Source organism: Hyla sarda, chromosome 6, assembly GCF_029499605.1.
Source record: "Hyla sarda isolate aHylSar1 chromosome 6, aHylSar1.hap1, whole genome shotgun sequence".
Classification (NCBI taxonomy): domain Eukaryota; kingdom Metazoa; phylum Chordata; class Amphibia; order Anura; family Hylidae; genus Hyla; species Hyla sarda.
The window spans coordinates 147097328-147169416 of NC_079194.1; positions in this window are offsets into that span (position 1 = coordinate 147097328).

Here is a 72089-nt window from a genome sequence, read left to right on the forward strand (position 1 = left end):
GGCATCGATCATTGTGCCGCGTGCTGTTAACCCTTCAGACGCGGCGATCAAAGTTGACCGCCGCGTCTGAAAGTGAAAGTATATGCTTCCCGGCAGCTCAGCCGGGCTGATCGGGACATCGCGATAAAATCGCGATGTTCCAATCAGCTGGGACGCAGGCGGAGGTCTCCTTACCTGTGTCCGCGGCGTCCGATCGGGGTTTGATTGCTCCAAGCCTGAACTACAGGCTTGAGCAATCGAGCCCCTATCTCGCTGATCCGTAACAGAGCTATGGCTCTGCAGGGATCAGCATAGGAGATCAGTGTGTGCAGTGCTATAGCTCCCTATGGGGCTATAGCACTGCAAAAAAAAAGTGGAAAAAAAAAGTTAACAAAGGTCATTTAACCCCTTCCCTAATAAAAGTTCAAATCACCCCCCTTTTCCCATAAAAAAACTGCGTAAATAAAAATAAACATATGTGGTATAACCGCGTGCGTAAATGTATATCATTAATTAAACCACACGGTCAATGGCGTACGCGCAAAAAAATTCCAAAGTCCAAAATAATGTATTTTTGGTCCCTTTTTATATCATGAAAAAATTTATAAAAAGTGATCAACAAGTCCGATCAATACAAAAATTGTACCGCTAAAAACGTCAGATCACACCGCAAAAAAGGAGCCCTCATACCGACCCATCCGCAGAAAAATAAAAAAGTTATAGGGGTCAGAATATGACAATTTTAAACGTATAAATTTCCGTGCATGTAGTTATGATTTTTTCCAAAAGTACGACAAAATGAAACCTACATAAGTAGGGTATCATTTTAATCATATGGACCTACAGAATAAAGATAAGGTGTCATTTTTACTGAAAAATTTACTGCATAGAAACGGAAGCCCCCAAAAGTTACAAAATGGCGTTTTTTTCTTCAATTTCGTCGCACAATGATTTTTTTTCCCGTTTCGCTGTAGATTTTTGGGTAAAATGACTAATGTCACTGCAAAGTAGAATTGGTGGCGCAAAAAATAAGCCATCATATGGATTTTTAGGTGCAAAATTGAAAGGGTTATGATTTTTAAAAGGTGAGGAGGAAAAAACAAAAGTGCAAAAACCGAAAACCCCTCAGTCCTTAAGGGGTTAACTGATGGCATAAATTCAATATCCAATACTACCTGTACTGTAGATATTGGTACTGTAGACTTGCTGAGAGGTCCTGTCCAGTCACAGCAAGTCTACAGTACCAATATCTACAGTACAGGTAGTACCGGTCTTGCATATTACCAGCTTGCCTCTTAATTAAGTAAGACTGTCCTTATAACAGCATTGGAGGATTTTTTACGGACCAATTATTGTGTGCTACACCCTTTACTCCCTGCAATTATTTGAATTTATGCCATCAGTTAAAGTAAGTGCTATCTATACATTATATTAGATAAACTAAAGTTCTTAGTTTTATTCCATTATTTATAAGCGCCAATACACAGATTTCTATTACTGTTAACCCCTTTCTGAGTGGAACTACAGGGATCCACCTTGTTGTATCTAGGCTGCTCAGTTAGCTATCCCAGTGCGCCGGTGCTAAAACTTTTTCATATTGTAATTTACAAATCTGTTTAACTTTCTAAAACCAGTTGATTTAAAGAAAAAAAGTTTTCCACCGGAGTACCCCTTTAATTTAAATTTGTTCCTTTTGGAATAATAAAAAAAAATATTTATATTATTGTGAAGTGTATAATCTTTAAAATTTACCAAAACTTTAATCTAAGGGGGAGATTTATGAAACCTGTGTAGATAAAAAGTGCTCATGGCAACCAATCAAATAAGCAATCTGATTGGTGGCTATGTGCAACTGCAGCACTTTTCCTTTGCACGTTTCATAAATTCCCCTCCCCCCCCCCTTAATTTTAATTAAGCATTTTAATTTTGTCAATAGCCAAAAGCTGAATAAACTAAAATTTGATGAACAAGATGATTTATAGCTTGTCCTATGAATTACAATACTGTACAACAATTATTTTTATCAGCTAAAAAACAAAAAAAACTATGGATTAAAAGCCAAAATATAGGAAATAAAAAAAATTAAAAATACAATAGTAATAAATCTAGTAAAACTATAAAGTTAAAGTTAAACTTTTTTTTAAGCAGTAAAATACAACAAAAAACCTATATAAAATAATAATTTTGGGGGGCATCTCCTTAGATTTTGTAGTAAAATGAATGATGTCATTCCAAAGTACAATTGGTTCCGTATTAAACAAGCCTCACATGGGTCTGTAGGATTGAAAGGGTTATGGATTTTAAAAGGCGAGGAGGAAAAAAACAAAACACTAAATTTGCTACATTATTAGTGCCAAAACTACCCTGTGTCATTATAAGGTTAAAAGTAAGTTTTTTTTAAGAGAAAAGAAATGAAGAGAAAATAATTTGTATTATTATTATTATTATTATTATTATTATTATGAGTAATAGTAGCAGTATAGTATTAAAGAATGTCCTTATCTGGGATCTTTATGTCTTTGGCTTGAGACAGATCAGGGGAAGAAGGGTTAATCTTTCTGCTTTCCTGGCAGATGTAAATTTCACACATATCTCAGTAAATAATACCTTCTGAAACATTTTAGGTGCTGCTACTTTCTGGGGTTTCTCCCCCTGGCTTTTATTTTTAGCTTCTTATGTTTTTTTGGTTCCATGAGAACAATCAGGCCACACAGTCCTTAATCTAGCGCAGACCTTAGCACAGTCCCTCTGGGATGACACTGCTCTCATTATCTTCTGCTCCCAGTGTCAGGGGTCAGAGTGCACATGGTGGAGCCATGTCCTCAGCTAATGCCAAGTCATTTGAGGAATTGCAATGCAAAATCTTACCACTCAACGTGTCTGGATCACCCAGTCTTTCCACTCCTTTTCTTTATTTTATTACATACTTTTTTTGACAAATTCATTTGAAGTGGAAGGTATAAATAAGCAAAATGTAAAACCATTTAAGTCAGTGGTCTCAAACTGTGGCCCTCCACATGTTGCAAAACTTTAACTCCCAGCATGCCCGGACAGCCAACGGCTCGAATTCCGCTGGAATATTCTGCAAGGACATTCTGCTGCGGCAGAGTGCCATTGATTTCAATGGGATTTGGCTGCATTGTGCACTCAGTGGAATATTCTCTCTGCGGATGCCAGAATCGGGATTTCTACTACAGACACGTCTATTCTTTCTGCAAATTTTGCTGGGAAATGCATTACCGTCTATAAGACAGTGCATTTCCAAAGGGGAAATGAACTTTATAATGTGTGAAATGTCTGAGCGGACATTCGGCACATTTTACTACCGTGTGAACATACCCTTACACTCATAGGCTGTAGATTCTTCAGTCCTGCAGCCTTTGAGCTGCCAGTCCATGATCCCATAATTGGTTGACGCAATTATCTATTTGGGCACTAGAAGACACTATTATTATATGGAGGCACAGGAGGGCACTATTACTATATGGGGTCACAGGGGGCACTATTATAATATTGGTGCACAGGAAGGCACTTTTACTGCATGGGGTTTACAAGGTCCCTTTTACACTGTATTGAGCACGTGGGGACATTATTACTGTATAGGACAAAGGGGGCATTATTACAAAATGAGACACAGGGGGATATTATTACTCTATGGGGTACAATTACTGCATGGTGGCACAGGGGGTATTATGGGCACAGTGGGGTATTACCCGGGGCAGAGGGGCCATTATTAATGAGTAGGTGTACTGTTGGTGCATTATATGGGAATAATATCAGAGTAGGCTCATTTTTTATGAGTGGGGGGGGGCACAGTAGGGGCATTATTACCGAGTAGAAGCACAGTGCACAGGGCACAGTTGGACAGAGAAGATGTCACCTGTGAGTCACTTTATGTAACTGTATATGGTCTGCAGAGCTCTTACATTAAAATAGCGTCCACCAATACATGGCTATTGTATGGGGGTAACATTGGTTATATTGGTCTTTGCAGAAACTATATATGAAATCATAGTGTAAAGGTATTATTTGGCCCTTCTACAGTGCGATTACCAAGTGCAGGCTCCATAAAGAATGAATGGAGCACTGGCCATATATATGTAGGTGCACAGCGTTTATTCTGGGAACAGTTTTGGGTGAAGATCCGACAGCTGGGACAGACTTCCCTTCACCCTGTTTGCATAGCGAATAACTTCTTCAGATGGGCATACATATTAGCAGCAAGGCTTTCAATAGCAGAGTTATGGTAGCTTTGACTAATTCAATCTGAGAGGATTCCTATTGACCCATAATTACTCAGAATTCAGTTGGATTAACAAATAGACATCGCTGCTGAGCTGAAAACACGATTTTACTATGTAAAAAATGCAAAAGGACCAGTGACAGAAGAGAGAATGATTGAGGTGTAGACCCCACCCAAAGGCTCCCATACACAATAGAGAAAGGTCAGCTACACCCACCAATCACAGCAGGATCGGCTGACAAACTAATGTGTATGGAAGCTCCTCAACTCTCCACTGTCACATAAAGTTGAGGGTCAGAGGGATCAGGAATGTTCAGTTTGAATTTGCCCCATCATTTTGTTCTTGGGAAGATAAATTCCACCACAAGACTCTGGCTGTGGCTAACCTTGGTTAAGCTAAATGTTTATGTGTATAGTAGGATCAGGATGGATACCACTTGACCAATCAAACTTTTGGCTAACCATTCAATGTATGCCATTGAAGTTGTTTGGCCACTTTAAAGTAAAACTGTCAGCCAGTTCACCACACCAAATCCAATATAATGGGTGATAGTGTGGGTGAACTGGAGTCCAACGAGGGGTCACTTACTTTAGTGTTTGCCCTGGTCGCTGAGTTCTCCCCCGTTAAAGTTCTGTTTGTTCTTTCTGTAGTAGCGCATTAAAGGCGGTCCCCTGGCGTCCATATTTTTTTGGGTCCCGAAGAAAGGGGCCTAAGCCTGCCTCTGTGGTTTGCATATTCACTTTCTTCACATGCCCCCGTAGCACAGCGCTCTGTCTGCAGAGCGCATGCGCTTGAAGATTTTATGCAGCTCTCACGCAGAGCGCTCTCCGGGGATGCTCCGGGGACGTCATCAGGACGTGAGAGCTGCGTAAAATCTTCAAGCGCATGTGCTCTGCAGACAGAGTGCTGCGCTATGGGGGCATGTGAAGAAAATGAATATGCCCCATCCTCCGGGACCCAAAGAAATATGGACACTGGGGGCCCGCCTTCAAAGCGCTACTACAGAGAGAACTTAGCGGCCAGGGCGCACAGTAAAGTAAGAGACCCCTCGTTGGATTCCAGTTCACCCACACTATCATCCAGTATATTGGGTTTAGTGTTGGTGAACTGTCTGACAGTTTTTACTTTAATACTTCTACCAGATGCAAGTTATAGTTATTAAAGGGGTTGTGTGCTGCCCTGCTTTTCGGAGCTCCGCACGCAGCGTCCGGAAGTTCATTACTCCGAACGTTGTGTGCAGGCTTCCGTGTTTGCGGCCGCCGGGCGTGACATCACGCCCGCACCCTCAACGAAAATCTATGGGAAGGGGGCCTTCCCACAGACTTTGGTAGAGGGGGCGGGAGTGACGTCACGTCCGGTGGCCACGAACACGGAAGCCTGCACACAACGTTCGGAGTAATGAACTTCCGGACGCTGCGTGCGGAGCTCCGAAAAGCAGGGCAGCGCACAACACCTTTAAACTGGAGAATGGATTAATTAAATTATCCAGGGATTTATTTTGTTTTGGAGTCACAAGGAATTTTCACCCCTAAAATGAGGAAAATTGGCTACAACCTCACAGAAATTTTTTGCCTTTCTCTAGACCAAAACTACAGGATAAAATGCTGAACTGGATGGAGGTAGGATTGTCTACCTTGGAAACTGTGTTACTATGGTATACCTATATCTAAGAGAAGATAATCTAATGTACAGCCCATGTTATGATATAAGGATTAGTCACTGTTTCCTGTAGTAGATATTGGATATTGTCTTAAGGGCCTGTGCTGTAACAAAGCAACACATCTCAGTAACATGTCCACAGATCCAGGTTTGATCAAATTTGACACATGATTTTCCTATTTGTTTCCTCTCCTTCCTTTTCTTTCCTTAATATCCTAATATGTCCCATAGGAGACAGCTTATTTCCATCAGCTTGTATTCATTGTAAACAGGGTAGCGAAGCTCCGTGTCCAGTCACATACGGTCAGAATTTACTTCATAACTGATCGCTGTAAACAATAAACCAAAAACATATTTCCTGTGTCCTTAATATGTAACATTAACTGCAAAACTGGCCGAAAAATCAACACAAATTTGTACAGCTGTGCTGAGGGTTAACCCTTCCTGGGATCGCCAGGCCAGGCCTCTCAGAACCCAATTCCATACCAGAATTTCCATAATAATTGCAAACACACCCCTACCCCTTCATATATATATATATATATATATATATATATATATATATTCAAATAATAGCTAAAAATTATCCAAATCTTTATTGAAAAAAGTCTATAAAATCTGTTACAAACACATAAGATACCGGAGATGGTAGGACTCAAATTATAGAGAACCTACATAGGGACAATCCCCCCCTAGCCACCAGCAGGAATCCAGGACTGGAGTGGACATTCGTTGTGCTTCATATAGAGTGGAGATGTAACGGCAACAGTAGCATTGGAATGGAGCTGGAGCTTTATACTTTGGGTTGTATCATAGTCCGTGGTATATAGAGGTTTCGTCCAGTGTGTTATCTTATACATCACACTGGTTTAGGAAGGTCAGACAATCCTTCTTTAGCAAATAAACTTTCTATCTGGATATTACATGGGACACAGTTCTAAGTAACTTGGAGGCCTTTGTCTCGGTTATCTATTCATCTGCAGACTGAACCGGAGGAGGTACATATGGAGTAAATGGAGGCCATTTATGAAAGAAATGACGATTTATATTGTATGTATCTAATATAAACCTTAGGAAGTGGTGGTGTATCATGACCGACTTTTCTATAAGGTATAAACAACAGTCTTTGAGGATACTCACCAAATCCCAAAGATATATTGGACGGCACGCTTTGCCTCTAGGAATCTCCAATACAAGAATCAAATTAATATTGTATATTTCAAATTGTCCCATGTATCGCTGTTCTCTTCTTTTTAGTGCTTGCTATTTGTTGCTATGTTTGTCCGTTATACAGAATGGAATGATACTTTACATCTTATTCTCCCACTCGATATCTAGCACATTTGTAATAACCCCTGATGAACCGTAATTATATCAACAGTACGGGGAAATTCGTCGGGTTGTAGTAGGGGATTGACCCTGAAATAATATGGGGGGGGGGGGCGATTGTCCCTATGTAGGTTCTCTATAATTTGAGCCCTACTATTTCTGGTATCTTATGATATAAGTGTTTGTAACAGATTGTTTAGACTTTTTTCAACAAAGATTTGGATAATTTTTAGCTATCATTTGAGTATTCCTTGGTTAGAAGGTAGCTAATTTGGACAAGAGTGTCCTGCTTTGTCAGTGATTGATATATATATGACATATATATATATATATATATATATATTTTATTTTTTTTATGGGGTAGAGATTTATCATTAAGTTTACCCCTTTTTCTTGTGTATATTTTTGCACAAAAAAATAATTGCACAGTGACTTTCATTGCGTCTTTTTTGTGTGTCTTTTTTGATGGAGAAAAAGCAAGTACTCTTTTTTTGTGTATTGTGGAATGCATTTTACAGTGGATACTAATTTATCATGTGCAATTTTTTTGTTTAGACGCCTTTTTTTAATGCAAAAATACACCATCAAAAAGGGCACATAGGAAAGTGTTCTACCGAGACAGTCAGGGGATGCAAGAGCCGTCCCTCAACACTGCTTAACTACAACTACTCCCATCATGGGACAGAGTATGTCCCATGATGGGAGTAGTTGTACAGGGTGGTCCATTTATATGGATACACCTTAATAAAATGGGAATGGTTGGTGATATTAACTTCCTGTTTGTGGCACATTAGTACATGTGAGGGGGGAAACTTTTCAAGATGGGTGGTGACCATGGCGGACATTTTGAAGTCGGCCATTTTGAATCCAACTTTTGTTCTTTCAATAGGAAGAGGGTCATGTGACACATCACCAACTTATTTGGAATTTCACAAGAAAAACAATGATGTGCTTGGTTTTAACGTAACTTTATTCTTTCATGAGTTATATTCAAGTTTCTCTTTGTTTACAGCCATTGACATGTCGCCGAGGTTAACACGTGAGGAGAAATTGTGTTGATGTCTGGTGAACGCAGTAACCGGGTCATTGCGCAGATTTCAATGCAAGACACCCTACGAGACCACCCATCTCCTATGCTACAGTTATCAAACTGCTTGCTAAGTTTCGTGAAACTGGTTCAGTGCTGGATTTGCCAAAATATGGTCGCATGAAATCTGTCACTAATGAAGAAACATCAGTGGCTGTCCTAGCTTCATTCAGCAAGAGCCCATTAGTCGAACATCGCTTCGGCGGATATTAGCTACTCACAAATGGCACCCTTACAAACTCCAGCTACTGCAGCATCTCAACGAGGATGACCCAGATCGGCGAACTGAATTTGCAGAATGGGCAAAACAAAAATTGGAACAGGACCCTCAGTTTACGGAGAAGATTTTGTTCAGTTATGAGGCAAACTTTTATGTGAATGGTGAAGTTAACAAACAAAACCACCGCTATTGGTCTGACACTAACCCACATTGGATAGATCCCTCCAAGAATGTTGGAACACAAAAATTGATGGTATCGTGTGGTATATGGGGTACAAAGATAGTGGGGCCATTCTTCATCAATGGAAACTTCAAGGCCACTGAATATTGCTACATGATGATGTGTTTCCCTCTTTATGCACTGAAGCTGGCACGTTCCCTGAGTTTTTCCAGCAAGATGGTGCACCACCACATTATGGGTGTCAGGTCCGAGCATTCCTAGATGAAGAGTTTCCTGGAAAGTGGATTGGTCATCGTGGGCCAGTTGAATGGCCCCCAAGGTCTCCCGATCTGACCCCCTTAGACTTTTATCTTTGGGGTCATCTGAAGGCAATTGTCTATGCTGTGAAGATACGAGATGTGCAGCACCTGAAACTACGGATACTGGAAGCCTGTGCTAGCATTTATCCTGCTGTGTTGCTATCAGTGTGTGAAGAGTTGGAGAAGAGGGTTGCCTTGACAATCCAACACAATGGGCAGCACATTGAACACATTTGGTCAGAAACTTGTAAATAACTCATGAAAGAATAAAGTTACGTTAAAACCAAGCACATCATTGTTTTTCTTGTGAAATTCCCAATAAGTATGATGTGTCACATGACCCTCTTCCTATTGAAAAAACAAAAGTTGGATTCAAAATTGCCAACTTCAAAATGGCCACCATGGTCACCACCCATCTTGAAAAGTTTCCCCCCTCACATATACTAATGTGCCACAAACGGGAAGTTAATATCACCAACCATTCCCATTTCTTTAAGGTGTATCCATATAAATGGCCCACCCTGTAGTACCGCAGCGCTGAGAGACGGCACTTGCACATCCCCCCCGGCCGCGGGACTATTTTGGTACAGTTGGGACTACTACCCCCATCATGGACAGACTCTGCCCATGATGGGGGTTATAGTGCAGGGGCTGAGGGGCAGATCGCAGCAGGTCATTCTGCAGAGACCCGCTGCGATACACAATTATTAACTGTAAAAGCCTGCGGCACATGCGGCTACACTGCGCACCCAGCGGGGAATACTGTATACGCTGTCACAACTCATAATCCCCGCCGCTGGGAGACGGGAGCTCTGATTGGTGAAAAGCTATTCAACAATCAGAGCTCCTGTCTCCCGGCGGAGGGGATTATGAATTATGAGAGCTGTATAAAGGAGCCGGTGGGCAGCACAGTGGAGAATGACCTGCTGCAATCTGCACCTCAGCCCCTGGACTATAACTCCCACCATGGATGGACTCTCTCCATGATGAGAGTATTAGTCTGGGGGATGTGCAAGTGCCATCCCTCAGTGCTGCGGTACTACAACTACTTCCATCATGGGACAGAACCCCTGCGACCTTTACTGCTCCGCCCCCTAGTGATGATGTCATTAGGGGCAGAGCTACACAGTCCAGGCCTGACTCTGTTTTCATTATGCTTTTTGCATAATGGGAACAGAACCTTTCTGGCAGTGTTTTCCCAAACAGGGACACTCCAGCTGTTGCTTAACTACAGCCCCCCATGATGGGAGTTGTAGTTTAGCAGCAATGGAGGCTCCCTGTTTAGAAACACACTACATTTTGTGCGCTCTCTTCAGGGGAGAGCGCAAAAAATTTACTAACCCATATTTCTTGTTTTTCTTTTCTTCTCATTTCAGATACGTGAATGCGGAGGACTACGTCAGATTCAGTGGACTGCGATGATGGCCAACATTTTTTTTATTTCAATAAAATGGTAAATGAGGGCTGTGGGGAGTGTTTTTTTTATAATTTTTTTTTCAATGTGTCGTGGTTTTTATAATTGAATTTTCAGGCTTAGTAGTGGAAGCTGTCTTATAGACGGAATCCATTATTAAGCCAGGCTTAGCGTTAGCCCCAATTCAGTAAGCGCTAACCTTCAATTATTACCCTGGTACCCACCGCCACTGTGGTGCCGGGAAGAGCCGCTACCAACAGGCCCGGAGTGTCAAAAATGGCAACAGGCTTGCACTATTTGGGGTGGGGAGGACCAGTAACAATGGTCCTCACCCACCCTGGTAACGTCAGGCAGTTGCTGATACTGAAAATAGGGGAAACCCTATGTGTTTTTTTATTTTTTTTTAAATAAATGTAAAAAAAAACGTGTGAGGTTCCCCCATTTTTTTCAGTATCAGCAAAATACCAACCAAGCAGCAACAGCCTGATGTTATCTCCAGCCAGCCCTCGTTAAAGGGGTATTCTAGGCCAAAACTTTTTTTATATATCAACTGGCTCCGGAAAGTTAAACAGATTTGTAAATAACTTCTATTAAAAAATCTTAATCCTTCCAATAGTTATTAGCTTCTGAAGTTGAGTTGTTGTTTTCTGTCTAACTGCTCTCTGATGACTCACATTCCGGGAGCTGTGCAGTTCCTATGGGGATATTCTCCCATCATGCACAGCTCCCGGGATGTGACATCATCATTGAGCAGTTAGACAGAAAAGTTCAAAAGCTAATAACTATTGGAAGGATTAAGATTTTTTTATAGAAGTAATTTACAAATCTGTTTAACTTGCCAGAGCCAGTTGATATATATATATATATAAAAAGGTTTTGCCTGGAATACCCCTTTAACCCTTTTATTGACATTTAATAAATGCTGTTCATCGTCGCAATGCACAGAATCTGATGTAGTCCTCCACATTCACATATCTAAAATGAGAAGAAAAGAAACTAACAAAAAAGGTTAGTACATTTTTGGCGCTCTCCCTTGGGGTGTTCCTAAACAGGGAGTCTCCAATTGTTGATGTCTACCTACTGTATCCTGTATTTACAGTCATCTATAGACAGCTGTATATACAGGATAGCACAAAAAGACTTAACCCAGAACTGCTCAGCAGCAAGATGGGTTAACTCTTTCCTTGCTGGGCTCCTGTATAGTATACATGGGTACACTATGCACACCTTATACTATACAGCTGGCGGAGGTAAGTAGTGATGCTCTGCACCCTGTATATGTATATGCTATACATCACTCCTAACCTTCTTACACTCTGTGGACCGGGCGCTCTGGATCCGACCCATGGTGTGGTACCCTGAAGGCAGTAAAAAAAATTGCCACAGGGTACAAAAATGTTTCCACACACCAGCAAAAACGCAAGAAAAATGCTAGAGAAACTGACAAAACGCAGTAAAAAGATGTAACAGTATTTCTGGTGTTTTTGCTGGTGGACAAAAAACTTCAATGGAATCCGAGCCTCAGAGCAATAGAACAAAATCCCTGTGTCCACTTTTCCTGTTAGCTCAGGTGTACAAATAGAACAGTGTGGAGATTTAGAACTTTGTACAAAATTTATCATGTGCCTTGCACAAGTATGGTAAATTTGGTGCAATTGCACCAGATTTAGACCAACCAAAATGATCTACAAAAAACTTCTACCTACACCAACATTGATAAATTTCCCCCTATGTGTACATCTATGTGTAAATGTGTACATGCATAATGTGTACATATGTGCCCCTATATTGTAACTAGACCCCCACAGTGCCTATATTGTAATTAGAAAAGAAACAAGAGATGCTCCATGGTGTGGTTACATATCAAAAGGTAAATGCTCAATATGCCCTATATAGTATTTAGGCCCCCTTTGTGTCCCCATGTAGTAGCTAAGCCCTCACACTACCACCATATACTATAAGGCTCCATACTACCCTAAAGAAGTATTAGGCCCCCATATAATATTATGGCCCCATAAAGTAGTAGGCCTCCATACTGCCCCTTTTTTAGTAGTCCCCTATAATGGTCCCATATAGTAACAGGCCCTATAGTGCCCCATATAGTGGTTTGGCCTCGTACTGCCCTATAAAGTTAGGCTTCCATATTTAATTAAACCCAATCATTGCCCCTATATAATACTTAGACCCAGGAAACAAAAAATCAGTTACCTTTCCATCTTCCACTCCCAGCTCCCAGTGCTTTGCCCCTTTGCTTTGCTAAGGTCCTCATGCAGACAGCATCCTATAGTCTGAAGTAAAAATGGTTGTACGCTATGGCCAGTAATTTGATTTAAAAAAAAAGCTTATAATCTTGGATAAGTAATGAGATTTATTGGTAGGATTGGGAAGGTGATAAGTCCTTAGTTGGCTTTGGCAAAAGTACTGTTTGAAATTCTGTAAAGTGGTCTATAGGCTCCAGCTCTGGACATATGGAATTAAATAACCAGATAAAGGGATTATACCAGGGGAAAGAAAAAAAAAAAGCTCTGGAGTAATACACACGACTATTCTAACGCTAAGGGCTTTTCCACACTATGGACATTCAGCCAGCAGAATTTTATTGGCTGAATGTCCGCTTGCAGTAGGTGCCTCCGGATCCTTCGGTGGAACAATGTACAAACCAGCAACAGGACTTGTGTGTTCTCTACTGAAGGCTACAGAAATAAGCAGAAAAAGGAAAAGCAGGGGGCGCTACCACTAATATCAATGTAACACAAATATCTCATATCAGAAACAGATTGTAGAATCTCATTACAGAAAAAATATTTTTTTAAGTTGCTATGAACTAAATATATTTTCATACGTACTGTTCAAATACACACAATGTGGGAAATAAGTGAAAACTGAGAAAACAAAAACTGGTTTTCCCACAGCAACCTCATGTTTTATTTTACCAGTGTTGAATAGGAAATGGACCAAATCAGACACTTTTTGTATTTAGTTTTTTTTTTATTATTCACCATACTATTTTTATAGGATAACCCCTTCAATAATGATATTATCTCAGATGATAAGATTTTGTAGTAGTCCTCTGTGAACCTATCAGCACCCATGTATTATTTTTCCATTCCATACTGTGGAAATTTCTTGTCTAAGCTCCTTTTCCTGAATATGAAAACTTAATGGAGACCTGTCACCAAGAAAATCCTATCTAATCTATCCTCATGATGTTATAGAGCAGGAAGAGCTGAGCAGATTGATAGATTACTTTATGGGAAAAGATTCAGTATAACTTATAACATGTTGGCTGACATTATTGCCGTTCTATTCTTAGGAGTCCAGTGGGTGATCCTGGATAGAAGATCAGAGATTTCAATCAATAAATGACAATGAATTTTCCCACAAATATATATATATCAGACCGCTCACAGGTTCCCTTTAAAGCTTATTTTTAGTTATTTAACTTTAAAAAAAATAGGACCATTTTATTTAAGAAAAGAACCACTGCAGCACTACAGAGTCTTGAAAAAAAATTGTAGCTTTTATTCCATCACATATTCAAGGTGCAACGTTTTGGCTGAATATTGAAGCCTTTATCAAGCATTTTATTTTTAGCCATCTTTTGCGCAAAAGACAAAAGTCTGTCTTTTTCTAAAATAATGGCTGTTAACGGCTGGGTACTCCAGTGGAAAACAATTTTTTTTTTAAATCAACTGGTGCCAAAAAGTTAAATAGATTTGTAAATGACTTCTGTTTAAAAATGCTTATCCTTCCAGTACTTATCAGCTGCTGTATGCTCCACATGAAGATCTTTACTTTTTGAATTTATTTTCTGTCTGGCCACAGTGCTCTCTGCTGACACCTCTGTCCATGTCAGGAACTGTCCAGAGCAGGAACAAATCCCCAAAGCAAACCTCTCCTGCTCTGGACAGTTCCTGACATGGACAGAGGTGTCAGTAGAGAGCACTGTGGTTAGATGGACAATAACTATTCAATTTCCTCTGGAGCATACAGCAGCTGATAAATACTGGAAAGATTAAGATTTTTAAATAGAAATAATTTACAAATATATTCAACTTTCTGGCACCAGTTGATTTAAAATAAAAATGTTTTCCACCAGGGCACCCCTTTAAACTAAAAGCAAATACAAGCTAATAGACAGGAGAAGATAAAATGGAAGGATGATCTCTGCTAGTAACATCCAGGAGGATCTGTGAACATGGTACAGACCTAATAAAAACAGGAATAATAATGAGAATATCGGTTACACCAAACCAACACAATAAAATAACATAGTGTTACCCCTTTCCTTCTTCATTGGAAGAGAAGTTAAGCAGTCAATTACATGTTATTAGGGCATCAGGTGACAGATCCCTTGGCACAGCAGTGACCAGCAACTCCAAGGTCTTCTATAGAATATTTTGCAGGCCGCCTTGAGTGATGTTTTCATACAGGGTGGTAGGAAGCCCAGAGTCACATATTGTTTGTGCTGGCAGAAGCAGTAGGGTAGATTTGGCATTTGTGAATCCTCCAGAAATTGTTAGTGAAATGAGATAAAAAGTAGTCCCATATTTAGATCACACAAGCTTGTATTTCTATGAGGGACCCACTAAGCATCCTGTTCGTAAAAGGTTATGGAAACCTAATTGCAGTATCTTGGATAATGTGAATGGTCAGGAATATGTTCGTTCCCAACTAGAGAGCGTTGATTTTATGACAATATGGCTGAATAGTGTCTTCACGTTGTGTTTGGTATTTCAATTCATCTCCATTCACTTTAATGGAACAGAGCTGCAATACCACACACAACCTAAGGACAAGAGTGGCGATCTTTCTGGAACAAAGCCACTATGTTTCTCTTCCCCCATCCTTTATGTAGACTGCCAGTTAAGAATGAAAAGTGTAAGTACAGCTGGTAATTTATGCTGTGCCATGAATCAGGGAACTTTATTGAGCAGATACATATACCATGTTCTTGAATGGGATTATTGGTCCTAAGGGGCACAAGATATCTGTAAGACTTGTCATTTGTGCATCAATTTTGGAAATAGTTGTGAGGCAATGAAACTGGTATATGGGAACCCAGCCTCAGTATATGACTCAATTCAACTCAAGGCCTAATACTTTGGGCTTTTCTTCTTAAAGAGGTACTCCAGCCCTAAGACATCTTATCGCCTATCCAAAGGAGAGGGGATAAGATGCCTGATCGTGGGACTCCCACCATCTTTCATGCAGCACCCCGCTATCATCAGCCTCCGGAACGAACATCGCTCCGGGTCTGATTAATCATGATCATGGTGCCAGAGTATCAATACGTCACGGTATCGCCCCCATGTGACGTCACAGGTGATGCTGGTCTACCTCGGGTGGTGTATAGGTCAACCATGCCCTAGCGTCATGAAGAGGTAAAAACACACATTACCCCGTCCGACACCAAAACTTTAAGTATTAGACATGTATTGACAGGGCTAAATCCCGGAGCAATTTCTTGAATCATTTGGGTGGAGATTTATCAAAACCTGTGCAAAGGAAAAGTTGCCCAGTTGCCCATAGCAACCAATCAGATCACTTCTTTCATTTTGCACAGGCCTTGTTAAAAATGAAAGAAGCGAGCTGATTGGTTGCTATGGGCAACTGGGCAACTTTTCCTCTGGACAGGTTTTGATAAATCTCCCCCTTGGTGATTAGATGAAAACTTTGTATAAAGAGGCAGTGAGATTGGCTGGCAGGGTGACCCTTTTGGCACACAGGAGGCAGGAGTAAGACAGGGTTGCCTGTTGAGTCTGTTATTGTATGTGTTTTTCCATAGACCAATTTCTCACATCACTGCAGGAGTGTAATTTTTGAGGCAGTACTAATCCCCTACTGTTTGCCTCTGAGTGTTGTTGCCTATGTGGCAATGAGTCCTATAAGGTTCACATATTAAGATCTTTGGACAATGAATATTGATTTTGACTTTGACGTAACACTTTAAGTAGAGGTCTACACCTTTACTTAAATCCCTTTAATTCGAGAGGAAAGATAATGCCAAATAAAATTTAGAAATAAAGTTGAAAGATGAAAATGCTATGGTAGAGCAATGAAAGAACTACAAACTGAAATATAGAGAAGGATTACCTGGTCCCTGTCTTGTTTTATGTTGCTGTCAAATTTCCTTGCCCGTTCTTCTAACATTTATTGGAAGATAAGTTGAACCTGATAGAAACCTACAGAGAAGAGTGGGTAGGTTGGACATGTTCAATTCCTTTTTTTACTTCTTATTCTTTGATAAAACATGGACAATAATGTATACTGACTTGAATGTTACTGCTATAAAACTGCCCCTATGAACAAGAATATATCTACTATAATACTGTCTTCTATGTACAAGTCTATATACATACTTTAAAGGGGTACTCCACCCCTAGACATCTTATCCCCTAGCCAAAGGATATGGGATAAGATGTCTGACCATAGGGGTCCTGACTCTGGGGACCACTGCGATCTCTCCTGTTGCACCCCTGTACACCAGCAGCCTGGAGCTATGTTAGCTCTGTGGCTGATGACCGGCAATACAGGGGACGCCCGCCCCCTCAATGCAAGTCTATGGGAGTGGGTGTGGCGGCCATCACACCCCCTCCCATAGACTTGCATTGAGGGGGCGGGGCATCCCCTGTATTGTCACGAGGGGGTGGGGCATCCCCGGGGCATCAAAAGGGGGCGGGGCCATGATGTCATGATACATCGTCCCCTGTATCGCCCGTTATCAGCCACGGAGCAAACATAGCTCCAGGCTGCTGATGCACGGGGGTGCAGCAGGAGAGATTGCAGGGGTCTCCAGCAGCGGGACCCCTGCGGTCAGACATCGGGGGACCCCTTTAATAGTGATCCTAAGAATATACCTAAACTAATACTTGCCTCTACATATAAGAATATAACTAATACAGTGGAACCTCTCTGAGACCACCCTGTCTTATTGGAGGTTGATCTTCTCAAAGAAGATGGTCAGTATGTATAATATATGGTGGAACTGAAAATTGGTCAAAAAAAATATGGTCTGGACAAGGGGTGGTCTTCTCTAAGAGGTGGGCTTTTCTAGAGGTTTCACTGTAAAATACTACCACTGTGCACTGGAATAGCACTACTATAGGGCTGCTTATCTTACAGCCTAGAGCAGTGTTTCCCAACCAGGGTTCCTCCAGCTGTTGCAAAACTACAATTCCCAGCATGCTGGGATTAGCATGCATAGTTTTGCAACAGCTGGAGGCACCCTGGTTGGGAAGCACTGGCCTAGAGCTTATAAAGCACAGGTGTCACAGTTTTAGTACATCCTCGGTGGCCTGCACTTTATCCTGTATCTCAGTCAGCATGAACCTGCCACACTTGAAGACACTTGAGTTCCAGTGTTTTGAATTAGCTGTAAGTACAGTAAGTACAGCTGGGAGGTGGGTGACATCATCTGAACGCATGCAATCACTGGACGGGTAATCCTTGTTTTATCTCTTAACTACGCTGCCTGAAATATGGACTTCTGCTTAACATCACAACAAAACGCCACCCTCTGCAGGAAAGGAATCGCCGCCAACTAAGGAGTCATCCTGGTAGGAGCTTTAATAAAATGAAATACATGTGGAAAGGCGAGAATAGCACAATAATCTGTGTAAACAGCCGCTTGGAACCCCACAATTATATCAAATTTCCATCTGTGCGAAAATAGGGTCAAATTATTACACAGGTGCCATAGCCTCACACAGTTAACCCCTTACTGGCTGCCAATATGTATGTTTATGACCAATGGGCGGTTACTGCATATGGAGCAAGCAGAGGCGTAGTGTACGGCTTCAGGATCACAGTGCAAAATTTGTTCCAAGTCCCCCACACTACACTGCTCAAAATAATAAAGGGAACACTAAGATAACACATCCTAGATCTGAATGAATGAACTAATCATATGAAATACTTTCGTCTTTACATAGTTGATAGTGTTGCTCGCGAATATTCGAAATGCAAATTTTATTCGCGAATATCCGCCAATATAGCACTATATATTCGTAATTACGAATATTTATATATTTTTTTTCACATCAGAGTGATCATCCCTCTCTGCTTCCAGCTTGTGTGGTCTAAAGAAGGCTCTAATACTACTGTGTGAGACTGGCGTACGAATTTTCGCATATGGGAAAATTTGCATATGCAAATTTTTGCATTTGCAAATGTTCGCATATGCGAAAATATAACGCGAAAATAATGAATAAGCGAATTTTGCGAATATATGACGAATATTCGTCCATATATTCGCGAAATATCGCAAATTCGAATATGGCCTATGCCGCTCAACACTAATATTAGTTGAATGTGCTGACAACAAAATCACACAAAAATGATCAATGGAAATCATATCAACCCATGGAGGTCTGGATATGGAGTCACACTCAAAATCAAAGTGGAAAATCACACTACAGGCTGATCCAACTTTGATGTAATGTCCTTAAAGGGGGTACTCCGCCCCTAGACATCTTATCCCCTATCCAAAGGGCGGTGTCACAAGAATGCCGAGCGCGAGCGCTACCATCACCGCTAGCGGGGTCCCTGTGCTCACTAGCGGGGTCCCTGTGCTCACTAGCGGTGTCACAAGAATGCCGAGCACAAGCGCTACATAACCGTTAGCGGGGTCCCTGTGCCCACTAGCGGTGTCACAAGAATGCCGAGCACCAGCGCGGCTCTGTTCCCCGTCCCTGTCAGCTCTCAGGGTAAGGGAACTGATTTAAAAGCCTTGCGCGCAGCTAACGTAGTACTGCGCAGGCGCAGCACTACGCAAATAGCATAGGGCTAACGTAGGCAGCGCTAGGAGCCTAGGGTTATCCCTACGCTATTTGCTACGTTAGCTGCGCGCGAGGCTTTTAAATCTGAGAGCTGACAGGGACGGGGAACAGAGCCGCGCTCGGCATTCTTGTGACACCACTAGTGGGCACAGGGACCCCGCTAGCGGTGATGGTAGCGATCGTGCTCGCGCTCGGCATTCTTGTGACACCGCTAGTGGGCACAGGGACCCCGCTAGCGGTGATGGTAGCGATCGCGTTCGCGGGAGGCATTCTTGTGACACCGCTAGTGGGCACATGGATCCCGCTAGCGGTGGGGATTGATCGTACTTGCGGGGACACTGGCTGACAGGTGCAGCGGGGGGACACAGAAGCACACCGGGACAAGTGATGGCGCCACGCTGGGCTCTACAATTCATCCGGAGGGTGGGGGAGGGGCCCAACCGATATAGCGGTATGGGCAAAAATCTATACTGTGGGAGAAAAAAAAACGGTATCCGGTTCATACCGGTATACTGTCCAGCACTTCTTTAAAGTAATGAAAAAGCTGCGTTTTATTTCTTAAACATGTGACATCGCATTTTGGGGGACCTGCTCCCCTCTTCCTCGGGTTAAGAAATATAACGCTGCTTTTTCATTACTTTGAAGTTCGGCATCAATTACTACCTCGCTCAGCAAGCGCCAGGCAAGTGTCGTTTTCCTTCTGCCACACCAAGTGTGTGGACATCTACATTGCAATATTGAAGTGTAGGATCTGTGTAATCCAACAATCTCTGTGTGATACAATATAACATCAAGTATTATGTGTGACACAGTACAACAGTATGGACTGTGTGCCACAATATGACAATATACATGTGCAGACTGTGAATGGTTCAATATAAAATATGGACAACATATACAATACATCATTGTGGACTGTGTATGATACTATATAAAAGTGGTGGCTCCCACAATGTAGTAGGAGAAGATGACACTTGGCTGGCGTTCGCTGAGGTGTTAGTGTCAGAGAGGGATTGGCGTGGACCGTGCTAGTGGACCGGTTCTAAGTTACTACTGGTATTCACCAGAGCCCGCCGCAAAGCGGGATGGTCTTGCAGCGGCGGTAGTAACCAGGTCGTATCCACTAGCAACGGCTCAACCTCTCTGACTGCTGAAGATAGGCGCGGTACAAGGGAGTAGACAAGAGCAAGGTCGGACGTAGCAGAAGGTCGGGGCAGGCAGCAAGGATCGTAGTCAGGGGCAACGGCAGGAGGTCTGGAACACAGGCTAGGAACACACTAGGAAACGCTTTCACTGGCACAATGGCAACAAGATCCGGCAAGGAAGGGAAGGGGAAGTGAGGTTAAATAGGGAAGTGCACAGGTGAATGACTGATTAGACCCACTGCGCCAATCAGCGGCGCAGTGGCCCTTTAAATCGCAGAGACCCGGCGCGCGCGCCCTAGGGAGCGGGGCCGCGCGCGCCGGGACAGGACCGACGGAGAGCGAGTCAGGTACGGGAGCCGGGGTGCGCATCGCGAGCGGGCGCCACCCGCATCGCGAATCGCATCCTGGCTGGGGGTGGTATCGCAGCGCACCCGGTCAGTAGATCTGACCGGGGCGCTGCAGTAGCGAGGATGTTGCGAGCGCTCCGGGGAGGAGCGGGGACCCGGAGCGCTCGGCGTAACAGTACCCCCCCCCCTTGGGTCTCCCCCTCTTCTTGGAGCCTGGGAACCTGATGAACAGACTTTTGTCTAGGATGTTGTCCTCAGGTTCCCAGGATCTCTCTTCAGGTCCACAGCCCTCCCAATCAACCAAAAAGAACCTTTTTCCTCTGACCGTCTTGGAGGCCAGTATCTCCTTCACTGAGAAGACGTCAGAAGAACCGGAAACAGGAGTGGGAGAAACAAGCTTGGGAGAGAAACGGTTGATGATGAGTGGTTTAAGAATAGAGACATGAAAGGCATTAGGAATATGAAGAGAAGGAGGAAGAAGAAGTTTGTAAGAGACAGGATTAATTTGGCACAAGACTTTGAAAGGACCAAGATAGCGTGGTCCCAGTTTGTAACTGGGGACACGAAAGCGGACATATTTAGCGGAGAGCCATACCTTGTCTCCGGGAGCAAAAATGGGGGGAGCTCTTCTTTTCTTATCGGCAAACTTTTTCATGCGAGATGAAGCCTGTAAAAGAGAATTTTGGGTCTCTTTCCATATGGTGGAAAGATCACGAGTCACTTCATCTACAGCGGGCAAACCAGAGGACAAGGGAATAGGGAGGGGGGAAGAGGGTGACGGCCGTACACCACGAAAAATGGGGATTTAGCAGAAGATTCAGAGACTCTAAAGTTGTACGAGAATTCGGCCCAAGGTAGAAGATCTGCCCAGTCATCCTGGCGGGAGGAAACAAAATGCCGTAAATAGTCACCCAGGACCTGGTTAATTCTTTCTACTTGCCCATTGGATTGAGGATGATAAGTAGAAGAGAAGTTTAATTTAATCTTGAGTTGTTTACAGAGAGCCCTCCAGAATTTAGACACGAATTGGACACCTCTATCCGAGACAATCTGCGTGGGCAAACCGTGAAGACGAAAAATGTGTACAAAAAATTGTTTTGCCAACTGAGGCGCTGAAGGAAGACCAGGAAGAGGAATAAAATGTGCCATCTTGGAAAATCGATCAACGACCACCCAAACAACAGTGTTGCCACGGGATGGGGGTAAGTCTGTAATAAAGTCCATACCAATCAGAGACCAAGGCTGTTCGGGGACAGGCAGAGGGTGAAGGAGACCAGCAGGCTTCTGGCGAGGAGTCTTATCCCGGGCACAGACAGTACAGGCCCGCACAAAATCCACAACATCTGTTTCCAGAGTCGGCCACCAATAGAAACGAGAGATGAGTTGCAAGGACTTTTTGATGCCCGCATGGCCTGCGAGGTGGGAGGAGTGACCCCATTTGAGAATCCCGAGACGCTGGCGTGGAGAAACAAAGGTCTTCCCTGGAGGAGTTTGCCTGATGGAGGCTGGAGAAGAGGAGATCAGACAGTCAGGAGGAATGATGTGTTGCGGAGAGACCTCTACTTCCGAGGCATCCGAGGAACGAGAGAGAGCATCGGCCCTAATGTTCTTGTCGGCAGGGCGAAAATGAATTTCAAAGTTAAAACGGGCAAAGAACAACGACCACCTGGCCTGGCGAGGATTCAGCCGTTGGGCAGACTGGAGATAGGAGAGATTCTTGTGATCGGTGAAAATGATAACTGGAAATTTTGATCCCTCCAGCAGATGCCTCCTTTCCTCAAGTGCCAATTTAATGGCCAGTAGTTCTCGATCCCCGATGGAGTAGTTCCTCTCCGCCGGAGAGAAGGTCCTAGAAAAAAAACCACAAGTAACAGCATGCCCGGAAGAATTTTTTTGTAGAAGGACCGCTCCAGCTCCCACTGAGGAGGCATCAACCTCCAATAGGAAGGGTTTAGATGGGTCAGGTCTGGAGAGCACGGGAGCAGAAGAAAAGGCAGACTTGAGCCGTTTAAATGCGTCTTCCGCTTGAGGAGACCAGGACTTAGGATTGGCATTCTTCTTGGTTAAAGCTACGATAGGAGCCACAATAGTGGAAAAATGTGGAATAAATTGTCTGTAATAATTGGCGAACCCCAAAAAACGTTGGATAGCACGGAGTCCGGAGGGGCGTGGCCAATCTAAGACGGCAGAGAGTTTATCTGGGTCCATTTGTAGTCCCTGGCCAGAGACCAAGTATCCTAGGAAAGGAAGAGATTGACATTCAAACAGACATTTCTCCATTTTGGCATAAAGTTGATTGTCTCGAAGTCTCTGAAGAACCATGCGGACATGCTGGCGATGTTCTTCTAAGTTGGCAGAAAAAATCAGAATATCGTCCAGATACACAACAACACAGGAATATAAGAGATCACGAAAAATTTCATTAACAAAGTCTTGGAAGACGGCAGGGGCGTTGCACAGGCCAAAGGGCATGACTAGATACTCAAAGTGTCCATCTCTGGTGTTAAATGCAGTTTTCCATTCGTCCCCCTCCCTGATGCGGATGAGATTATAAGCACCTCTTAAGTCCAGTTTGGTAAAGATGTGGGCACCTTGAAGACGATCAAAGAGTTCTGAGATAAGAGGTAGGGGGTAGCGGTTCTTTACCGTGATTTTATTAAGTCCGCGGTAATCAATGCAAGGACGTAGGGAGCCATCTTTTTTGGACACAAAGAAAAATCCAGCTCCGGCAGGAGAGGAGGATTTGCGGATAAACCCCTTTTTTAAATTTTCCTGGATGTATTCAGACATAGCAAGAGTCTCTGGGGCGGACAGAGGATAAATTCTGCCCCGGGGTGGAGTAGTGCCCGGGAGGAGGTCAATAGGACAGTCATAAGGCCTGTGAGGAGGTAAAGTCTCAGCTTGTTTTTTGCAAAATACGTCTGCATAGTCCATATAAGCCTTAGGGAGACCGGTTACAGGGGGACCCACAGGGTCACGGCAGGGAGTTCTGGAAACCGGTTTAAGACAGTCCTTGAAACAAGAAGTACCCCAGCTCTTGATCTCTCCTGTGGACCAATCAAGGGTTGGGGAATGGCGTTGAAGCCACGGTAGTCCAAGGAGAATTTCGGAAGTGCAATTGGAGAGGACCAAAAACTAAATTTTTTCATGATGAGGTCCGATGCACATTAGGAGGGGTTCCGTGCGGTACCGCACGGCACAGTCCAATCTTTCATTGTTAACACAATTGATGTAGAGGGGTCTGGCGAGACTGGTCACTGGGATGTTGAACCTGTTGATGAGAGAGGCCAAAATAAAATTTCCTGCAGATCCGGAATCCAAGAAGGCCTTAGTGGAGAAGGAGAAGGTAGAGGCAGATATCCGCACAGGCACAGTAAGGCGTGGAGAAGCAGAGTTAACATCAAGAACTGTCTCACCTTTGTGCGGAGTCAGCGTACGTCTTTCCAGGCGGGGAGGACGGATAGGACAATCCTTCAGGAAGTGTTCGGTACCGGCACAGTACAGGCAAAGATTCTCCATGCGGCGTCGTGTCCTCTCTTGAGGTGTCAAGCGAGACCGGTCAACTTGCATAGCCTCCACGGCGGGAGGCACAGGAACGGATTGCAGAGGACCAGAGGAGAGAGGAGCCGGGGAGAAAAACGCCTCGTGCGAACAAAGTCCATATCCTGGCGGAGCTCCTGACGCCTTTCGGAAAAACGCATGTCAATGCGAGTGGCTAGATGAATGAGTTCATGCAGGTTAGCAGGAATTTCTCGTGCGGCCAGAACATCTTTAATGTTGCTGGATAGGCCTTTTTTAAAGGTCGCGCAGAGGGCCTCATTATTCCAGGATAATTCGGAAGCAAGAGTACGGAATTGGATGGCGTACTCGCCAACGGAAGAATTACCCTGGACCAGGTTCAGCAGGGCAGTCTCAGCAGAAGAGGCTCGGGCAGGTTCCTCAAAGACACTTCGAATTTCCGAGAAGAAGGAGTGTACAGAGGCAGTGACGGGGTCATTGCGGTCCCAGAGCGGTGTGGCCCATGACAGAGCTTTCCCAGACAGAAGGCTGACTACGAAAGCCACCTTAGACCTTTCAGTAGGAAACTGGTCCGACATCATCTCCAAGTGCAGGGAACATTGCGAAAGAAAGCCACGGCAAGTCCCCATCAAATTTATCCGGCAAGGATAGTCGTAGGCCGGAAGCGGCCACTCGCTGCGGAGGAGGTGCAGGAGCTGGCGGAGGAGATGATTGCTGGAGCTGTGGTAGTAGCTGCTGTAGCATCACGGTCAGTTGAGACAGCTGATGGCCTTGTTGCGCTATCTGTTGCGACTGCTGGGCGACCACCGTGGTGAGGTCGGCGACAACTGGCAGTGGAACTTCAGCGGGATCCATGGCCGGATCTACTGTCACGATTCGGCTGGCAGGAGGTGGATCCTCTGTGCCAGAGAGGGATTGGCGTGGACCGTGCTAGTGGACCGGTTCTAAGTTACTACTGGTATTCACCAGAGCCCGCCGCAAAGCGGGATGGTCTTGCAGCGGCGGTAGTAACCAGGTCGTATCCACTAGCAACGGCTCAACCTCTCTGACTGCTGAAGATAGGCGCGGTACAAGGGAGTAGACAAGAGCAAGGTCGGACGTAGCAGAAGGTCGGGGCAGGCAGCAAGGATCGTAGTCAGGGGCAACGGCAGGAGGTCTGGAACACAGGCTAGGAACACACTAGGAAACGCTTTCACTGGCACAATGGCAACAAGATCCGGCAAGGAAGGGAAGGGGAAGTGAGGTTAAATAGGGAAGTGCACAGGTGAATGACTGATTAGACCCACTGCGCCAATCAGCGGCGCAGTGGCCCTTTAAATCGCAGAGACCCGGCGCGCGCGCGCCCTAGGGAGCGGGGCCGCGCGCGCCGGGACAGGACCGACGGAGAGCGAGTCAGGTACGGGAGCCGGGGTGCGCATCGCGAGCGGGCGCCACCCGCATCGCGAATCGCATCCCGGCTGGGGGCGGTATCGCAGCGCACCCGGTCAGTAGATCTGACCGGGGCGCTGCAGTAGCGAGGATGTTGCGAGCGCTCCGGGGAGGAGCGGGGACCCGGAGCGCTCGGCGTAACAGTTAGCAATAGCAATAACCAAGTGGCGGACTCAAAATAATACACAGTAATGGCTTTAATATTAGTAATAGCCATAATAGGGACCATGTAAAATTGCAGACTTTATTTGATACAATATAACAGTGTAAACTGTGTGTGACACAATAAAACAGCGTTGACTGTGTGTGTGAAACAATATAACAACGTGGACTGTAAGTCCTGCATTACAATGTCCCTAGGGACTTACCAGTAGTGAATGTTTAAAAAAAAAAAAAATTGTGTAATTCGTTTCAAGTCAACATTCACACAACATTGTGCTTTGTGTGGGAGCAGAATGGTAAAGGTACCTGGTGCTAATGTGGTTTTAATGACTGGGACCTCCATGGTGTGTGTACAGGGATGCCAGTCATCGTTCTGCATCACTTACTCCAGGGTGGGGGGGTTTTGGTGCATCCTGGTCATTAACACCTCCACATTCACACCAGCCTGGAATTAACACTCTTTTCAAATCACAGAGGTCAAATTAATGTCATTGTACAGTCAGTCATCACTATTCAAGTGACAACGTCTCTGGAGCAAAGTTCTTCACTTATGTCCATTAAGGTAATTTTATAATGTTGTCACCTCTTATCAACCCCTACAGAGGTGATTTTACCCCCTACAGAAGTCACATCAGCCCCTAGAGAGCTCATATAGGACCCTATAGGGGTCATATCTTCCCCTATAGAAGTCATACCACTGCTTACAAACATGATTTTAGCTTCCACATAAGTCTTATCAGCCCCTACACAAATAAATACCAGCGCCTACACAGGTTGACTTAGCCCATACAGAGGTCATATCATCCCCTACCGAAGTTTTACCAGTGCCTTTAAGGGGTCATATCAGCTCTAAGGCTAAGTTTCCACTTGGTTTTTTTCTGGCAGTTTTTGGATAGGTGCCACTGCAGTTTTTGAGCCAAAGCCAGAAGTGTATTCAAAAGGAATGGAAAATATAAAGGAAGGATTTATACTTCTCCTTCTGACTTTGGCTCAAAAACTGCAATGTCAGTATTCCAAAAATTGCCAGAAAAAAAAACAAGTGGAAACTTAGCCTTACAGATGTTATATTTCTCCCTACTAAGGTCATATTAATTGCTACAGAGGTCATATCAGCCCCTACAAAGGTTATATAAGTCCCCATCACCATTTCTTTTGAAGCATTTATGGTTGTTTTTGGTTTATTAAAGGGGCGCCGCACTGTAAGTGTAAGACAACTTATCCCCTATCCAAAGTGTCTGATCACAGGGGGGTTCCAATCGCTGGGATCCCCCCCGATCTCCTGTCCGGCGCCCCAGCTCTCCCATGAATGGAGCTGTGTCAACCCCAACACAAAGCAGAGGCCGACACTCCCCCTCCATGCATCTCTATAGGAGAGCCAGAGATACAGCATTCACATATCTCCAGCTCCCTCATAGAAATACATATAGGGGGCGAGTTGACCACTGCATCATGTGGGGGCCAACAGTCTCCTTGCACGGAGCACAGAGAGCTGGGCACAGAGCAGTAGATTGCAGGGGGGGGGGATCAGAGACCTGGGGATAGGTTTTTTACACTGTAGTACTCCTTTAAGAAGCATCTATTTCATTTTCTAATGTTCACATTTCCCCCTCTCACTTCTATGAATCTACTTTTAGTGAAGCTTTTAGATCTGTATACTTTAGTGAATTGTTGGATATCAATTGAATTCAATGATTTGCTGAATAGAGATCATTATCTGAGGGACTGTCCAGTAATATTTCTGTTTTTACTTTTTTTTTATAATTTGGTGTCATGTGGGTAACGTAGAGACAGTCTTGTGAGATACATTTGGATGTATTTTGTTCCGTGCATTGAGAAGTAAGCTAGGGCTTGGACATGGGCTGGTTTGCTCCTCTGCTGAAGAGGAAGGGGAACAAGAGGCTGCTAGTTTGGACTAGAACCTGGGAGATGTGATGCCGGCATAAAGCTTATTGGGGGGACTTCCTGTGCTGTGAGAGGTCAACAGGGACACAATAATTACAGTCCCTGAGGGATCGCTCAGACCCAGCTAGGAAGGGAATCCCAACAGCACCAGGCATCCCAGGCACGTGCCCCTGATCCCAAAGTGAGCATTGCTTTAAACTATATCCGCATCCCTAGAATGCTCATGCCATTTAAAACTCTGGTAGAGCAGAGAGCCGTTGCTCCCTGCCCCACCACTTACTCTTGTAAGTTACAGGCCATGACTTACATGAGTTCACCTGGGTGACCTCCAGCACTATCAGCCTAATTAAATGACATAGGGCAATGATCAAACACCACACCCTCAGCCAGAGGATTTATGAAAAATGTTGGCAGCATTACAGAATCACTTCAGTATAGAATTGCAAGTGGACATGGAGCCAACCTCATGCCTGCTACATCAGCTAAAACAAGTAAGAACAAGGCATACACAAGAACCTCTACACTATTCTCTAATCTCCTATCCTGCACTATAAAAGCAAAATAAAAAAAAAACTCTCCTGAAGTACTTCTTTAAACGCACACATCCCATTATTAACCCCTTGCACTGGAGAAATTATGAAGTATTGTTTCCTATTTTTAGTGCTTCCCCACATTAGTTCCTGTTGAGCGGTGACAGAAGAAATGAGTGCAGACAATACTGCATATCATCACGATGCCTCAGGATTTCCATATCTGTAATTCAGGCCACTCCACTTCCTGAGAATCCCTCTAAATGTGACAGACAATAACCTGAACTGCAAGTATGGAGCTGAGCCCGGGAATTGTTATCGTCCTAAGTGTGACATGAACCTGCGAGGATCCGGCCTTTCAACACTTCACATTTCCACTGGGTGTGATCGGCTCTGGCAGCCGTGGTCGGGGGCTGTGAGGAAAGCATCGCTCTATCTCCGGCATTATCACTCGTACAGTGCGGAAGCCAAGTGACAGCTTGTTTTGTAAATAATACGTTAGATACGGCAGAGGTCTCGTGAGGTGTGACAGCGCCATCCTTATTCTGGAGCATTCTCTGGAAATAGGCTCAAAAATGTCGGAGAGAAGCCTGTGTGAAGTAAGGACATCGGGGAGATTTATCAAAATCTGTGCAGAAGAAAAGTTAACCAGTTGCCCATAGCAACCAATCAGATCGCTTCTTTCATTTTTTCCGAGGCCTTTTCAAAAATGAAATGAAATCTGATTGGTTTGCTATGGACTTTTCCTCTGCACAAGTTTTGATGAATCCTCCCATGATGTAGTAATAATAACACAGAGAATTGTTTTTCTAGAAGGAGTGGAGCAATCTACGAGAATCAGTAATAATGGAGCAGAACCTCTGGTGCAGTGTTGGACTGGGATTTAGGGCCCACCAGTAGGATTGCTAGAAGTAACATTTTATTTTGGTTTTTCACAGCATTCCAAAAATCTTAACTTTTTTTATTTTCCCATTAATTTAGCCATATTGCACCATTTGGCGTTACATATCCTTTACTTTTATGGAAGAGAATCTGACAAGCTGTTCACCCGCACAATCCCCAATATACTGGGTTATAGTGCGGATGAACAGCTTGAAAAAAAATACCTCACTTTCTTTAATCCGTGCAATATTTGTTCTGCCTGTTCACTCATTTCTTCCTGTTGTTTAACTCTGCGTAATAGTAGCGGGAAGCGGGCTCGCCGAGCTCCCCTGTCTCCTCCTTATTTCCCATCTGGCCTCTCCCGTAATGAATATTCAAATGTCTTCCGAAGGTGAGCGAGGCAGCGACACCTGTGCTCTGCTTAGACAGCAGAGCACTCACCCCCATAAATTATTCAGCAAGGGGGTGGGCTGGACGGGGAATATGGAGGAGGCGGGGGGCTCGGCAAACTGGCTCCTCGCCTCCATTGCGCAGAGCTGCGCAATAGAAAGAAGTGAATGAACAGAGAGATTAAAGTAAGTAAGGACTCTCACTTTAAACATTGGGTTTAGTGCAGGTAAGCATCCTGTCAGATTCTCTAGAAATAGGGATTGGGGCCAGTATAAAATAAGTTGTCTACTGTTTGGTGCACCGTACACCACTTTTTGCAGTGGAGCTGTACTTATTATTATTATAACCTACTATTATTATTATTTATTATAACCTACTTTTGTAGCACAAACCTACACCACCTAATGGGACACGCACAAAAGTGTCAGATGCCAGATCACAAAGCTTAAAGCCATCTCTGCAGCTCACTGGTTTCTATAATTGAGCAAAATGTGTTAAAGGGGTATTCCAGGCAAAAACTTTTTTTATATATATCAACTGGCTCCGGAAAGTTAAAAAGATTTGTAAATTACTTCTATTAAAAAACTTAATCCTTCCAATAGTTATTAGCTTCTGAAGTTGAGTTGCTGTTTTCTGTCCAACTGCTTTCTGATGACTCACGTCCCAGGAGCTGTGCAGTTCCTATGGGGATATTTTCCCATCATGCACAGCTCCCGGGACGTGACATCATCATTGAGCAGTTAGACAAAAAACTTCAGAAGCTAATAACTATTGGAAGGATTAAGATTTTTTAATAGAAGTGATTTACAAATCTAAAAAAGTAGACAACCCCTCTAGGCTAGCATCAGTTGCCTGATACAGTGATGTAATGGTAAAAATGATAACTAGATCGTGCTTCAATTATAATATGAAAGTGCAAATTTATTACACAATAAAATACATATAAAATATAAAATGTAGAAAATATAAACAATAACTCCTCGAAACACAAGGGCCCTTGTGCCGAGGAAAAAATTACAATATAAAACTTATAAAACTTATACACACACCAATAGCTAGCATTGAGATTTTTTGAGAATTTTTTAAACAATGCAATAATACTTTAAATCCGGCCTCCGATATTGGGTTAAATGTCCCTTAAAGGTATGGATTCCAATTATACGTAAGGTAAAGTCCCATATAGGATATAGATTCCAAATTTTAAATTAGAATGGGTAAATAATAGTTACCAGTCTGCAATACATCCCGATAAAAAGTCACCTTGAGTTGAAATGTGGAGTCCGCACGATTAGGTGGTACCAGACGCTGGCATGCGTCCTCGCGGCGGTCTGCCTGCCACAGACCAGCTGTAATAATAACCGCTTGCTGATGTTTCGCTGCAGATGGTAACCACACGATGGAACAGGTGCGGACTTCTAGGTAACTCGATGGTGGGTGACGTCACAGGCGCTTGGGCAATGCTGCCTGGAAGATGATTCCGGGAATGATGTACTGCTTAGCAGAACTGGATCGGAGTTCGCCTTTGAACAGTCAGGTAGCGGTGATGTATAATATCATATACCTAGACGCGTTTCTGGGCTCACATGTGCTTTATGCACGGCCCTTTCCTCAGTAGGTTTGCATTGCCCAAGCGCCTGTGACGTCACCCACCATCGAGTTACCTAGAAGTCCGCACCTGTTCCATCGTGTGGTTACCATCTGCAGCGAAACATCAGCAAGCGGTTATTATTACAGCTGGTCTGTGGCAGGCAGACCGCCGCGAGGACGCATGCCAGCGTCTGGTACCACCTAATCGTGCGGACTCCACATTTCAACTCAAGGTGACTTTTTATCGGGATGTATTGCAGACTGGTAACTATTATTTACCCATTCTACGTTTAAAATTTGGAATCTATATCCTATATGGGACTTTACCTTACGTATAATTGGAATCCATACCTTTAAGGGACATTTAACCCAATATCGGAGGCCGGATTTAAAGTATTATTGCATTGTTTAAAAAATTCTCCAAAAATCTCAATGCTAGCTATTGGTGTGTGTATAAGTTTTATAAGTTTTATATTGTAATTTTTTCCTCGGCACAAGGGCCCTTGTGTTTCGAGGAGTTATTGTTTATATTTTCTACATTTTATATTTTATATGTATTTTATTGTGTAATAAATTTGCACTTTCATATTATAATTGAAGCACGATCTAGTTATCATTTTTACCATTACATCACTGTATCAGGCAACTGATGCTAGCCTAGAGGGGTTGGCTACTTTTTTAGTTTTGTTTCCCTTATCACAACACCAGGTGTAGGTGTACAGCCCTCTTACCTCGGCTAGTTAATTGTGAGCTGCACATCCCCAGTTTTTTACCTAATTTACAAATCTGTTTAACTTTCCGGAGCCAGTTGATATATAAAAAAAAAGTTTTTGCCTGGAATACCCCTAAGTCCAGTGCACCTTTTAGTAAAATTTTGAGCAACTGTGCAAACAATACACCAAGCAATCAGGTAAAATCTATTCTACCTTACGCCAACATTGATAAATGTCCCCCCATGAGAATGACTGGAGTATTGGCTGTGCACACTTGCCGAGCTCTATTCATTCATCAGTCAATTTTCCTCCGTGACCAGCAGTTGGACCTCTACCGATCAGCTTGTTATCCCCTATTCTATGAAAAGGGGATAACTTGAGCAGTTGGCAATTCCCCTTTAATCGCATGAGATACAAAGATGTTAACAATTCAAAAGCAAATGCAAAAAGATATGTAAAAAAAAATAAATAAAATAAAAAAATGAAGATAAATCAATACAGTGATAAATAAACATATAAAGGGAAATTATCATTGGCTCTCCTCTTTGATTGTTTTTGTATTTTGGTATATATTTTTTGCATGTGCCATTTTGCACGAAAATGTTGCAAATTTTTTAATTTTTGTTTGCAAAAATATAACCCAAATGGTTCAAAAAATTATCAAATCTTCACCACCCCAAACAGAACTCTAGAGAAAGGCTTTCTAACATGTTTTTAATCTTGCAGCCTTTTTTACTGTGCTTGTGTAAATTTTACTACACTTTGTGCAAACTTTAATAAATATCCCTCAACTCTGAGAAACTCAGCGCAAAAAAAAAAAAAATTAAAAGATCTGCACACAAAGACAAATGATAAATTCCCACCGCTGTGATTTATATTCTGCGGTTAAAAAAAACCAGCACATCTGGCATTGTTTTTATTTTTTTTTTATAGCACTCACCAAGAAGGTAAAATAATGTGAAAATTTTATAGCTATAGCAATAACAATTATGTGTACAAGAGCTGAGCCTGTGCCATCTGGGTGCCATACATGTACGGTAGACTTAGCTTAGGCTTTGTTAAAATTACATCCAGACTGGACATTCCTATGTGAGTAATTTTGATATAACGTCCGATACCAGCGATCTCCAAACCGTGGACCTCCAGCTCTTCCAAAAACTACATATCGGATATATAGAAAAAAGCAAACCAGCACTGAATAGCAAAAGATTTTGTGAAAGCCAATGCACAAAAATTGCATTGTGATGAAAAAAATGTAGTACAGTTTGTATAGAAAAGTACCTTAAGGATCCGGATGGACCAGGCTGCTGGGTTACGTAGCGGTGCTTGCGAAGAAAAAAGGAATATATCCATGCAAACAATGAAAGAGGAAAAAATCGTAGCACTCACCACGCTTTTAGTGTTCAAACAGTTCAGGATATATTCCTGCGTGCTGTACATACAGGTAGAAGGGAAGGGAGGGGAAGTGGACATCAGCTCCGTGGAGCTGATCAGGAGCGACGAGTCATTTTGCTTGTTCTGCTTGTTCATGCGTGAACAAGCAGTTCTCCTGCAAAACGACTCGTTGCTCCTGATCAGCTCAATAGAGCTGATGTCCACTTCCCCTCCCTTCCCTTCTACCTGTATGTACAGCACGCAGGAATAAATCCTGAACTGTTTGAACACTAAAAACATGATGAGTGCTACGATTTTTTCCTCTTTCATTGCTTCCAAAAACTACAACTCCCAGCCGTTTGCTCTCCGGGCATGCTGGGAGTTGCATTTTGCAACATCTTGAGGTCCACAGTTTAGAGATCACTCTCCTAGACACTATACGGGGCTTTCCAAACTGGTTGCCGCAACACACTAACAGCAGCCACTGCTGTTCACTGATTTAAAGTGGCCATGGTATTGGCTGCCTGTTCAAGATCAGCAGTACAAGCAGCGACCACTTTTTTTTCTTTACATAGTTCATAAGGTTTAAAAAAGAACAGAGTCCATCAAGTTCAACCGATATCACTAATGAGTCCCTACTGAGTTGATCCAGTGAGCACCGGTGGCTGGCGGGACTGATGAATGATGACCCTGACTTCGCGCCAGGGGGACAGCGGGAGGATGTCACTCAACAGTGAAACACAGAGGATGCCGCCGAGATGCCGAGCCTGCACTTAGGTCTGTCGGAGTGCACTGGGAGGCATAGGCCAGGTAAGAAATGCAGTGGCACAGTGGGAGAACAGAGGGAGGAGGAGAGGGGGTAATGAGGTAGTACAGGGGTGGTAAAGGGGAGGAATTGAAATGGCACAAGGTGAAATAAATGGGGAATGAAATGGCAAAGGGGGGGGTCAAGGGGAATAATGGTGGCACAGGAGGTAAAAAGGGGGGAAAGGAAATGGCACAGGGTGGATAAAAGGGGGAGAATGAAGTGGCATGGTGGGAATCAAGAGGGGGAATGAAGGGGCATGGTGTGGATCAAGAGGGGGGAATGAAGGGGCATGGTGTGGATCAAGAGGGGGGAATGAAGGGGCATAGTGTGGATCAAGAGGGGGGAATGAAGGGGCATAGTGTGGATCAAGAGGGGGGAATGAAGGGGCATAGTGTGGATCAAGAGGGGGGAATGAAGGGGCATAGTGTGGATCAAGAAGGAGAATCAAAGGGGGGAATTGAATGGCACATGAAAATGAATCTATTAGGCATAATGGGTGACCCTGCCCCTCCCATTAAGCCCCACCCACTTTTTGAAAAGAGGCCTGAACCGTACAAAATTGAAAAAGTTATTTCATTTATTTATTTATTTTTTGCAAATTGAGATTTGCTCAAAAGCATGCTGTCACGATTCGGCAGGCTGGAGGTGGATCCTCTGTGCCAGAGAGGGATTGGCGTGGACCGTGTCGGTGGACCGGTTCTAAGTTGCTACTGGTATTCACCAGAGCCCGCCGCAAAGCGGGATGGTCTTGCAGCGGCGGTAGCAACCAGGTCGTATCCACTGGCAACGGCTCAACCTCTCTGACTGCTGAGATAAGCACGGTACAAGGGAGTAGACAAGAGCAAGGTCAGACGTAGCAGAAGGTCGGGGCAGGCGGCTAGGTTCGTAGTCAATGGTGAAATAGCAGGAGGTCAGGAACACAGTATGGGTAACACAGTAAAAGCTTTCTCAAGGCACAAGGCAACAAGATCCGGCCAGGAAGTGCAGAGGAAGTGAGGTTATATGGGCAAGGAACAGGTGCAAGCTAATCAGGGTGATTGGGCCAGGCACCATCATTGGTGCACTGGCCCTTTAAATCTCAGAGAGCTGGCACACGCACGCCCTAGAGAGCGGAGCCGCGCGCGCCAGAGCATGACAGCCGGGGACCGGGACAGGTAAGTGACTTGGGATGCGATTCGCGGGCGGGCGCGTCCCGCTATGCAAATCGCATCCCCGCCGGCAATGTCAGTGCAGCGCTCCCGGTCAGCGGGTCTGACCGGGGCGCTGCAGGGAGAGAAACGCCGCGAGCACTTCGGGGAGGAGCAGGGACCCGGAGCGCTCGGCGTAACACATGCTACTTTTGAACCCCCAAAAACTTTACAGTGACCTCATTTACTCAACCTGATTTTGTGGAGATTTTTGAGACATTCTTAGTGCAACATAATTGCAACCTTGATGCGAAAACATGAAACAAACATTAAAGAAAACAAAATTAAAGGGTTACTCTGCTCACCAGTGTTCATGTTCCCATTGAGTTCCTGAACACTGTGTGCGGGCATCTGTGTTCACGCCCACCCCCTCGTGATGTCACGGCCTGCCCCTCAATGAAAGTCTATGGGAAGGGGGCGTGACGGCCGTCACGCCCCCTCCCATTGACTTGCATTGAGGGGGCGGGACGTGACGTCACATGACGGGGCATGACGTCACAAGGGGGCAGGAATGTTCCGGAAGCTGGGGAGTGGAGTAACCCTTTAAAGCCCAAATCTGCTAGGAAATGAATGCCATTGTTTAATAAATTCCTCAAAATCCTTTTAGAAAATTGCAAAAACTTCACATTGAGGCTATGTTCACACGATGGAATTTCCATGTGGAATTCCACATTGGAATTCTCCAAGGAGATTCCACAGCAGCAGAGTCTCATTAATGTTGAGGGGATTCTGCTTTGCTGTTCACACGGCAGAATTTTCGTACTGGAAACATCTAGAGCAGAAATGAAAGCTCCAGTGTCTGCAGAAAGAATAGACATGTCTGTTCTTTCTGCAGACTCTGCATGGAAATGCATCTCTGTCTATGAGACGGCACATTTCTAAGCGGTCCTATCGCTGGCATGTTCAACAGTCTCAACATGCTGTAATTTTGGAAATACTGCTGAAAAGTGGCGAAGATGAGTAAAAACAATGCCAAAGGAAAAAAATGGGTTTGGCAAAAAAATTTATAAAAAAAAATAGCTGTGCAGGGTTTGTGCCATTTTTGCAAAAAAAAAAACCTCCTACCTACTACCGCAGCACAGTGTCACATTGGTTAGTGCTGTTGTTTTATGACACTGGAGTCCTGAGTTCATATCTCACCAAGGACACCATCTGCAAGGAGTTTGTATGTTCCTCCTGTGTTAGCATAGGTCTCTACCAAAAACCTATTAATTGGTGAATTTAGAGTGTGAGCCCCAATAGGGACAGAGACTGAATGGAATGTTGACAAGCCATGTACAGCATTGCAGAATATGAAGGAATGAATCTAGGGTATATCTTTATTAATAAAAGACTCTGTGATGTGAATAGTCTCAGTAGCAGAGAATTGAGAACATATACAGATGGTTTCTTATCTACCCTATCTACTATTATATCACAATTACCAAAGTAAAAATGCATTTTCCTCTTGGAATCAGTACAAAGTCTCCCGCTGCCGCTTTTTGGCTATGATCACTATTTTTGCTGATCATGAAATAACACTGATTTTTCCCCAAGATCCTTTTTGCTGCCTGTAATTCCCAGAAACAATGAGAGTATTCCTCATTTCGCTTTGATCTGTAGAGTCTCGCAGCCCCGCACGTCACTGCCCCACAAATGTCAATATTTTCAATTCCTTTCCATTATGGCCCCTACAGACCAGGTGGCGGTTCCTAGTACAGTCAGGAGGGGGGGCACACAGGAGATCTGGATATTGCAGATTCTGATCTGGATCACAGATGGTGCCAGGATCAGATTCATTCACAGCTGATACCATTACACTGAAGTGACAGTAGGGGGCAGTGTTCCTTGTCAGTGTGGCTTCACCAGAATAAGCTCAGCTTTAACTCTTCCCTTACCAGAAAGAAGCTACAATGTAAGGCTGGGCTAATATGTAGTAGTAGTTGTGACAGAATGTAGTCCTTTTATATCTAAGGACCAAAAACGAACCAATATACTACATGTAAGTCCAACCTACAATACTACATGTGGGCCACACACATGGGTGCATTATGATCACATTTTTGCATCCTTATTATGGTATGTTCACATGGCGGCATTTCTGTGCAGAATTCCACGGAAAAATTCTGCTAGAAATTCCGACAAAATGTACTGCCCATTGTTTTTAATTGGATTGCGAAGTCCCATTCAGACATTCCGCAGTGAAATCCCATTTAAATTGATGGGGCCTGAAATCCAGTCTGGTATTTGGCAGAATTCTGCTTCAATATTCCATTGAAATTAATGGGGGCTTGAGAACACAGAAATTCCACCACAATTTCGATGGAATTCCACAATATCGTTCAGCAAACTTTGCTGAACAAAAATTCCAGTGTGAACAACCCCTAAGGCTGAATTTTCCCTTTTTTTTTTTGTCAAAAATACCAGAATTTTTTTGTTTTTAAAACACAAATGCCCCACTGTGTGTCTTTTTTTTTTTTTTTTTTTTTTTTTAAACAGTCAGATGTTAGCTACAAGTTAAGAGGTTTTTATGAGTTGCCATACCCACTTGGCGTTTTTTGTCTTTTGGTGTGTTTTTTTTTTTTACTCCTCTTTGGTGTTTTTCAGCGTTTTTGGGCTCAGTGTTCGATTCTCAAATTAAGTTTCATGTGCCTGTTGTGGCTTTTAAAATTATGTTTATTATATGTGATCTTTTAAAAAGTCGTAAAATTTTTGCTCAACGGCATTCATTTCAATGTGCAGGGCAAAATCTACAAGATTTAAAAAAATTTGCTCTGGCTCCTCCCATTCCTCTTGATCACCTGAAATGTTTCTACACCTTGATTGGAGTCACCTGTGGTAAGTTTATTTGATTGGACAGGATTGGGAAAGACACAGCCCTGTCTATATAAGGTCTCACAGATGACAATGTATATCAGAGCAAAAACCAAGCCAGGAGGCGGAAAGAACTGCCTGTAGCGTTAGAGACAGGATTAACTCTGGCCCTAATACATCTTATTGTGACGTCACGTTACTCTGGGCCCGTGGTCGTCACACTTCACACTCGGAGCCTCCAGCGCTGCAGAGATTTTAAAAAGGTGGGTGCGGAATGACAGATTGCAGGGGTCCCCAGAGGCAGGACCTCTGCAATCATACATCTTATCCCCTATCCTTTTGGATAGGAGATAAGATGTATCAGGGCCGGAGTACCCCTTTAATTCTGACAGCACCATGCTGTGGAGGTGTTTCTCAGTTGCTGGGACAGGAAGACTAGTCAGGGTTGAGGGAAAGCTGAATGGAGCAAAGTAAAAATATGTTATTAAAAGGACGTGTGGCCAACATAAAAAATTTGAGTGCATTATCATAGCTTAAGATGCCCTGATCACACACCTTTTACAGTATCTTGATATACTCTTCCGTACATGAGATTATTTCATAATTTATACTTTGACAATTTAGGGAATCAGTCAGATGGGCGTGAACTTAATGGGAGTGACTATAAGGTAATAGGTTGGATTATACAGTAAGGGGGGTGTATTAGGCCTCTTCAAGGAAAACCCACACATTTTCCCACACTTTTTTATTAGCCATTTTTTATAAATTTTTTTGCATTTGGTCCACAGTAAACGGTTTACAGTAAAAAATATTTTTTGCAAACTACTGTGAGACCATAGCCTCATACTGGGGGAGATTTATCAAAACCTGTCCAGAGGAAAAGTTGCTGTGTTGCCCGTAGCAACCAATCAGATCGCTTCTTTCATTTTTGAAAAGGCCCCTGAAAAATGAAAGAAGCGATCTGATTGGTTGCTATGGGCAACTCAGCAACTTTCCCTCTGCACAGGTTTTGATAACTCTCCCCCTATGTGTATTACTTTGTATCACTGTCTTAGTGTATAAATTACTGTTTGTCACTGTATTTATTTCAATGTGTATTCCAATGAATGGATGACATTGTATCACTGTGTATTACTATGTATCACCGTATGTATTACAATGCATTAGTGTACAGCTAACTTGTAACATAAAATAACATCTGCACAGGATGATTCAGAAATGTTCTTTAGCTTTTTTCATGACTTTGTTCTTCATGTCCAAGGCTGAAGACAATTAGGCTCATTATAGTGATGTGTAAATAGGAGATTTCTTTGTGTCATATTTGTTTGTTGTTCCCTGCTGGTGTGTAAGCTCTGATTAACAAGACATCAATTATACCCATATAGATAGAATCTTCCGGTAACACAAGTGTGCGCCACTCATAACTCTACTTGTGAGGTCTATTCCCTACCGGCATGGCTGGGTCAAGGCGGACAAATCTGACAATTCATTCCCAGTCTACACAGAATACAATCAGCTTCCTGACTCCAGCCAAATGATTCCAGACAGACAGGGGTTAACAGTGTGGTGTGGACAGATACAGATTAGTATAGGTCAAGAAAAATATTCTTCTTTTATTACTTCTGGTAATCACTACAGTCTTCCCGTTTAATAGTAATTGCCTGAGAATCTCCAGTCTGGAAACACATTGTAGTATGGTTACGTCTTAGGGCTGGTTCACACCCATACCACACCAGTGTGCAGTGGCATACCTTTAAAGGGGTACTCCGCCCCTAGACATCTTTTTCCCTATCCAAAGGATAGGGGATAAGATGCCTGATCGTGGGGGTCCTGCCACTGGGGACCCCTGCGATCTACCTGCTGCATCCAGCGTTTGTTTAGAGTGTTTGGTGCAGCGCCGGAGGCTTATGACGTCATGGCCACGCCACCTTAATGCAAGTCTATGGGAGGCATCACAAGCATCAAGAGCCTCCGCCCCACATCTCCAGTCATCCAGCACGGAGCGAAGTTGTCTGGGGTGCCGTGGCGGGACCCCCGTGATCAGACATCTTATCCACTATCCTTTAAAGGGGTACTCCGCCCCTAGACATCGTATCCCCTATTCAAAAGATAGGGGATAAGATGTATGATTCCGGGGGTCCCGCCACTGCGATCTCCCTGCTGCACCCGGCATTCGTTTAGCGCGTTCAGTGCAGTGCCGGATGCTCGTGATGTCACGGCCACACCCCACTCATCACGCCTCCTCCCATAGACTTGAATTGAGGGTGTGTGACCGTGACAGCATGAGCGGTGCGTGGCCGTGACCTCAGAAGCCTCCGCCCCGCATCACCAGTCATCCGGCACGGAGCAGAGTTTGCTCCGTGCACCGGATGTCTGGGGTGCCACAGCTGAGATCGCGGGGATCAGACATCTCATCCCCTATCCTTTGGATAGGGGAAAAGATGTCTAGGGGTTGAGTACCCTTTTAAACGGTACCTAAACATATGCTGTGGTATACCCATAGACTTATATTATGCCAGCGTAGTTAAAAGTTCACTTTTGGTTAAAAATTCATTTATATAGTGCACACAGATTCCACAGTGCTGTTGGTCTCTGTCTCCATTGGGGCTCACAATCTAAACCTATCAGTAATTTTTTTATATTGTGGGAGGAAACCCAAACACGGAAAGAACATACAAACTCATTGCAGATGTTGTCCTTGGTGGAGTTTGAACCCAGGACCCCAGTGCTGCAAGGCAACAGTGCTAACCATTAGGCCACTGTGCAATGTTTTGTCCCCTGTACATTTGGCTACTATTTTTTGTGGTTTGGAAAAGTTCAACATACTATGCTTTTTTGTGCTAGTGATGAGTGGCAGGGGCCATATTCGAATTCGCGATATATGGATGAATATTCGTAAAAAAATTCACATAGTGCGCATGCACAATTATATCTTTCACCTAAAAGAAGGGAGAGAACAGTGTCCACTCTGGACGTGCCGATATTCGCATACATTTTCACATAAATTTGCATTTAAAAACATGAATATTCATCATTACGAATAAATAGATCTAATTTCCAAATTCTAAATATTCAAAATATTTGTGAAATCGCGAAGTGCCGATATTTACGGTAAAAATTTGCATTTAGAATATTCGCGCTCAACACTATTCTGTACCAAGAAAAAATCATATACAAATGTATACTTTTTTTCACCATAGAAGAGTATTTATGACATATGATGTTGTGTAAGTCTACATGTGTGACATGTCTAATTTATTTTTTATTTTTTTAATGGTTTTACCATTTTACATTAAAAAAGTGTTCAAACGTATACAGCTGTACCCAAACATATTAAATTAAAACCTATGCATAATTGATCCAAATTGGTCTTGTTTTGCCATACATGTTAGTGGTATATACATATGTGTGTGATACAAATTTTACGTACCCCTACCTGCACACACGTGTTGGTTTTAGAAAACATTTAGCCCATTGGAGGTGTGGAGCAGGCTTATACTTTTCACTATACTTTGCACTGTAACAAGTTGAATGCCGAAGAGATGATTCACATGGGCAGAGTAATGATGTGAAATAAATTATCAGCAATCTGGTAATTAATGGGGCATGTCATTACGCCCTCCCGGGGCCTCGGATGCCTCTGTTCTGTGATCAGGCACCAGGTCCAGCTCACCCTATCAGGGATCACCCTGGCGGCTCAATTATCAGCAGATAATATAACGCAGAAAACACAAATAAGCTGAAATTAATGAGTCTTATAATGTCTATTAATGGTGCGTTATCTGCCCACACTGGCGCTGCTCGTCCTGGTATGTGAGGGTCACCAAGCCGATGCCACCTTGTTTCTCCAACTGCTAAGGTGACATCAGCATCTTGTACGGGTCACTTCAGCCTGCACAGGGACCCAAATAATGCAAGAAATTCCAAATGTAATTCTGCCCTAAGTAAATATTAGCTAGAATTTACGAGGATGGATTTATGCATCGAGATGTGAAAAATCATCCTCCATAATGAGAGAAAATGATCACAATTCATATAGAAATCACTGGAGCAGCAGTCACAGTGGGAAGGAACGTTATACCCCTTTAACTGTAGCCTCAATGTCCTTCCCATCATGCATCAGGACACATTTAACAATCTCTGTATAGAATTTAACTGTTTATTTATTTCCCTAGGTTGGGGATCTGGGATACAGCAAATTTTAAAGCACAGTTTTGAGTCTTTTATTGATATTATGGCACATTGTTCACTAGTTGTCACGATTCGGCAGGCTGGAGGTGGATCCTCTGTGCCAGAGAGGGATTGGCGAGGACCGTGTCGGTGGACCGGTTCTAAGTTGCTACTGGTATTCACCAGAGCCCGCCGCAAAGCGGATGGTCTTGCAGCGGCGGTAGAAACCAGGTCGTATCCACTGGCAACGGCTCAACCTCTCTGACTGCTGAGATAAGCGCGGTACAAGGGAGTAGACAAGAGCAAGGTCAGACGTAGCAGAAGGTCGGGACAGGCGGCAAGGTTCGTAGTCAAAGGTGGGATAGCAGGAGGTCTGGAACACAGTATGGGTAACACAGTAAAGCTTTCTCAAGGCACAAGGCAACAAGATCCGGCAAGGGAGTGCAGGGGAAGTGAGGTATAAGTAGGCAAGGAACAGGTGCAAGCTAATCAGGGTGATTGGGCCAGGCACCATCATTGGTGCACTGGCCCTTTAAATCTCAGAGAGCTGGCGCGCGCGCGCCCTAGAGAGCGGAGCCGCGCGCGCCAGAGCATGACAGTCGGGGACCGGGACAGGTAAGTGACTTGGGATGCGATTCGCGGGCGGGCGCGTCCCACTATGCGAATCGCATCCCCGCCGGCAATGTCAGTGCAGCGCTCCCGGTCAGCGGGTCTGACCGGGGCGCTGCAGGGAGAGAAACGCCGCGAGCGCTTCGGGGAGGAGCAGGGACCCGGAGCGCTCGGCGTAACAGTACCCCCCCCCCCTTAGGTCTCCCCCTCTTTTTGTCGGGATGTCACTCCACACAGGACGAGGACATCGGGAGCGAGTGTAGAGTCTCCCTCCGGGGGACAGCGAAGTCCTGTGTATGCCCATGCACGGCAGACAGTCCAGAAGGAGTGGGAATGGGGAGGGGGGGCAGAGGGTGAGGCTTGGCACGGGGCAGAGTGTCACCAGGACGGAGGCTATAAGGAGGCACGGCACAGTCCTTACAGGGTTTGGGGAGACCAGGCACAGGAGGAGACACTGAGGACCGACAGACGGGGCTGGGAGCAGACGTGAGGCACTCCTTGCGGCAAGCAGGACCCCAATTCTTGATCTCCCCGGTGGTCCAGTCAAGGGTGGGAGAATGGTGCTGGAGCCATGGCAGACCGAGGAGGATTTCAGAGGTACAGCTGGGCAAAACCAAAAATTCAATCTCCTCGAGATGCGGTCCAATGTTCATAAGCAGGGGCACTGTGCGATAACGCACAGTGCAGTGCAGCTTGACCCCGTTGACCGAAGAAATATAGAGCGGCTTGATGAGACGGGTCACCGGGATGCAGTACGTATCAAGCAAAGAGGCCAGAATAAAATTTCCAGAAGAACCAGAGTCCAAGACGGCCACAGCAGAGAAGGAGGAGTTGGCAGAAGGAGAAATCCGTACGGGCACAGAGAGAGATGGAGAAGCAGACTCCGTACCCAGAGACGCCAGGCCCACATGAGCAGGTTGCGTGCGTGCATCTTCCAGACGTGGAGGACGAATAGGGCAATTCACCAAGAAATGTTCGGTACTAGCGCAGTACAGACATAGATTTTTATCCCTACGGCGAGACCTCTCTTCAATAGTCAGGCGAGACCGATCTACTTGCATAGGCTCCTCGGCGGGAGGCGCAGGGGTAGATTGCAAGGGATACCGTGAGAGAGGTGCCCAGGGATTAAGGTCTTTTTCCTGGCGGAGTTCCTGGTGTCTTTCCGTAAAACGCATGTCAATGCGGGTGGCCAAATGGATAAGTTCATGCAGGTTGGCTGGAATCTCTCGTGCGGCCAGCACATCTTTGATGTTACTGGATAAGCCTTTTTTAAAGGTCGCGCAGAGAGCCTCGTTGTTCCAAGATAATTCGGAAGCGAGAGTACGAAATCGGATGGCGTACTCGCCTACTGAAGAATTACCCTGGACCAGGTTTAGCAAGGCAGTCTCGGCAGAAGAAGCTCGGGCTGGTTCCTCGAAGACACTGCGAACCTCAGAGAAGGAGTGTACAGAGGCGGTGACAGGGTCATCGCAGTCCCAGAGCGGTGTGGCCCAAGACAAAGCCTTCCTAGACAGGAGACTGACCACGAAAGCCACCTTCGACCGTTCTGTAGGAAATTGATCCGACAACATCTCCAAATGTAGGGAACATTGTGACAGAAAACCACGGCAGAGTCTAGTGTCCCCATCAAATTTGTCCGGCAGGGACAAGCGGAGGTTAGGAGCGGCCACTCGCTGCGGAGGAGGTGCAGGAGATGGTAGCTGCTGTTGCAGATGCTGTAGCTGCGACTGAAGTTGCTGTACCATGGTGGACACTTCCGACAGCTGGTGACTTAGATGGGCGATCTGTTGGGATTGCTGGGCGACCACCGTGGTGAGATCAGAGACAACTGGCAGGGGAACCTCAGCGGGATCCATGGCCGGATCTACTGTCACGATTCGGCAGGCTGGAGGTGGATCCTCTGTGCCAGAGAGGGATTGGCGAGGACCGTGTCGGTGGACCGGTTTTAAGTTGCTACTGGTATTCACCAGAGCCCGCCGCAAAGCGGGATGGTCTTGCAGCGGCGGTAGCAACCAGGTCGTATCTACTGGCAACGGCTCAACCTCTCTGACTGCTGAGATAAGCGCGGTACAAGGGAGTAGACAAGAGCAAGGTCAGACGTAGCAGAAGGTCGGGACAGGCGGCAAGGTTCGTAGTCAAAGGTGGGATAGCAGGAGGTCTGGAACACAGTATGGGTAACACAGTAAAGCTTTCTCAAGGCACAAGGCAACAAGATCCGGCAAGGGAGTGCAGGGGAAGTGAGGAATAAGTAGGCAAGGAACAGGTGCAAGCTAATCAGGGTGATTGGGCCAGGCACCATCATTGGTGCACTGGCCCTTTAAATCTCAGAGAGCTGGCGCGCGCACGCCCTAGAGAGCGGAGCCGCGCGCGCCAGAGCATGACAGTCGGGGACCGGGACAGGTAAGTGACTTGGGATGCGATTCGCGGGCGGGCGCGTCCCGCTATGCGAATCGCATCCCCGCCGGCAATGTCAGTGCAGCGCTCCCGGTCAGCGGGTCTGACCGGGGTGCTGCAGGGATAGAAACGCCGCGAGCGCTTCGGGGAGGAGCAGGGACCTGGAGCGCTCGGCGTAACACTAGTATTGCTGTAGTTATACTCCGATTTTTATCATGTCTTTTTGTGATTAATAAAGATTATTGTTTGATTATAAAATGGTTGTTGTTTTTTTGGCTTCATCATTGAATATGAGTGTAATATCTGTTCTTATGAGTGGCTTGGGCAGAATCCATTGGTCATAGACGGGAACAAAAGAGGAAGGTTTTGGGTTGGGACTATACAGGTTGGCCCAATTCCTACCTGTAGGCCAGTCAAACCTCTTGATCAAAGCCATGTTGGCTATTTAGTCTGAAATCCTGAGGTGTACTAGTGCCCCAGAAGCCCTGGGATGCTGGGGTGGGATCCCACTGACTGACAGAACTTTGAATATCACTATCACTGGATCTGGATAGGTTGGAGGTTTGGGCTGAGAAGTGGCAAATGAGGTTCAACACTGATAAATGTAGGGTAATGCACATGGGGAGGAAAAATCAGGGCTGGGATTATGTATTAAATGGGAGAACACTTGGGACGACTGATATGGAAAAGGACTTGGGGGGGTCTTAGTCAACAGTAAATTTAGCTGTAGTGACCAGTGTCGGGCAGCTGCTGCCAAGGCAAAAAAAATCATGGGGTGCATCAATATGGGCATAGATGCCCACGACAAGGAAATAATTCTACCGCTGTACAAATCACTAGTCAGACCACACATAGAATATTGTGTACAGTACTGGGCACCAGTGTACAAGAAAGATGAAGTGGAGCTGGAGAGGGTTCAAAGATGGGCAACCAGAGTAATACGGGGAATGGGAGGACTACAGTACCCAGAAAGATTATCAGCATTAGGGTTATTTAGTTTAGAAAAAAGAAGGCTTAGGGGAGACCTTATAACTATATATAAATATATCAGGGGACAGTACAGTGATCTCTCCCATGATCTATTTATACCCAGGACTGTATCTATAACAAGGGGGCATCCTCTACGTCTAGAGGAAAGAAGGTTTCTACACCAGCATAGACTGGGGTTCTTTACTGTAAGAGCAGTGAGACTGTGGAATTCTCTGCCTGAGGAGGTGGTCATGGTGAACTCTGTAAAAGAGTTCAAACCGGGTCTGGATGCATTCTTGGAGAGTAAGAACATTGTTGGTTATGGATACTAAATTTATAGGGACAGAAGGTTGATCCAAGGATTTATTCTGATGCCATATTTGGAGTTGGGAAGGAATTTTTACCTCTTATGAAGGGTTTTTGCCTTTCTCTGGATCAACTCATTAGGGACTCATTATGGTTATAGGTTAAAATTGATGGACTCTGGTCTTTTTTCAACCTCATGAACTATGATACTATGTTACAATGTTACTTTTGAGCATACTAACTTCTATCTGCCTGGCATTATGGCTAGACTAATGATGGAATTTTATAAAGATTTTGCTGTATGTCCAGGCTTTTTTTTTACAGCACGCTTCTTTTTTTTATTTTGTCATAAAGATCTTTTAGGGTTTGGCAGCCTTATGGGAAGTCCCTCCTAGAGGTCTAGGGAAAATGTGTGTAGCCACCAGGTTCATTGTCTCCCTGCAACCTCCAGGTCTCCGTATGGGGTGGCCAATAGTGATGAGCAACAGGGGACATATTCAAATTCGCAATATTTAGCGAATATATGGACAAATATCCATCCTATGCTTGCGAAATCCGCATATTCCCTATGTTCCTCCTTTTTTTTTTTTTTCATGCAAAATTCGTAATGAAATTCGCATAGTGCGCATGCGCAATTATATCTTTCACCTAAAAAAAGGGAGGGACCAGTGTCCTCTGACTGGAAGTGCCGATATTTGTGGATATTTGCACATTCGCATGTTTGCATATTCACAAAACAAAATATTCGTCATTACGAATATATATCACTATATTCTAAATATTCGTGAAATCGCGAAGTGCCGATATTCGCAGTAAAAATTTGCATTTAGAATATTCGCGCTCAACACTAGTGAAGGGAGACCATCAATCTTAAACCCTTGTAGAAGCCTTGGCACATAGGGAAAATAGTGGTTTGTGAGGGCAATCTATGTTAAGAGTAGACTTACAATAGACTGCATACTTGTGCAGAGCACTTACTTGAGCTTTTAAAACAAATAAAAATATAATACAATTATGCACAAGAAAATAACAACTCTAATACTGCCCCCCTATGTATAAGAATATAACGACTTTAATACAGCCCCTGTGAACAAAAATATAATAACTCTCATACTGCCTCAGATGCACAACACTAAAACTACTATAATACTGCCAAGAATATAACTATTATAATACTGGCCCCTATGCATAAGAATATAACAACTCTCATACTGCCTCCTATGCACAAGACTATGACTATGACATTGCCTCCCATGTACAAGACTATAACTACTATAATCCTGCCTCCTAGGCACAAGACTATAATTGCTATAGTACTGCCCTTATGTAAAAGTATACACAGTAACTACTATATTACTGACCCCTAAATACAGGAATATAGCTACTGCAAAGAAGAAAAAAGAAAAATTACAGGTAGAAATAAAGTTTCACTTTGATACTACCCATAATGTAAAATAATAAAAAATACTACAACACTGCCGCCTGTTACGCCGAGCGCTCCGGGTCCCCGCTCCTCCCCGGAGCGCTCGCAGCACCCTCTCATTCGCAGCGCCCCGGTCAGACCTGCTGACCGGGTGCGCTGCAATATCACTCTCAGCCGGGATGCGATTCGCGATGCGGTAGGCGCCCGCTCGCGATGCGCATCCCGGCTCCCGTACCTGACCCGTTCCCCGTCTGTCTTGTCCCGGCGCGCGCGGCCCCGCTCCTTAGGGCGCGCGCGCGCCGGGTCTCTGCAATTTAAAGGGCCGCTGCGCCACTGATTGGCGCAGCAGGCTTAATCAGTATGTTCACCTGTGCACTCCCTACTTATACCTCACTTCCCCTGCACTCCCTCGCCGGATCTTGTTGCCATTGTGCCAGTGAAAGCGTTTCCTTGTGTGTTCCTAGCCTGTGTTCCAGACCTCCTGCCGTTGCCCCTGACTACGATCCTTGCTGCCTGCCCTGACCTTCTGCTACGTCCGACCTTGCTCTTGTCTACTCCCTTGTACCGCGCCTATCTTCAGCAGTCAGGGAGGTTGAGCCGTTGCTGGTGGATACGACCTGGTTGCTACCGCTACCTGCAAGACCATTCCGCTTTGCGGCGGGCTCTGGTGAATACCAGTAGCAACTTAGAACCGGTCCACCAACACGGTCCACGCCAATCCCTCTCTAGCACAGAGGATCCACCTCCAGCCAGCCGAATCGTGACACCGCCTATGTACAAGAATATAACTACTATAATATTGCCTGTTATGTACCATAATATAACCATTTATGATATAGTCCCTTTTTACAAGAACATAACTTCTATAATATGGCCACAATGTATAAAATATAACTACTTTAATACTGCCCCCTATGTACAAAAATATAACTACTATAATAGTGCCCCCGTATGTACAAGAATATAACTACTATAAGAGTGTCCAGCACTAGGTGACCCGATTAAAATCTTGCTTTCATTGGAGATTCACAAATTCACAGGATAAGACACAGGTACATGAAAACTTCTGACGCGTTTCAGTATTGCGCTTAGTCATAGTACTATAAGAGTGCCTCCTATGTACAAGAATTTAATTTACAGAAATATATCAATTACAATATACTATACACAGGCAAGTAAGTAGTATAACCTCTTATTCACTATGTTAAAGAATACACCTACTAAAATACTGCCCTCTATGTACAAGAATATAACTATCATAATAATATAATGAAGCATAACACATGAAACTTCCTCCTGTACACATTGCTAGTCCCTCCATTGTTCAAGACTGTATATACTTAAATACTGCCTAAATACACCTAATGTAATACTGCTGTCTATGAACATGAATATATCTACTATAATACTGCCCCTATGTACAGAAATAGAACTAGTATAATACTGCTAGTCATGTAAAATAATGTAAAGTATATCATCCATGGTTCATTATAGAATCATGCCTCGCTGTTGTCTTGCAGGTGTCACTTATTTAGTTGTCCTGTCATTGCCCCTTGGAATACATCAGGATCACCTGTGGTTGCAGAACTTTCCAGCATGAGTTATTAGCTGTATTCACAATTAATAATGCATATAAATATTTTTTTCTCTCAGAGGAATGACTGTGATTTTTTGCCTGACTGGACACCTCATACACTGAGGACATATATCAGTTATGTGAGGCCACAGTAAGCAGAAGAGTGCTATATCCCAGCCACCCGTGACCATGCTCCATCCATCCACATTCCTCCAGCTCAATCACTGGCGCAGCTTGCTGTGGGGGGGCTCCGGCTGTGTGGCTTATTGCTTAGTGTGTCCTGTTCCTGGAATGGTTTTACCTAAAATAAAATAATTCCCCAGTAATTATTCCCTGGTCATATCCTTCTATCACCTCAAACACTTTATACAGCACTAGAACAGTTTCCCAACCAGGGTGCCTCAGGCTGTTGCAAAACTACAACTCCCAGCATGCCCTGACAGCCTTTAATGTTGTCACTTACCTTCCTCAGATTCCTAAATAGTGATGAGCGGCAGGGGCCATATTTAAATTTGCGATATTTTGCGAATATATTGACTATTATTCATCCTATGTTCGTGAAATTTGCATATTCGCTATGTTCGTTCACTTTTTTTTCCATGCGAAAATTCCATAGAAATTCCTTAAAATTCCATTAAAATTTGCATGTGAAAAAACGAATATTTGTCTTTACGAATAAATAGCGCTATATTCTAAATATTCACGAAATCGTGATATTTGTGATAAAAATTTGCATTACGAATATTCGTGCTCAACACTATTCCTAATGCTGGGAGTTGTAGATCTGTAACATCTGGCCCTTCAGATGTTGCAGAACTACAACTCCCAGCATGCCTGGACAGTCTCAGCATGCTGGAAGTTGTAGTTTTGCAACATCTGGAAGGGCACAGTTGGGAGACCACTATACAGTGGTGTCCAAACTGTAGTGCTCCAGATGTCAATTCAAAGTATACCGAGACTGTCTAGGCATGCTGGGAGTTGTAGTTCAGCAACATCTGGCCTGGGCAGTCTGGGCATGCTTGGAAATGAAGTTTTGTAACATCTGGAGGGCTACAGTTTGGAGACCTCTACACAGTGGTCTCCAAACTGTTCTCCTCCAGTTGTTGCATAACTACAACTCCCGACATGTCCTTCGGCTGTCTGGGCATGCTGGGAGTTGTAGTATAGCAACAACTGGAGGCACACTGGTTGGGAAACATTGTCTTTTTCCTAACTCAGTGTTCCCCAACTCGTGTGTCTTCTGCTGTTGCAAAACTATAACTCCCAGCATGCACTGACAGACCATGCATGCTGGGAGTTTTAGTTTTGCAATAGCTGGAGGCACACGGGTTGGGAAACACTGAGTTAGGAAACAGACAGTGGTGCGGAAACACTGCAGTAGTCTGTTACCTAACTCAGTGTTATCCAATCCCAACCAATGTGCCCCCAGCTGTTGCATAACTACAACTCCCAGCATGCACAGTCTGTCAGTGCATGCTGGGAGTTGTAGTTTTGCCCCCCAATGTGAATGTACGGAATAAATTTACACGGGCGGGGTTTACAGCAAGCTTCCCGCTTCAAATTTGAGATGCGGCAAATTTTCCGCTGCAGCGGGAAACTCACTGTAAATCTCCGCCAGTGTGAATGTACCCTAAAACCACTACACTAACACATAACAAAGAGTAAAACACTACATATACACTACACCCTTACACTGTGCCCCCCCACCCCCATAAAAATAAAAAACGTCTTCTACGTCAGTTTTTCCAAAAGGAAGCCTCCAGCTGTTGCAGAATAACAATTCCCAGTATTGCCGGACAGCCATTGACTGTCCAGACATGTTGGGAGTTTTGCAACAGCTGGAGGCACCCTATTTTTGTGGAAAACTGATGTACAGTATTTTTGATGGAGGAGGCAAGTGTAACACTTGCATCCGGGTACACCCCTATGAAAATCCCTAATTTAAGCTTCAAATGCATGGCGCTCTCTCACTTCGGAGCCCTGCCGTATTTCAAGGCAACAGTTTAGGGCCACATATGGGGTATTTCCGTACTTGGGAGAAAATGCGCTACACATTTTTGGTGGCTTTTTCTCCTTTTACCCCTTATGAAAAGGTAAAGTTGGGGTCTACATCAGCATGTTTGTGTAAATTTTTTTTCATTTTTTACACTAACATGCTGGTGTTGCCCCATACTTTTCATTTTCATAAGAGGTAAATGGGGAAAAAAGACCCCCAAAATTTGTAACACACTTTCTCCCAAGTACGGAAATACCCCATATGTGGACGTAAAATGCTTTGCGCGGCGCACAACATGGCTCAGGAGTGAGAGCACACTTTGAACATTTGAGGCCTATACTGGTGATTTGCACAGGGGTGGCTGTTGGTTACAGTGGTTCTGATATAAACACAAAAAATAAACACCCACATGTGACCCCATTTTGGAAACTACCCCCCTCATGGAACGTAACAAGGGGTACAGTGAGCATTTTCACCCCACAGGTGACTGACAGATTTTTGGAACAGTGGTCGGTGAAAATGAAGAATGTAATTTTTCATTTGCACAGCCCACTGTTCCAAAGATCTGTCAAATGCCAGTGGGGTATAAATGCTCACTGCATCCCTTGTTATGTTCCTTGAGGGGTGTAGTTGCCACATAGTGTGCCATGTGGGGTGTTTTTCGCTGTTCTGGCACCATGGGGGCTTCCTAAATGAGACATGCCCCCTAAAAACCATTTCAGCAAAATTCGCTTTCCAAAAGCCCAAAGTCACACCTTCCCTTCTGAGCCCTCTAATGCTCCCGCAGATCAATTTACATCCACATATGAGGTATTTCCTTATTCGAGAGAAATTGGGTTTCAGATTTTGGGGGACATTTTCACCTATTACCCTTGTGAAAATCAAAAATATGGGGTAACATTAGCATTTTAGAAAAAAAAATGTTTTCATTTTCACGTCCAACTTCAACCCAAAGTCGTCAAACATCTGTGGGGTGTTAAGGCTCACTGTACCAATTGTTATGTTCCTTGAGTGGTGTAGTTTCCCAAATAGTATGCCATCTGAGGTGTATTTTGCAGTTCTGGCACCATAGGGGCTTCCTAAATGCGACATGCCCAGCAAAAACCATTTCAGCAAAATTTGCTCTTTAAAATCCCATTGTCGCTCCTTCTCTTCTGAGCCCTCTAGTGCGCCCACAAAGCACTTTACATCCACATATGAGGTATTTCCTTACTCGAGAGAAATTGGGTTACAAATTTTGGGGAACTTTTTCTCCTTTTACCTCTTGTAAAAATAAAAAAATATGGGTCTACAAGAACATGTTAGTGTAAAAAATGCAGATTTAAATTTTTCTCCTCCACTTTGCTGCTATTCTTGTGAAAAACCTAAAGGGTTAACAAACTTTCTGAATGTCATTTTGAATACTTTGAGGGGTGTAGTTTCTATAATGGGGTCATTTATGGGGTACTTCTCATGGAAAGGCACCTCAAATCCACTTCAAACTTAACTGGTCCCTGAAAAATTCAGATTTTGAAATTTTCGTGAACATTTAGAAAATTGCTGCTGAACTTTGAAGCCCTCTGGTGTCTTCCAAAAGTAAAAACATGTCAACTTTATGATGCCAACATAAAGTAGACATATTGTATTTGTGAATCAGTATATAATTTATTTGGAATATCCATTTTCCTTACAAGCAGAGTTTCAAAGTTAGAAAAATGCAACATTTTCAAAATTTTCATGAAATTTTGTGATGTAAATAATGACAAAAAAAGTAGAATATGTCATGAAAAAACAATCTTGGAATTAGAATGAAAGGTAAAAGCATCCCAGAGTTATTAATGCTTATAGTGACAGTGGTCAGATTAGCAAAAAAGGGCTGAGTCCTTAAAGAGGTACTCCGGCGCTAAGACATCTTATCCCCTATCCAAAGGATTGGGGATAAGATGCCTAATAGCGGGGGTCCCGTCGCTGGGGACCCCCATGATCTTGCACGCAGCAAGATCATTATAATCAGTCCCGGGAGCAGTCCCGTTATAATCAGTCCCGGGAGCATGTTTGCTCCGTGTCTGATTATTGGCGATCACGGGGGTCAGAGCATTGTGACGTCACACTCCACCCCCTCTATGCAAGCCTATGGGAGGGGGTGTGACAGCTGTGACGCCCCTCCCATAGGCTTGCATTGAGGGGGCAGAGTGTGATGTCACACGGGGGCGGGGCCGTCACAATGCTCCGGCCCCCGTGATCGTCAGTAATCAGACCCGGAGTGAACATGCTCCGGGGACTGATTATAACAGGGTGCTGCGTGCAAGATCACAGGGGTCCCCACTGTCAGGACCCCCGTGATCAGGCATCTTATCCCCTATCCTTTGGATAGGGGATAAGATGTCTTAGCGCCAGAGTACCCCTTTAAACAGTATTTGTCTACAACATTAGCAGGTGTGTACTTCTGGCTAGGCTTTCACAGTATCTTTCTATCCTTAATGTGATAAAAGAGATATAAGTAAATAAAATACAATAAGAGGGGCAGTAACCAGGGGGGAAGGGTTAGGGGGTGAAAGAGGATCTCTTGCTAATAGCCTGATTATTACAGGGAGATGTAGAGTGACTGCACCCACTGAGCCATGAAATTGTCAGTACTTGGGAGCCAGTTAACAGAAGGATGTAGAGGGTGTAGAGCTATAGTCTAGGAATGTAGGCAGCTTCTCACTCGCACTTCTTCAGACACCTGAACACAAGAGAATACAGCAGCTAAGCGGACGATTTGTGACAGACATGTCCTCATAGGAGTTTTGGGCTATGGAAAAAAATGTGTTATGTATATGCCGTTTTTTAAGCCTTAATTTCAGCTTATTTTCTGTTCATACATAGTTTTTAGCAATTACAATTGTAAAGAAGGTTCAGAAAATTAAGTGTGAACATAGCTTCATAGTGAGATGTAAAACCACCAGAATCTTCTGTTTTATGACTCTGAAACATTGTCGGCACATTCTTTAGGCTGTTTACAGCTGATTCACAAATTGCATGTTAGGATGGGTGGGCAAACAGTTTTTGGGACATTTCTTGAGGCTCAAAAATTTTCCTTAACCCCTTAAGGACATTTTTCCGTTTTTGCATTTTCATTTTTTCCTCATCACCTTCTAAAAATCATAACGCTTTAAATTTTGCAAATAAAATTCCATATTATGGCTTATTTTTTGCACCACCAATTCTACTTTGCAGTGACATTAGTCATTTTACCAAAAAATCCACGGCGAAACAGAAATTCATTTTGCGACAAAATTGAAGAAAAAATTGCCTTTTGTAAATATTGGGAGCTTCCATTTCTATGCAGTGCATTTTTCAGTAAAAATGACACTTTATCTTTATTCTGTAGGTCCATACGGTTAAAATGATACCCTACTTATATAGGTTGGATATTGTCATACTTCTGAAAAAAAATCATAACTACATGCAGGAAAATTTATATGTTTAAAATTCTCATCTTCTGACCCCTATAACTTTGTTATTTTTCCGCGTACGGGCCGGTATGAGGGCTAAGTTTTTATCGGTACCCCTTTTGCATTGATCAGACTTTTTGATTGCTTTTTATTCATTTTTTTTATGATATAAAAAGTGACCCAAAAAACGCTATTTTGGAAAAAAAATTGGCGCATACGCCATTGACCGTGCGGTTTAATTAACGATATATTTTTATAGTGCGGACATTTACACACATGGCAATACCACATATGTTTATTTTTATTTATACACTGGTTTTTTTTTATGGGAAAAGGGGGGTGATTACAACTTTTATTAGGGAACGGGTTAAATGACCTTTATTAACTTTTTTCTTCACTTTTTTTTTGCAGTGTTATAGCTCCCATAGGGGGTTATAACACTGCACACACTGATCTTTTACCCTGATCCCTACAAAGCCATAGCTTTGCATGGATCAGTGTAATAGGGGCTTGATTGCTCAAGCCTGTAGCTCAGGCTTTGAGCAATCAAACGCCGATCGGACGCGACGGAGCAAGGTAAGGAGACCTCCGCTTGCGTCCTAGCTGATCGGGACATCGCAATTTTATTGCGATAGTCCCGATCAGCCGACTGAGCTTCCGGGAAGCCTTTACTTTCATTTTAGATGCGGCAATCAACTTTGATCGCCGCGTCTAAAGGGTTAATACTTGACTTGAAGTATGTATAATGACTGTAATGCTTCTACATACTGAAATTAATCTCACTGTTATTTTTTTTTCCATTTGACATACCTTTACATTTGCGTGTCTATCGGTACTACACACTTACCCCTAGAACTATTGATCTAGATAACAATTAAGCATACTGTTACCTTTCAGGATACGTGTATTTTTTAGTTGGCTACAGGAATACCTTCTGGCCAGGAAGAGCATCCTGAACACGTAAAGACAAAAGAACATATTAGTTCATGACATTTGTGCATAACAGTGGTATGGACTGATATGAAACATGTTACAGTCCCTAAGACTCATTTTTTTGTTTGTGAGATATATTCATACTCTTATGAGCATATGTTATTAATTATGTGTACTGAACTTTGAAGGTACACTAATGAATTGTATGTACTGAATTATGTGTACACTGAATTTTATGAATGTGAAGTCAGTCTTGATATCTGATGGGTATGTTTCGATTAGTGAAGGGTGGCATGTATTGTTACTCCCAGAGGAGCTGAGAGAGCACCTTTAAGTAAACACGATAACACCTATAAGGAATGCATATATTATTATTTATTTTTACTTTTCCGTACAGGAATTTTGTACTTAGGTACAGGAATTTTCTACTCCTGTACAATCGTACCATTTATATTTTTGACATTTTATGTATCCAGACATGTGCTACTAACCTGTAACCTTTGTATTCCAAGCAAATCACAACACTTGGGACATTCAGGCTACATTTACCTGCTGTTGGTGTGCAAAATTTTGAGCACGAAAATATATTACTTCTATATCATTTACACAGACGGTCATGTAAGGCTCTACAGTCCACTTACATTATAGAGTCCTGAATAAAAACACGGCTATGCTGGATGCCGGGTAAAAACTTATTAGGATCTCTTCAGGCAAAGAGTCTCTCGGCCAGGGGCTGGGCACAAATGTATGGTGGTTACGTTGCTTAACAGGTGAACTTCTTGGCATAGTCCTGCCAGGCACTTCATCTCGGAACTGGTTACAAAAAAACAGGAAAATCTGTAAGACAAGAGGGTACTAAGACACCACACAGTTAATGGCAAGCAAAATGTAGTGTTAGTGTGGTATCCCGGTACTGTATTACATACGTTACATTGTGGTGAGGTCCCCAAAGTCAGAGTCCCTAGGAACAGTGGGGGTCCTCTTCCTTAGTTAAACCCTCGTCACCCCTCAATTAGCTATAATTAATGTAAATATAAATGTAAAGATGTAAATTTAATATTCTTACCTTGTTTGCGTCGCAGGACCTGCGGGTCATGTGACCGGGTTGCAGAACTCTATGGTTTTTGCTAAAGGACCTTTGGTGGTTTTGCACATGTGATCACCCACAATCCATTGTAACGGTGAGTGACAGCTGATTGGACCAATCCAAAACGGCCAGCCCCTGCCCATATAAGGGAGCTGCGCCCTCTTGATCGCTCTCTTGGGTTGCTGATTCTGGACAAGGTAGGACCTCCACAGCTTTCAAGACAAATTACTAGGCCTAAGCCTTGTGGCCTAAGCCTGCGCTAGAGACGGATAGTTCATACAATTACCCGCTATCTCTGCAAGATCTCCCGACCTAATCAAACCCCTAAATCCGGCGGATCTATGCAAATGCAATACTCTAAAGCTAAAGAGAACTTTCCGGTCCTAAGCATCTGTCAATCACTGCTGTGCTGTTTAAATAGACTCTGTTATCTGGACTGTTACCGTTATTGCAAATACAGAAAATCTTCAGTAAAGATTACGCAAGTTTTAAGTTCAGCACTGCTGTGGACAGTCTATTTATTTCACACTCACCTATCGCTCTTGGGAAGAGTTTTAACCCTCACCCTGGCGTCACGAGTGACAAGGGTTAACAGCGCCCTTTATAATACTGAACAGCAATACCCCAACTACCCTACACCCCCACAAGGCTTTATTCCCCAAGTTTACCACATTAGAAGGTATTCTTCCTGGCCTCCCAACCCTGCTGGTCGTCGTGCTTCTGTCCCTGGGACATGTATCTTGGAGTAGGAGGTTGGGGTTCCCGCATAGGATGGACATAAGTATACCATGTCACATTGGTTAGCCTTGACTGGGCTATAGTGGGATTTACATTTACCACTACGTTGACCTCGGCAGCTGAGGCCACAGGAACAAGTGTAGGTGCCAACTGGTTCGACCAAACCTCCTGGGGTGGAGTAGGCCACGGCACATCAGTCGGTGCCTGTAGATGAGGCCAAACCTCCACAGGGGGAGTAGGCCTAGGCACATATGTTGGTGCCCGCTGAGTAGGCCTCACCTCCTCTGGGGGAGTAGGCCTGGGCACATTCTCCGTTAAGGATGAGATGAAGCTTGATTTCTTCAAATATTTTGGAGCCATCATCGGCGCCTCGGACAGATACTGCTCCTCTTCATCAGTGGCATCTGTAGACCTTTTCGGCTGAATCCCGTAGGGATCTGCGTCCCAATCATCATATGGAAAGTAGGTGAATGGAATCTGCATTGGATTTTTGGGCCTAGGTACGGCTGCAGCCCATTCACCCCGCAGACTCTTGACTGGGGTGTACTCCACGATCTCCCCTCGCTCTAGGGAGTGGTATATATTAGGCAGGTAGTCCCACTGAACGGCCCTACTGTTGACCAATATGGTCCCTCCATGCCGGCAGTCCTGGAGGGTACCAAAGCCTCTGGCTTTGTCGAATTTGACCACTGTGTCGGCACTCTAAGGGTGGCTCACCCTCTTGAGGATAGTCCAGCATACGAATGTATAGAGTTTCCAGCTTTTTAGTGTCCTTCTGTTGCTCTGCCTGGACTTCATCAGGGAGGCGTTTCAACCCATATCTCTCCCTATGCTGGGCCCTTAACTTTTCAATAATGCCGGTGATTTCGGCCTCCCTGGGGGCCCTTTCTGCCTCAGCTGTGGGGACCGTTGGATGGGACTTCCCTGGCTGGGGAAGAACGTGGTCCCACATATACTGGATAAGTGCAGGCTCATCGCCGAACACCCATTTTGGGAGAGGGGGGTGATCTTGGGCGTGCACTGGCTGGAACTACTTGCGACAAGGGGACCTCTCTCTCTGGGCTTGAGGAAGAAGAAAAGATGGCTTCGGCCTTACATCAGATTCTTCTGTAGGAATCTCGGCCCAGGATCCCCATGTCCTGTGGTGAGGGGACAGTCTCACCGGTGATGCCGTCGCTGATGTCTCTGGTGATGCCCCTTTCCGGGTAGCTGGCCACTCATCATCCTCTGGTAGCAGGGGCAGGTCGCAGGCCTTCTTAGCCCCAAGGGACAACTGCTGCAAGCGGTCAGCGAGTTCCTGGAATAGTTGCGCCACATATCTTGGTGGGCCCCGCCATCTCTGTACTCCTTGCTGCCTGTTCTGGCCTGAAGAGGGCTGGCCGCACAGTCTCTTTTATAAGAGGCTCCGACAAAATGGCGGCCGGCCGGAAGGACGTCATCAGTGCAGCGCTGACTTCCTGTCCCCCGACGAACACAAACAGTGCAGAAAAGTTCCACTTCGGCATCGGAACGTCCACTTGATGTCCACACCCAGGGGTGGGTCGCGGACCAGTGTGGAAAATTTTTGCGCGCTTTTCAAGTAAGTCATGAACTATTGCAGGTACTTGTTGCAGAGGAGAGCGCAGCATGGCTTCGCTGCCGATTTTGCACATGGCCACAGAAAAACAATCTTCACCTCCCCCCTTACGTTTTGTACCACCCCAGCAAAAGACAATTTCAGCAATAAAGTCCCATACACTTATGGGCGCAATTTTAATCGCTACTTGCGATACTTCTGGACAGTTCATAAAACACATTCCTACACAGGGGGAGACTATGGCTCTTGCAATAACGGTTTACACCCGTTTTTCGTTGCCGGTGGTCAGGGTAGGAAAGTTATTAAAGGCACACCCCCGTATCCTGTTCGTAGGATGCCAAAAGAGTTGTGGTGACTGGGCGAGGCAATGATGTTACAGGGTCTGGTGGTATTAACCCTTGGTTTGTCGTGACACCAGGCTGCGGTTGTTTTGTATAGAAGGCCCTGCCGACAACCGGCCCAAAAACGGCAGGAGATAAATAATGGAATGTCCACAGCAAGATTTATGAGATAACTGGAACTTTGACTTAACAGTCTTTACAGTTATTCCGTTTCTCTTGAGGTAACCGGGATGCAGGATACCTCACAGGCTTTGCTGGGACTAGTAGTCTGGAGATTTGAGCAGGCCACTGTGCTTCTCATTATATGCTTTGAATGGAATAGCAGTCACTAGGAATTTGTAGATAGAGCTTGATAACTCACATTTTTGTAGTGGCTGAAGGTTCCTTAGGCTTTGGCTAGGTGAGATGAATTGAGATATGCTGATTGTTCTTGCTTGAGTGCCAGGAACAAGACATAAGAGCAGGAACCAAGAGAGCGAATTTAGAGACTACAGCCCCTTATATACTAAGGGGGCTGGACTAATCCCATTGGCTGTCAAGCCTGGAGTTTCTGTACCCAGGGAACTCTGGGTTCATCACATGACATTATCACATGACCCAGGAAGGTCCTATACATTTGTACAACTTTGTACATAACTTTATACATAATTAACAATATACACAATACACTTACGATCCATTTACAGGAGTTGAGCAAAGGGTAAGCCCTGCAGGAGAGCCCTGTGGGATGGAGGAACTCTAACTGAGGGGATTTAGGACATGGACAGGACAAGGTCCTGTACCGGGAGTCCACAAAAAAATTTTAATCTTCAGAGTTCGCTCCCCCATCATAATAAGCCACCACCTGCCTTAATTTTTATTATTTTTTACTTTTCTATCTTGATATTTTGCTGTATATTTTGCTTAGTCTCAATCAGCTCCACAGACTAGGAATGGGCATTCCCCAGCAGGCATGACATAATCTGAAGCCTTGCAGAGGAGAACTAATGCCCTCTCTCTGCTATGCTGCTCTGATCATACAGCCTAGAGCAGTTCAGTGTGTGATGGACTGTGATTGGTAGAGACCGCACGCACACCTCCTCAGCTCTGAACTCTAATTAAACTCTACAGTGTGTCTTCTCTGCCCAGCAGCTGCAAAAGGGAGCAGAAATAGCCAGCACATTGTTTAGCACAATATTTTGCACAGTGCACTGAAGGCACCATGGGGGAGATTTATCTAAACATGTGCAGAGGAAAAGTTGCTGAGTTGCCCATAGCAACCAATCAGATTGCTTCTTTCATTTTTTTAAGTCGCTTTGGGTGCCGGCAATATGGGTGTGGCTTGCTGTGAGTGGGGTTTGTGGTGGTGTGGCTTGTCACAGGGTGAGTTATTTTCAGAATGGTCGTTTAATATTGTTCTTGCTGTAAGGACAACAACCCAGAATTAGACTCCACCATTATACATACCCCAGAATCAGTCCCCACCACAATACAGACCCCAGAATCAATCCCCACCATAATACAGACCCCAGAATCAGTCCCCACCATAATACAGCCCCCCTCCCTACATAATACAGACCTCAGAATCAGACCCACCCATAATACAGACCCTCCCCCTACACAATACAGACCCCAGGATCAGACCCCAGTCATGTTTTGCAATAACATACATACATTTACATTAGCTGACTCACAATTCACATCTTTTACTGTCGACGTCATCCTCTTTCCTTCAGTTCTCTGGTTCAGACCACCATGACAACTTCTTCCAGCCAAAGTCCATCACTGCAGCATCTGCAGGACAAACATCTTAGTTTCTGCATTTTTCAGTGCACTCCCAAGAAGTGCAGAATTCAGTGGAGTTTATTCCATTCCAAGCAGTGTTACAGAGCAGGCTGCATTTCAAGTACAAGAAGCAGCGAAACGTAGCCTGCTCTGTAACACTGTTTGGAATGGAATAAACATCTGAATTCTGCACTTTGGTGTGCCTCTCCGACCAGGGCCCCGCGTGCCACTCTAAAGCACCCATGGTGCCATGAGTGGCAGGCCCGTCGCTACAGGACAGGCAAACCAAGCAATTGCCCTGAGCAGAGCCGGTGCTTGCCATCCTCCGGCCCCTATCCTGGTTCGGCAGCTCGCCCTGTCGGCCGGCCGGGCCAGCAGTGCGAGAGCCTGGAGCAGGAGGCAGAGCCTAAAGCCGCTCGGCCTCCGGCTCCTATTTTTGTGCCCGCCCCAGCTCACTGTAGTTTTGTCCCCGCCTCCAGTGCCGTACAGCTACGCGCATGATGGGTCGGCCTCGTATTGATGTCACATCACGCTCCCAGTATTCAAGGGCCGACGTTACTACGTCCTAGGTATTCTGAGAGCGTGACGTGCGCAGCGCGAACATCATTACCGCGCTGCGCAGCTCTTCAACAGTGCAAGCAAGGTCCTGCCCTGAATTCCTCCCGGCAACTGCAGCAGCAGAGGTACCAGCCGGGGGCCCCTGAGGGGGGGGGTCTTATCACGGGGTACTACCTGGCTACTGGGGGAAGGGGGTTAATCTGGGGGTACTACCTTCCTACTGGGGGGGAAGGGGTTAATCTGGGGTACTATCTGCCTACTGGGGGGGAGGGGGTTAATCTGGGGTACTAACTGCCTACTGGGGGAGGGGGTTAATCTGGGGGTACTACCTGCCTACTGGGGGGAGGGGGTTAATCTGGGCCCCCCAGATTAATCCCCTCCCCCAGTAGGCAGGTAGTACCCCCAGATTAACCCCCTCCCCCCCAGTAAGAAGGTAGTATCCCCAGATTACCCCCTTCCCCCAGTAGGCAGGTAGTACCCCCAGATTAACCCCCTCCCCCCCTGTAGGAAGGTAGTACCCCCAGATTAACCCCCTACCCCCAGTAGCCAGGTAGTACCCCGTGATAAGACCCCCCCAGGGGCCCCCAGCTGGTACCTCTGCTGCTGCAGACAGTTGCTGGGAGGAATTCAAGGCAGGACCTTGCTTGCACTTTTGAAGAGCTGCACAGAGCGGTAATGATGTTCGCACTGTGCTCATCACGCTCTCAGAATTGGGAATTGGGGGGGTCTAATCTGGGGGTACTGGTAATATTGGTCTCAGTATACAGGATTTGGTCAGTAGCAGTATAATGGTAATATGTATGGTGATAATATTCCTCCTTGTATACTGGTATTATTGGTAATATAAAAAAAATGTTTTCATTATGTACCCTATTACAACCAACTATGATTGACATTTGGTCCCTCCCCTTTTTGGCTCCGCCTTCACATTGCCACCCCCATTTTGCCGACCCCGGCTCTATACACTGTGCTAAATCCTTCTGCCTTTCCTGACTTTTGTCTCTGCCAGGCTGCTACAGGAGACAATCTGCAAGCAGACTGAAGGCAGGACCAGAAGGAGGACCCCTGGTGGACAAACATGTGATAGCCTGGGGGGGTGTAGGGTATGGGGAGTGTAGCTGTGCGGTTATTAAAGGGTGCTTATTAAACCTTGCTATTCGTGACGCCAGGGTGAGGACTCCTCAGTAATGTTTGTCCTACTGCCACCCTTCCCAAGAGCGATAGGGAGGTAGATAATAATAGAATGTCCACAACCGGAGAGTTTTCTGAAACAGGTATAACTTTTACTGAAGATTTTCTGCAAGCTTCATAAACTGAACAGTCTCTATGCATACAACTGCTTTCTTTGGAGATTGGCAAAGGTTGGGACTTTAGCAATTTAGAGTCTTTAAGGTATTATGCGCTGTTCCACTGGATTTAGGGGATTTAGCAGCGGTCCAGTAGTCACGCTAGCTTTAGCGGGGGCAGTTTAGAACTCAGTTTTAGTTAAGTTGAGGCCGATAGGGTTTTCAGGCCTAGCGTGTCTTTGCAAGTTGCGCTGATCCATCCTGCTAGTCCGGCGTCCACGAGAGCAGCAACCGAAGAGAGCGATAATTGGCTACAGCTCCCTTATATGGGCAAGGGCTGGACTAGTGCTAATTGGTAAATAACAAGAAAGAAAAAAACGGAGTCACTAATAAAACATATATCATTTTATTAATTCGGTAGAATGTAAGTACATAAAAATTGTATATATATTATTTAAAACTACTATTTTTAAAGGTGGTGTCACCGGCTCTGCAATGAAGGCTGGGTTGTATATAGTGTATATATTACTGGATCCACCACAATGAGATAGAAATGATACAATAATCTTGCACACAAATTTGCAAAAACAAAATGTTTAGCAGCATGTAGAAAACATGTATATAAATCTCACAGTGAGAGCAAAAAATATATTGCATGCCAAATAAAGTGCAGTGTGCATGTAAACAAACATAACATTGCAGGGATACAAAACAGTATGGCGATATACCAGAGTACAACAGCAATCAGCAGAGACCGGGACAGCACCACTCCAACGTACGTTTCGGTACGCAACCTTCGTCTGGGAGTTTTAACTAATATATATACAATTTTTATGTACTTACATTCTACGGAATTAATAAAATGATATATGTTTTATAAGTGACTCCGTTTTTCTCTTTCTTGTTATTTGCTAATTCTGTTTGGAGTTCACATACCTATAGCCAACACTAGTACCTGGATTAATTGATAGTGCTTGGTCACTTACATACTGCATAGTCATAATAATTTTTCAACTCCAGGTCTTAGTTGTCCGTTTGGGTATTATTAGTGCTAATTGGTCCATACTTGTGTCAATTACCATTACAAAGGCTTGTGGGCAACACACGACCCAAGGACCTCCAAAGGTCCTCCAACATACCATAGAGCAGTGGTTCTCAACCTTTTTGGCGACTGTACCCCCAAAGGCTGAAAGTATGTTCGCGGGTACCCCCTCGCACGGAACTTATACGGAACTTGTACCTCGCACGGAACTTGTACCCCTGGACAAAAGGCGTGTTCTTACCTTTATACTAATGCATCCCCCCTCCATCTTTATCCCCTTGTGCTATTATTCCCCCTCCCTCTGATCCCCTTGTGTTATTATTCCCCCTCCATCTTTATCCCCTTGTGTTATTATTCCTCCTCCATCTTTATCCCCTTGTGTTATTATTCCCCCTCCATCTTTATCCCCTTGTCCCATTATTCCCCCCTCCATCTTTATCCCCTTGTGTTATTATTCCCCCCTCCATCTTTATCCCCTTGTGTTATTATTCCCCCCTCCATCTTTATCCCCTTGTGTTATTATTCCCCCTCCATCTTTATCCCCTTGTGCTATTATTCCCCCTCCCTCTGATCCCCTTGTGTTATTATTCCCCCTCCATCTTTATCCCCTTGTGTTATTATTCCTCCTCCATCTGTATCCCCTTGTGTTATTATTCCCCCTCCATCTTTATCCCCTTGTCCTATTATTCCCCCCTCCATCTTTATCCCCTTGTGTTATTATTCCTCCTCCATCTTTATCCCCTTGTGTTATTATTCCTCCTCCATCTTTATCCCCTTGTGCTATTATTCCCCCCCCCCCCCTCTGATCCCCTTGTGTTATTATTCCTCCTCCATCTTTATACCCTTGTGTTATTATTCCTCCTCCATCTTTATCCCCTTGTGTTGTTATTCCCCCTCCATCTTTATACCCTTGTGTTATTATTCCCCCTCCATCTTTATACCCTTGTGTTATTATTCCTCCTCCATCTTTATCTCCTTGTGTTATTATTCCTCCTCCATCTTTATCCCCTTGTGTTATTATTCCCCCTCCATCTTTATCCCCATGTACCATTATTCCCCCCTCCATCTTTATCCCCTTGTGTTATTATTCCCCCCTCCATCTTTATCCCCTTGTGTTATTATTCCTCCTCCATCTTTATCCCCTTTTGTTATTATTCCTCCTCCATCTTTATCCCCTTGTGTTATTATTCCTCCTCCATCTTTATACCCTTGTGTTATTATTCCCCCCTCCATCTTTATCCCGTGTTATTATTCCTCCTCCATCTTTATCCCCTTGTGTTATTATTCCCCCCTCCATCTTTATCCCCTTGTGTTATTATTCCTCCTCCATCTTTATCCCCTTGTGTTATTATTCCCCTCCATCTTTATCCCCCTGTGTCATTATTCCTCCTCCATCTTTATCCCCTTGTGTTATTATTCCTCCTCTATCTTAATCCCCTTGTGTTATTATTCCCCCCTCCACAAGGGGATAAAGATGGAGGAGGAATAATAACACAAGGGGATAAGGATGGATGAGGAATAATAACACAAGGGGATAAAGATAGAGGAGGAATAATAACACAAGGGGATAAGGATGGATGAGGAATAATAACACAAGGGGATAAAGATGGAGGAGGAATAATAGCACAAAAGGATAAAGATGGAGGGGGGAATAATAACACAAGGGGATAAAGATTGAGGGGGGGGATAATCAACCCTCCCCCCTCCATATTAATCCCCTTGTGTTATTATTCCCCCTCCATCTTTATCCCATTGTGTTATTATTCCTCCTCCATCTTTATCCCCTTGCGCCATTATTCCCCCTTCCTCTGATCCCCTTTTGCCATATCGGATAATAATGGTACAAGGGGATTAATATGGAGGGGGGGGGGGGGTTGATCATCCCTCCCTCCATATTATTCCCCTTTTGTCATTATTCCCCCCTCCCTCGGATCCCCTTTTGCCATTTTCCCCCTCCATCTTAATCCCCTTGTCCCATTATTATCCGATATGGCAAAAGGGGATCATAGGAAGGGGGAATAATAGAAGGGTAGAGGGATAATGGCGGAGGGGGGATGGGGAGTAATAAAGCACAAGGCATTAAGATGGAGTAGGGAGGGATAATGGCAGAGGGGGGATGCCTTGTGCTTTATTACTTGCCCCACCCCACCCCCGCCACCATTATCCCTCTCCCCCTCCATCTTAATGCCTTGTGCTCTGTCCAATACACTTCCCCCCCCCTCCAATACACTGCCCCCCTCCAATACACTTCCCCCCCACCTCGTCCAAAACACTTCCCCCCCCCCCCCCCCACCTCGTCCAAAACACTCCCCCCCCCTCCACCTCGTCCAAAACACTTCCCCCCCCCCCCCCCCCGTCCAATACACTTCCCTCCTCTGGCCCACACAGTTGTTAACTTTCTTTTTTCGCATTACCTGGCCTCTGGCGGGACCCTGTTCACTGCCACTTGATGCAGTGCGACCCGTTCGGCGGGACTGCACTGACGTATGACGTCCTCCTGCGTTGTGCGGCAACTCCATGCAACGTAAGGGGAGGTCACACGTCTCCCCGGCAACCAGGCAGCTCACTCACAGTAGCCGCGGCGGCAGCTTTGGTCGCGCTACTGCACAGTGAGCTGCCGCGGCTAAAAAGAAATAATGTGCGCTGTTAAATACTGGCCAATGCATGGCTGGTATTTGACAGCGCTTTCGCGTACCCCCCGCTCAACCCGTGGCGTACCCCTTGGGGTACGCATACCACGGGTTGAGAACCCAGGCCATAGAGGATATTAACATGGTCACATGACCAAAGGTTCTGTGACGCTAAACAAGGTAAGTATACTATACATTATATTAGATATATATTATTATCAAATATATACATATATTAACATTAGAGAATTAGAATTGAGGAGAGGCGACTGGGGGCTGTCCCACCTGAGGGACCCTACCTGAACGTAGTTACTCTGACTTTGGGGACCTCTACACTAGGTACGGTATGCAATACGGTACTGGGACACCACAAACATTTATGGGTTAATTCAAAACATAAAATGACAACATTTTATTAAGAAGTATATTGGAAAAGTAATTCAAATTGGCTAATCTATAATATATTAGGGATGTAAGAAAAAATCGATTTGCGCGATTATCGCGATTTTTTCACTTGGCGATACTGAATCGATTCAAAATATTTTTGAATCGATTCTTTTAGGGATGTGGAATTTGTATCTCCTGACGCCCGGAACAGCATGTCCCGGGCATCAGGAGATACAAGTTCCACATTTGTGGAGCCGGGCAGGCCGGATCTGACGCGGCGGCGCTCTGGGTGTACGGAGCGGGCTCCGACTCGTGCCCGCTCCATACTCTGCAGCCCGGACGGGATAAAATGAGAAAAGTGCGCGTTGGACTACTAGATCGCCGCTGTCAAAGCTGACAGCGGCGTCTAAAGGGATCTGTGAATGCTCCCTGGTGGGCAATGTATCGGGATATATCGCGATGTATCATCACCTAGACAGTATCGCGATATATCGGGATATATCGAATCGCCACACTGGTATCGCGATTCGAATCGTATTGCCAAATTCTTGGCGATTCACACCCCTATAATATATTAAATTTTATTGATGGTGACAGGTACCATTTAACCTGTTGGTGGCAGCTGTGTAGTTATACAGGAGTACAGTCATACCCAGCCCTATGAAACCCAAAGGCCCCTCTGCCATAAAAATACACACTAGTATTATAAATGGCACAAAATAGGTAAAAGCCCAGTTACAGATTTTGTAATGGGGCCCAGGAACTTGAAGTTATGCCTCTGGGTAACCATTGAGTATGACAAACATATAGCTATAATTTTACACGTTTTTCTTATAGGACTGATATGTAACCCATGTTTTTTGGAGTCAGTGAGGGGATATGTTATTATTTATCTCTAGCAGATAGATACCCCTTTAAGACTGTAAATCATTGGCTCTCGGCTTGTAGGGAGCTCAGTCTGTGGATGTCATGTCCAGCTCTCGACCCCTCCAACAGACTGCAATTTCAAGGCTGCTTTTTGGTCTCAGGGCTTCGCCCAGCCACAACCCCCACCCTTCTCCCAAGACCAGTAAAATAAATGGTTAGATTTAGCAATTTTCTCCCTGTGGTGTTCCCAGGCGATCCGTCTGAACATTTCCTTCTCCACTGCCCAGCAGCCGACTTCATGAGGACACAGCAAGCTCGGTGGGAATGTTTTGTCCCCTATCTTCTGACGCCTTCTGGGATGTCTTGCGGTCGTCTCAGAGTTGGGAAATTCATGGGCATCAGGATATCGGCTGTGGTGTCACCAGCAACCTCCATAATAATCTTCATTCTCTGATTCCACAACCTGGAAATGATCCGAAAGCCATGAATGCTTTATCATACTATGAGGGACACATAGGGTTGCCACCTGGCCGGTATTTTACCAGCACAGCCGGTATTTTGGCCACCCTGCCAGTATTTTTTTATTAAAAATACTGGAAATGCCATGGCCGGGATTTATCCAACCAATCCTCCAATTCCCAGAATGTTGCACCATATGCTATGCTAGTGTTTCCCAGCCAGAGCGCCTCCAGCCGTTGCAAAACTACAACTCCCAGCATGCCCGGACAGCCAACGGCTGTCCGGGCATGCTGGGATTTGTAGTTTTGCAACAGCTGGAGGCACCCCTGGTTGGGAAACAATTACCTATGCTATATACTACTTTATAGTCCATCATGCTGGGAGTTGTAGTTTTCATTTGGGGCAGCTGCTGAGCGACAGGCTCTATCAGGGCATGCTGGGAGTTGTAGTTTTGCAACAGCTGGAGGCACCCCTGGTTGGGAAACAATTACCTATACTATATACTACTTTATAGTCCATCATGCTGGGAGTTGTAGTTTTCATTTGGGGCAGCTACTGAGCCACAGGCTGTATCAGGGCATGCTGGGAGTTGTAGTTAGTAACTAACGGCAACTCCCGAATTTACAAAAAAAAAAAGCGATCAGAAAGTCACATCCAAACAATAATGGTACTGTTAAAAACTACAGATCGAGGCACATAAAATGAGCCCTCATACAGGCCAGTGTAAGGAGAAATAAAAAAGTTATAGAGGTCAGAATAAGACAAAATTTGTGTACCCTGTGATATTACGCATATATAATTATTTATGCAAATTAGCATGGCCGGTATTTTTTTGCAATTTTGCAAGAAAGGTGGCAACCCTAGGGACACATGACTAGAAAAATCTCAATATAAAAATAAACATATGTGGTATAGCCGCCTGTGGAAATGTCCGAACTCTAAAATATATATCGTTAATTAAACTGCACGGTCAATGAAAAAATTCCAAAGTCCAAAATAGCGTATTTTTGGTCACTTTTTATATGATGAAAAAATGAATAAAAAGCGATCAAAAAGTTCGGTCAATACAAAAATGGTACCGATAAAAACTTCAGAACACAGCACAAAAAATGAGCCCTCATACCGACCCGTACGCAGAAAAATAAAAAAGTTATAGGGGTCAGAAGATGAGAATTTTTGAAGTATACATTTTCCTGCATGTAGTTATGATTTTTTTCAGAAGTACGACAAAATCAAACCTATATAAGTAGGGTATCATTTTAACCATATGGACCTACAGAATAAAGATTAGGTGTCATTTTTACCGAAAAATGGACTGCGTAGAAATGGAAGCCCCCAAAAGTTACAAAATGAAATTTTTTCTTCAATTTTGTCGCACAATGAATTTTTTTTTGTGTTTCGCCGTGTTTTTTTTTTTTTTTTCTAAAATGACTAATGTCACTGCAAATTAGAATTGGTGGTGCAAAAAATAAGCCATATATGGAATTTTATGTGCAAAATTGAAATCGTTATGATTTTTAGAAGGTGATGAGGAAAAAATGAAAATGGAAAAACGCGTTAAGGGGTTAAGCAGGCTTGGCTTATAAGTTGCCTATTTCTTGGTACAATGTATAGGACTTTTGATAGACTTATAAAGTAATTTCTGATTAAATTCATTCTCCACAATCCCCATGTTATAGCAGCTTTGGTCATAAATTGTTTCTTTATCTTATACTAGATTCTATTTCCAAGTGACCTGGTTGCTCCCATATTATAGCAGCGTCTGCTTACAAGGGATTTTCCTATCTTTGTGCATTAGTGGTCTAGGCTTCATTGCTTCCTATGCTGTAACTGTAAATCACCATCATGGCCTCCTTTTAGTGGCATACTCAGCCTATAAGTGGCCTTCTTGTTTTCTCATGATTTAATATCCTGTACTTATAAGTGACAACTTTATGCTCATGTTGTAGCAGCCTATTTATGAGTGGCCTCCTTGATCCTTATATTGTAGCAGCTTCTGCTTCTACATTGCCTGCTTCTGTATTGTCTAATTCCCTAAACTTTAGTAAAGTGTGATCACTTGTTTTAAAGGGGTTCTCCGGTAAAAAAAAAAAAATAAAATAATAATTTCAAATCATCTGGTGCTAGAAAGTTAAAAAGATTTGTAAATGACTTCTATTTAATAATCGTAATCCTTCCAATACGTATCAGCTGTTGTATGCTCCAGAGGAAATTGTGTAGTTCTTTCCAGTCTGACCAAAGTGCTCTCTGTCTGTGTCAGGAACTGTGCAGAGCATGAGCAAATCCCCAAAGCAAACCTCTCCTGCTCTGGACAGTTTATGTCAGCAGAGAGCACCGTGGTCAGACTGAAAAGAACTGCACAACTTCCTCTGAAGCATATAGCAGCTGATAAGTAGTGGAAGGATTAAGATTTTTAACTAGAAGTAATTTACAAATATGTTTACCTTTCTGGCACCAGTTTATTTGTTTACCACTGGAGTACCCCTTTAACCCTTGTGTAGCCTTTTTGCTCAGCGCCTTAGGGAATGTTGGGTCTGGATTCTTCCTCTTTTTGTGACAGATCAATATCCTTGTGCCCTTTTTTAAGAATAACAATATTAGTATGTAAAAAAATAAAATCTGTAGTCTGTAGTTCATTCTATAGCACAGAGGTATCCTGATGTACGCAGCCTCTATTCTATGTTATACAGTAAGTGGCCTCCATGCTTTCAGTCTCTCCTCACAGGTTTTACTGAGATGATAAAAGCACAGGATGAGCCAATTACTGAGACATTTCCCACAGTTTTCCTGTGGAGCAGCAGCGTCTAATATGAAGTCTTATCTTTCCCCACAACCCCTGGTGAGCGGCCGCCGCTTCTTCCAGCTGTTGTGCTCCCATTGAGCAGGGAAGATGTGAGACATTAGATCATGTAACTTGTTATCTGCCTCACTGAAAGTCATTAGCCTCTACTGCCAGCAGGAAATCTGCAATGCATAAGAAAGGGCCCCCACCCGCCCATACGTCTCAAGAGATCCTGAGAATCAGGGCTTTGCAGTGTTTTTTTTGCATAGATTATTATATTTATGCAGTTGTGTGTTGTAGACTATAGATAGAGGTAGATGGAGGCATAGGGCCCCAATACACAGGGCGACTATCGGGCAATAGGGCACGTGATCCGTTGACAAACAAGCAAATGCTTTTCACTGCTGATCAGGTTGTTATGACCTTTCCAAAAATCATTGGCCATGTAAGGCTAAGTTCTCATTTACATTGTGCTCCGACCCGTATTCGGCACTTTCATGTTTGCACCAAACAGACTCAGAACAGCTCGTAGTACAACTGACACCGCTGGGTCCAGACTGATCCCATTGACTTGAATGGGGTCTGTTAGGGATCCATTATTTTTTCTAATGTTGAGTAGAAAGAAAGAAAAACACATGGGGGAGATTTGAGTTGCCCATAACAACCAATCAGATTTCTTCTTTTATTTTTGAAAATGCCTCTGAAAAATGAAAGAAGCGATCTGATTGGTTGCTATTGGCAACTCGGCAAGTTTTCCTCTGGACAGGTTTTGATAAATCTCCCCTATGCACTATTTTTTCTCCACTCAACTCCTGTTCTTC